Source organism: Myodes glareolus, chromosome 19 (assembly GCF_982192425.1).
Source record: "Myodes glareolus chromosome 19, mMyoGla1.1, whole genome shotgun sequence".
Lineage (NCBI taxonomy): Eukaryota > Metazoa > Chordata > Mammalia > Rodentia > Cricetidae > Myodes > Myodes glareolus.
In genome coordinates this window covers 41405009-41458946 of record NC_142044.1, presented here as the reverse complement: position 1 = coordinate 41458946, position 53938 = coordinate 41405009, and the positions used below count along the sequence as shown (strand labels likewise).

Sequence of the window (53938 nt, the reverse complement as noted above, 5' to 3'; positions counted from 1 at the left end):
GACGTAACATTGTTTGCGTGGTTGGCCGGCCCTCTATTGCGAAGGTGCGCAGTCTTCGTAGCGAGTTCTGTTTCGAGAATAGACTTTTTCCCAGCATTCCGAGCCCAAACGGTACTTGAGGCTGGCCTTGTGCAGACACAATAGCTTTTCCCCACGTTGTTTTGGTCGGATTTCGGGGTGGGGGTGGGGTGTCTGTAGGTACTAGAACCCGGAGGGTCTTGAGGCCCTCTTGAACGGCCTTGGCCCCTTGCCCCGCCGCCCTGGGTACGCCAAGCTGGCTACGCAGTCCAGCGCCATTTTCTTCCGTTGCTTTTCGCCGCGCTGGCGCCGCAGCCATGTTGGGTGCGTCGTGTCTCTCTCTTTAGGGGCGACATCACCACTGGGCTAAAAGACACCCTGTGTTTCCCACAGTTCCGAACAGACTGTTGTCATCGCTCCTGCATGGGCACAGTCGACGCGCTCACGCAGAGGCCACCCCTTCCGGGAGCTCTTCCTGAGGTGGCCGCCGATGGCCTTAGTCGCCATAAGACGGGTCGCCTCGCTGGGGCCACGGCTGGGGGCAGGGGGCAGGGGGAAGGGGAAGGCAGGCCATCCTAGGCCGCGGGCGCCGCCCAACTCCTAGATTACTTTCTTTTGTTTGCCATCCCTGCTCACTACTGAGGCACACAAGCTCAGCCATACTTGCTTTACAAAATTGTGAAGCTGCTGCGTCCCTTGAGACCTCTAGTCTTATTTCTACCGATGCGGAGAAGGGAGTCCATCAGTCTGGAGGCTGTCTTGTCTCCTGTTGTGAATGTTGTCCAGAATATTGGGAAACCAGGAAAATAAAGGGGCTTCACTTGTCAGTTCAGTCATAGAGATGGACTTGGAGAGCCAGGTATTGTGCTGGTTGTCCTGGCGCTTAGGGAACTAACACATTTCTTTACCCAGAGTTTGTTCTCTAGAGAGGGAGTCAGATGACACATGTTTATGTTAGACAGCTGCTATTTAGAAAAAGAAAATGGAGGAGAGCTGAAGGCTGTTTGCTGAAGCCGGGCGGTGGTCCCAGCACTCGGGAGGCAGAGGCAGGTGGATCTCTGTAAGATCGAGGACAGGCTCCAAAAGCTACAGAGAAATCCTGTCTTGAAAAACTAAAAAAAAATAAAAATAAAAAAAATGTTTGCTGTGCCCAACACCCTCAACAACAACAACAACAAAACAGGACAGTAGGGAAGCCGGGAGTTGTTGGGCACGCCTTGAGTCCCAGTACTCGGGAGGCAGAGGCAAGTGGATCTTTATGAGTTCAAAGCCAGGTCTACAGAATGGGCTCCAGAACAACCAGCACTAAAGGGATACTAGTCTACTAGAGCATGTGGCTATTCCATTTCCTCTGCCTTCCTAATAACCATTAGATTGCATTCCTAAAGCTAGTCATCAAGGTCTATTCCCTTATTTGGCCACTTTCTCCTCTTAAGGCTGACTACCAAGTCCAGTAATCAAGAGCCTCCTTTGGTTCACCTAATCAGCATGCCCTATTAAAATTAAACACCTCATCTTAACATGGGCTTCCCCTTTTACCTTTATAAACCACCATTTGCCTATGGGCCATATCTGTCTCCCCTCTATTCCCTCTATCCAGAGGCAATTTTTTTGAAGTTTATTATTATTATTATTATTATTATTATTATTATTATTATTATTTATGTATACAATAGTCTGTCTGTGTGTATACCTGCAGGCCAGAAGAGGGCACCAGACCTCATTACAGATGGTTGTGAGCCACCATGTGGTTGCTGGGAATTGAACTCAGGACCTTTGGAAGAGCAGGCAATGCTCTTAACCTCTGAGCCATCTCTCCAGCCCCAGAGGCAATTCTTTATCTCTCCGGGACAAATATCCCTGCTCCAGTTTCCTTGTCTCCTTCCCCTTCTCTCTTGTTCTCTATCTCCATTATCACCACATCCTAGCCCATTCCAACACAGACCTCCCCTCTTAAAAATTACACCTGCATCTCTGTGAGTTCGAGGCCAACCTGGTCTACAAGAGCTAGTTCCAGGACAGGTTTCAAAGCTACAGAGAAACCCTGTCTCCAAAAACAAAAACAAACAAATAAAATAAAAAATTACACCTGCAAGACCATTTGGAAGAGCCAGAAAAAGGATCTCTGTGAAAACAGGTATTTGTGCCTAATCTGGGGTCTGGGAGGGAGCCCCTGCCTCTATTCGCTATTCTGGAGTCACCTTCAAGGACTGTCTTGGTGTGTGTAGGGGGTAGTGTAATCTAGGCAAGCGATGGTGGGCCTTGGTGCAGGTTAATATCAGTTGGGTATTGGAGAAATGATTGCATTGGGAAGATGGAGCAAATGGTTTGCTGATGCTAGGGATGTGGAGGGAAGAGTCAAGGGTGAATAAGAGCGTTTCCCAATGTTCCCTGGGAGACAATGGGCAATGTCTGTGTGAGGGCCAGCCTTTGATAATTTAAGTCTGGGCAGGTCACCCAAAGGAAGTTCTTTACTTCTTCCAACCATTATCAACGGAGACTCTGGCCATCAATGAATTTAAATGGAGGCTGGAGTCTCAATTGTCCCTAAGACTATGCTGGGCTGCAGGAGGAACCACAAGCTGAGATCACACGACCCCCACCCAAGAAGAGACCATTCAAAGGAACTTCCTGGCATTCCAAGCACTGTAGATAGAAACACCTGTCAGCGCAGAGTCACCAGGAAATCTTAGACAAATGTCAGCCAATCAGGGGTGTTAAAACCTCAGAAACCCCCGCCTTTACTACTATAAAACCCTATTCTAATTGAGCTGGGACTCTCTGGTTATTCCAATACATTGGACATGTGGAGAGACCAAGTTTGCAAACTTGATTAAAATAAAGGCTCTTTGCTTTTACTTATGGGACTCAGTTTCCTTGTTGGCTTTTGCGGGAACTTCACAGATTTGAGCATAACACAAATATGATGTAGTTCACATCCAAAAGATAACTGAATTAAAGAAAGGGCTCAGTGGTTAAGAGTGCATACTACTCTTGCAGAGAACTCATTTGGTTCCCAGCACCTACATAAAGATGGCCATAACAGTCTGTAGATAACAACAGCTCCAGAGAATTCAGTGCCCTCTTCTAGCTTCCTCAGACACCTGTACTTATATGTGTCACTCTCATATAGACATACATGCCCATAATTTAAAAATATTTTTTGGGGGGCTGGAGAGATGGCTCAGTGGTTAAGAGCATTGCCTGCTCTTTCAAAGGTCCTGAGTTCAATTCCCGGCAACCACATGGTGGCTCACAACCATCTGTAATGAGGTCTGGTGCCCTCTTCTGGCCTGCAGACATACATGTAGATAGAATATTGTATAGATAATAAATAAATAAACAGATATTTTAAAAAAAATATTTTTTTTGTTAGGAGGTGGTGGTGGCACACACCTTTAATCCCAGCACTCAGGAGGCAGACACAGGCCAACTTCCTGAGTTCAAGGGCAGCCTGGTCTAGAGAGTGAGTTCCAGTTCCAGGATAGCAGGAATACACAGAGAAACCCTGTCTCAGAAAATACATATATATTTTAAAAGATGGTTTAACTTTTATATGTGTGTGTGTATGTGTGCATGTTTTATTTTTAAAACATACTGTGTGTCGAGCCAGGTGTGGCCTTTAAACCCATCACTCAGGAGGTAGAGGAAGGTGGATTTCTAAGTTTGAGGCCAGTCTGGTCTATAGAGCTAGTTCCAGGACAGCCAGGGCTACACAGAGAAACTCTGTCTTGAAAAAGACAAACAAACTAACAAAAAAATTACTGTATGTGTGCATTTGTGCACATGAAAGCAATATCTGCAGAGGTCAGAAGAGAATACCAGAGCTGGAGTTACAGAGGGTTGTGGGTTGTCTGAAGTGGGTACTGAGAACTGAACTCTAGTCTTCTGGAAGAACAATATTCACTTGAAACCAATGAATTATCTGTCCAGTGCCAAAGTTTATGTGTTTTGTAAACATAGAATTTCACCAGATAAAGAGGTCAGAGATCAAGGGATCTTATTTAGAGACAAATCAAACTCTTGGAATTAGTGAAAATATATTTAGCTCAATCTATCTCCCACCTTGAAAATCTCAGAAATAACAGTTGTGTGCTCACAGCGTTCAAGGCATGTGCTCAGAGTTTTCACTATTTTAGTTCCTCTGTCAATCCAATAAAACAATAGGGATCTCTTACAGGGATGGTGGGAAAAGCCATGGAACAGCACTCAGAGTAGTGTCTCATGTATAATAATCAAAACTGTTAGCTTCTGTCATCTCCCCACTTTACAGATAAGACTGAGGTCAGGAAGGTTATAGCTGGCCCAGAATCACACATTAAGTACATAAATTGTATGGTGTTGTCTTAGGGTTTCTAATGCTCAATGAAACACCATGGCAAAAAAGCATGTTGGGTAGAAAGGGTTTATTCAGCTTACCCTTCCAAATTACTGTTGTTCATCGCCAAAAGAAGTCAGGGCAGGAACTCAAACAGGGCAGGAACCCAAAGGCAGGAGCTGATGTAGAGACCTTGGAGGAATGCTGTTTATAGACTTGCTCAACCTTCTTTCTTATAGAACCCAGGACCACCAACCCAAAGATGATAGCACCCACAATGGGTTGGGCCCTCCTTGATTGATCACTAATTTGATGCCTCATAACTGAATCTCATGAAAGCATTTCTTAAACAGAGACTCTTTCCTCTCTGATGACTCTAGCTTGTGTCAAGTTGACACAAAACCAGCCAGTACAGGTGTTCAGCAGCAGTCCTAGCCTTTGCACTGTAGATGCCTGGGGCTCTCCCAAGTGATGACGCACTTTTTCCAGACACTGCCCATTGTCTCCAAAGGGATGCTAGAAGCAAAGCTCAGGAAGCCTGTCCATCTCACTGTGGGATCACAGGTTGGTTTCAATCATATTTTTCTCTTGTTTGTGTCTGCAAACACTACCCACTTTTGCTGTTGATTATTCTTTTTGTTTTATAACAGTAAAATCCATACTTAGACAGATTTCAACCACTAGGAGACATGTTCTTTGTTTGTTTGTTTGTTTGTTTTGAGATAGGGTTTCTCTGTGTAACAGCCCTAGCTGCCCTAACAGAGACATGTTCTTTTGGATCAGATTTGAAAGTGGTAAGTTTTACTGTTGAGCTATTTTTGCTGAGAGATGAGTACATTATATATGAGTATTCTATCTGGCTTCTACAGCTCTGCAATTTTATCATTTTTAAATTCACTTAAGTGTCAAACACAGTGGTTCTCTTTTCTGTCTTTGAGACTTGTGTGGGTTTTCTAATGAACTGGTTCATTATCTGAAAGGTTGAAAATATGGATATTCTTAAGTCAACAGTGACCCAAAGCAGATGCCATCAAATGGTAGCTTATGAAGGACGAATGAGCAGGAAGCATCTGGGAATCTAATCTTAAAGCTTGAACTGTCATACAAACTCCCTCACAACATGAGTATGACTGGGACATTAGTTAGCAATGCACCATTCCATTTAACAAAGACAGAACTTTTATCCTATCCACTGTGAGTTTCATCATGAATAGTGTAAGTGACAGGTGCTGAGACACTCAGAAAAGCAAACAAATCAAAGTAGTTGGTAACATCCTTGAATAAAAATTCCATCAGCACCGGAGAGACTAAAGCAGGAGGGTAGAGAGCTCCAGGCTAGTTAGCATGGACCTATTGTAAAAATCTAACACACACACACACACACACACACACACACACACACACAGCTGAGGATGTAGCTCAATGGTAGAGTGCTTACCTAGCATGTACAAAGCCATGGTAGAGTGCTTGTCTACAATGTGCAAAGTTACCACAGATGGATTTAAAAATTGAAAGGGAGGTTGTGGCGGTTCCATGTTCTTAGTAAGACGGAAGGAAGGCAAGGCTCTGGGAAGTCTGTTGTATGTGTGTGGGTTTCCACTGCTCCCTACAATAAGACAACGGTCTAGTCCTTGGACTTCAAATATACGTGAACTTCTGTGGTACTCTCCTTAGTTACAGCTGTCACAGACATCTCTACTCCAAAGATATTAACTGAAAAACTCTAGAGATAAACTGTATGACTGGTTTATTTTTATGTTATATTTTTGGAGGTCTTGCCTGAATGTATTTTTGTGTGCCACAAGTGTGAAGTGCCCGGGAAGGCCAGAAGAGGATGTCAGATCACTGGTTGTGCACAGTCACGTGTGTGTGAGAGCAACCCTTGGAGCCAGAAGCTCTGGAAGAGAAATGTTCCATTCTGCAAAAGGCCTGGCTAGTACAAGGAGCCACACTCCTGGGACTTCAGGCCCTCGTGTAGAGGCCACACCATTTCCTGGGCCACTGGGAGGCCAGCAGAGGTTTGGTAAGTATGTGCTTACTTCTTTGGCCAAGAGTAGACTATGTTAGATCACTGAGAGATGATGTCTCTACAGAAGAAGGTCCCAGCCTCGTGACCATCCCTGCCTTAGACTCTCCAGTCAGCCCACTTTTTGGTTATGCAGCAGGAGCTGCAGCAGCTGTTTCCTCGCTTCTAACAGAAGGCCCTCCTCTCTTTCTCAGGACACTGTAGAATGTGCTGGTGAAACCGCTATAGCCATCAGGACTGGAGATTTGAGAGAGTAAAACCGGGGCAGAAAGGATGGAGGGATAATGAGAAGGATTCAGGCCCTTGAGTTGAAACTGGTTGATTTCTGTTTTTTTGTTTGTTTGTTTGTTTTTTGTTTTGTTTTTTTTCAAGATGGCATATTTCCTCATTTTAAAAAACTGCCTCATGGTTGTGGTGCATGCCTTTAATTCCAGCATTCAGAAGGCAGAGGCAACCTGGTCACAAATCAAGTTCCAGGACAGCCAGAGCTGTTACGTAGAGAAACTGTCTCAGGGAAACAAAACAAAACAAAACAAATAAACACAAAATCCTGCTTAAGAGTTTTGCCATCCTCATCTACAGCTAAAGCAAGTGGAGCACTCTTTCCAGACAGCACAAAGTCGGAAGCGCTTTACAAGGTATGCACTATACACTCAATGAAATGTATTTATCATTGACGCACTAGGAGATTTGTGCTTCCCAATGCTTATCCAGTAACCATTCTCTGGGCCAGCGAGTTAACTATGAAGGCCTGAACTTGGGTCCTCATGTCTACATAGCAAGAACTTACCAAGTTCTTGCTTCTCAACCCCTACTTTACGTTTATTTAAAAATATATTTTACAGTCAGGTGGCGGCGGCACATGCCTTTAATCCCAGCACCCAGGAGGCAGAGGCAGGTGGATCTCTGTGAGTTCGAGGCCAGCTTGGTCTACAAGAGCTAGCTCCAGGACAGGCCCCAAAGTTATAGAGAAACCCTGTCTCAAAAAACCAAAGATATAGATATAGATATCTCATTTGGGAATTTTCTTTATTCAGCCAAGTAAAACTTCAACTAACAGACTAATAATAAGTCTCATCAACAACTTTCTGTTTAATGTATTGCTGCTGCAGAGGGAACTATGGAGAGTAAATCTTGAGGACCCCTCCCCTGCAACCGGAAAATATTAGGCATGCCCTGCTGGCTGACCCTCTTCTAATGCCTGGAAGCAGCACTGTGGGAGTTACCCTGCCTGGGCCTTGGTTGGGGCTCTAGATGGCAAATACTAGGCTCCAATCCTGCTAACTGAAGCACAGAGGACCTTGTCAGGACACCAGGGTCATTGGGTTGGCAGGAACCTGGAACACCAGCTTGGGAATGGATGCAGTTTGGACCCGCTGCAGTCAGGAGGCAGAGACCTACAGCCTAGCAGCAGGAACAGCCTGCTCTGGCCATAGGCACTGCTGCTGACCTGCTGTTACTGTATCTGGGTACCTCTAACTCATGTTCTCACGCTTAGCACTGCCACTGAGTATCCTAGTCCCACAATAGACTACATGAGCTAAGGAGAAGTGACCTTACTTGTTTTTGTGCCAGGATACCCCTGTGTAGCCTTGACTAGTCTGGAATTTGCTAGATTGACTAGGCTGGCCTCCAACTCACAGAGATCAGGCTGCCTCTGCCTCCTGAGATTAAAGACATGTACTACCACATCTGGCTAGAGACAGTCAATTTTTCTTGCTTAACACCTCCTCTGGCTTCAGCGTGTGGTACTTTGGTTTGTTTATTATTTTCTTTTTCCATGTGCTGAGAATCAAGCCCAGTACTTTTGAGGTAGGTGTTCTTCCACTGAGCTACACACTCCAGTCAATCTGTGGTACATTGTCAGGGCAGTCTTAGCAAACTACACAATGACCTTTACAGGTGAAAGAGCTGAGCTTCACACACTTTTCTATTCCTTGATTGTAGCTGTATACCTCCTTCCACAGCTAGAGAACAGTCACCCATGACTGTCCCTCCTCCTCTCTTTAATGCTCATCTTACACCAACTTGAACGTCTTATTTTGTGGAGCCTTGAGCATAGTAGGCAAGTGCTCTCCCACTGAACTATACCCCGGCCTGGTCTCATGTCATCATCTCAGGTGGATCAATCTAACTGCCCCATGTCTCCCCGATGCCATTGTTATTTCTTCATCTGTTCTCTGTATTTTTACCAGATGAATGTTCCAGTTGCTCATCTCTGCCCCCAATCAGAACATGCCTGAAATCATTCCTCTTTGTCACTATAAAGGCTATTCTTTTTTTTTTCTTTTTCTTTTTTGGTTTTTGGAGACAGGGTTTCCCTGTGTAACAGTCCTAGCTGTCCTGGAACTAGTTCTTGTAGACCAGGGCTAGCCTCGAACTCACAGGGATTCACCTGCCTCTGCCTCCCGAGTGCTGGGATTAAAGGCGTGCACCACCACGGCCTGGCTAAAGGCTATTCTTGTGCCTGCCTTAAGCCTATCAAATGCCAGTGGTGGTAGAAGCTTCAAGCTTCTTGCTATAGCAAGCTCTGAATGTATATCTGAATAGGTAGTGTCTGAAATGGTTTTCACTTCATAGGATGGATGATGGTGGAAGAAAGGTGTGACTTCTCTATTATATATCCTGACTGGGTAGAAGAGCACCCCAGAGCTCCAGGCAGCACCTTGTCTACCATGTAGGGATACCATGTAGGAGAACAATAGTAGCCTGAAGGCAGAAGAGCAGATGAGGTAGCAGATTCTTGTCCTGAAAACACATTTGTGATCTCTGCGCCACTGGTGGAAGAAGTCAGCTCTCCCACCAGCTTTTCAGTTTCCTGAGCCAATGAATTTCTTGACATGCATATGCTAGTTTGAGATTCTGTAGCTTGCAACCAGGAGTGTTGACTGCCAATTTTTTTCTCAGTCTTTCCACCACTGCTCCCTACCTCTAAAACAGGGGCCAAATCTCCTTCTACAGTCTGGAAGAAAATGCCAGAGCACAGTTGCTTTGGTCACAGGTGACAAAGTGAATCCTGGCTTAGAACAGCTCAAAGTGTACCTGTTGTTGGCCTAAACACCTACACAGTTTACCACGTTCTTCTAAAGTTGACCCCAAATTTCAGTTTCTTTTCTATCTCTGTAGGCCCAGCTACTGTTCTCTCAAGATAGTCAACTAGAAAAGATTCAGATTTGAACAGCATGCTATATTGAAACAAGACCTCCTCCCAGAATGACAGGCCTTTGTACCGAACCCTTGGTTTCGGACCCTACTGCCTATTGCTGAACTAGAAAAAAAAAATTTAAGTTTTTTTTAAGGTGTTTTTGGTTTTTGTTTGGTTTTTTTTTTTTTTTTTTTTGGTTTGATTTTTTTTGTTTTTCAAGAGAGGGTTTCTCTGTGTAGCTCTGACTGTCTTGGAACTTTGTAGATCAAGCTAGGCTCCAACTCTCAGAGATCTGCCTGCCTCTGCCTCCCAAGTGCTGGGATTAAAGGTGTGCACCACTACCACCTGGCAGAAATATTTTAAAATGCCAAAATATAATGCACAGATAAAACTTTTTAAATGTATCTAGTAACAAATCCTTTTCCTAGAACAAAACAATGTTTCAATATTTGCATAGAAAACAATTCATTTGAATAATTTTGCAGACTATATAGATAACCTGCTCCTAGTGTAGAACTCCAAAATAATTCTGAGGCCTCTCAGCAGTAGTGTGCCCCCCCCCACACCTGGAACCAAGGACCTAACAACTATACATGCATGTAGTAAAATGTTGGGAACTTTGCATCTCCCTGAGTCCTTGTGAATAGGGCCAAGATAACCTTTAGGTGTTGACTCAGTTCCTGGTATTTTGACTCAGTCCCTGAGAAAGGGTTGAAGTAACCCTCAGATGTTTCCTCTTACCTCATCTGATCTGGCAACCGCTCTCCAGCCAATTATTGGTACTAGCCCTTTGAATAAGCCAATCATAATAGTTGAAGAACAACCCTCAGACTCCCACCTTGTTTCTGTGACTTTTTGCTTTAAAAGTAGCCTGTACCAGCTATTCGGAGTCTTTCTGGCTTCTTCTTTTTTTTTTTTAAGATTTATTTATTTATTACATACTCTGTTCTGTTTTACATGTATGCCTGCTGGCCAGAAGAGGGCACCAGACCCCATTACAGGTGGTTGTGAGCCACCATGTGGTTGCTGGGAATTGAACTCAGGACCTCTGGAAGAGCAGCCAGTGCTTTTAACCTCTGAGCCATCTCTCCAGCCCCTCTTTCTGGCTTCTTGAATGCTGAAAGACCCTGTTGCGACAGAATTAATAAAAATTCTCATGCTTTTACATCAACTGTGATATGAGGGTGGTTTCTTGGGTGATTGGACCCCAGGGTCCAACACTAGATGCTTTTGTTCCTGCTCTATTGCAAGGAGTTGCTTCCTTGGTTTTATAGGAGAAAAAGGCAGAAGGATTCTACTTCCAGGCCCTACATGTTGAGTGCTTTCTGCTGTCAGCTGGGCTCCTCTTGTTCTCCAGGGAGCCCTCAGGTCTTTGTGGTCTGTGTCTGACATTCCCTCCCCTACATTAGGACTGCATTCTAAAGACTGCATTTGAAGTCAATTCAAGGTCTCATCATTTGCTCTCTCATTTTCCTGAGCATCATTCCCTTCCCCAGTGTGCTGCTCCTTGAGGCAGGAATCACACCTTGTCTATTAGCATGTAGCATCTGAGAGCCAGACAGCAAATGACTTAATGGAAAATCAAAAACTTTTTGTAGCAAATACCTTACTTTTAAAATTTTTCGTATAAGTTAACACAATAGAAAAGATCTTCTGTAATGATTATATATTAGTATTTTAGTTTCTAAATATTCTCATATTTTAAAAACTAGACTTTATTTCTGATAATCACATACACACAAAACCAATGTTCTTTTACAAATTTTGAGGGCTCTGTTCTAGATTTTATATTTAAATCATTCTAAAATTTTAAAACACATTTTATGTTCTACTCAAAATATAAAAACATGCTTTTTTGGATTTAATGTCATATAGCTCAGGCTAGTCTTAAATTCACTATGTAACTAAAGCTGCCTAGGTCTCCCAAATATTGACATTACAAGTGTGCACCACCATACCCAATTATCACAATGCATTTTTAAAAAGTCTTTTCAACTTGACAAATCAAATGACTTAAAAGTTGGCTTACTGTTTCTCTCCTGTTGCTGTAAAGATGAATGTGCAAGTTGCCAGTATGAAGGCACGCCTTGAGTACACAACTCCTTGGTGTACTTTAAACATTCCCCTTGCACATCTACCTTTTGGGGAACAGCATCCAGTTCCATAGGTCACTGGTGCTGTGTCCCAGAGTTTGCTGAATGGGAAGTCTGGGAGAGTGGACACCTCTGAGCTCCTTGACTTTCTGTCTGTTCAGTGGCTCACTTTGAAAGTCAGAAGAAAGAGCACTGAGTACCTTTTCCCATACCCGACAGTCACATGTATGCATATGTGTTTATCAAGTGATTCAAGAATATGTATGCATATTTCTGAATCAACACACAGTGTATATTTAGTTGGTTACATATCAGGCTGGAACTTTTAAGATAAATATAAGCTTTAAATCTTTTTCTGACTTTCCTTTAATAACATACGGGGGAAAAAACAAACTCTTATTTCAAGATATAAATTCAAGACTGCTTTTCCATTTCTCCAGCTCCTAATAAGCACCAAGAAGCAATCTGTACCAATTCCCCACCTACTCCTTGGCATCCCCGATTCCTCCAGCAGTTATTGCGAAGGTGGCTTCATTTTCAGGCATCTCGGGGCTGCAGAATACAAGGGAACAGAAGTTTATAAAAAGCTCTCTTTCTATAAATACTGTGCACATGTCACAGTCGTCACGTTCCCATCAGTCTGAGTCTCCAGAGACACTGCAGCGCTGGTACAGCTAAATGTGGACTACAGATCTTACCTAGCAGTGTTATCAACCCTCGCAAACATTTGTTAAACAACTCTATATAAAGTTTTGAATGTCAAGAAAAATTGCCCCCAAACTTGGAAACAAGCAGGCAAATCAGGATAAACTGGGTGTTCTTTCAGGGTAGTTTGAGGCCTGTGGTGCAGATCCTATGTAGCTTGTCTGACTCTTTAGGGGTGCTCCTTTCTACAGGCTCTGCTAACAAAGGGGGAGCTGTAAAAGGCTTTGAGATAAACTCGGAGAGTCCTGGGCACTGCAATGGAAATCTGGTTGTCTAGCACATCCTTCAGTTACCTTATTCTGTAAGGGCTCTATGTATTCTGAGTTGTCATTAACTGCAAGCAGTGCAATTCTACCTGTTCACAGAAATATAAATTGTGAAGGTGGAATACCATTGACTACTGAACATTAATTAATCAATGAAAAGTAATGTGACTTAAAGGTCTTTGACAGGGAGCTGGGCTGTGGTGGTGCACACATTTAATCCCAGCATCAGGAGGAAGAGGCAGGCAGATCTCTGTGAGTTCAAGGCCAGCCTGGTCTACAAGAGCTAGTTCCAGGACAGGCTCCAAAGCTACAGAGAAACCCAGTCTCAGAAAAAAAAAAGTTTATTTTCATTTTATCTTCATTGTTGTTTTGCCATGGGTGTCAGGTCCCCTGAAACTGGAGTTACAGACAGTTGTGAGCTGCCATGTGGTGCTGGGAATTAAACCCAGGTTTTCTGGAAAAGCAGCCAGTGCTCTTAACCACTGTGTCATCTCTCCAGCCCTTCCAGATCATTTTTTTAAAGAGGGTCTTTCCTAAATCTAGAGCACTCTATTCAGCTACACATGCTCATCAAGCCCCCAGAGTCCTCTTGTCCTCCCAGTGCTGGGATTATAAATACATACCACCATACCCAGCTCTTAGGTGAGTACTACTGCGGCTCCTCCAAACTCAGGTCATCATGATTGTAAAGCAGGCACTCTACCCACTGAACCATCTTCCCATCCAGGAGAAGCTAACATTTAATTAAAGACTTGAAGTAGGGGCTGGAGAGATGGCTCAGTGGTTAAGAGCATTGCCTGCTCTTCCAAAGGTCCTGAGTTCAATTCCCAGCAACCACATGGTGGCTCACAACCATCTGTAATGACATCTGGTGCCCTCTTCTGGCCTGCAGACATACAGACAGAATATTGTATACATAATAAATAAATATTTTTTTTAAAAAAAGACTTGAAGTAGATGAGAAAGATGATTAGGCAAAGGGCTATGTGGGGAGGGTTATTCCAGACAGAGGAAAAAAGTGGGCAAAGACTCTAAAGTAGCAGCATGCCTAACAATGCCTTCACTGGAGGATCACAAGTTTAAGACCAACCTGGGCTACATAAAAGATCTTGCTTCAAAAAAATGACACGGTGTGTGTGGGGGCGGGGGGTGGATGGGAAAGACCAGTTGGTAGAGTTCTTGGCTCATATTGTTTGAAGCCCTGGCTTGAATCCCCAGCATTTCATGAAACCTGGGCTTGATTCTAAATTATGGGAAGCCTGGATCCTTTGCCAGGGTAGCAAGTGTTCTCAACTGCTGAGCTACCTCTTCAGCTTCTAGTTTTGATATCTTAAGCTCTGATCTACTTTTGGTATTTTGATATAAGATGTACATTTGTTTGTTTGCAACAGGGTCACACTCTCTAGCCCAGGAATTCACTATGTAGCCTAGGCTGACCTTACATTAGCAGTAATCTTCCTGTCTCAGCTTCCAAGTGCTGAGATTACAATCATGAGTCACCACACCTGACCTGAGTCAAGTGTTATGGAAACTTGACATGACTAACCTTGCTGACAATTTACTGTTCTGATTCCTTATTGAATTTGCAAAGCTGAAACAATCTCCTCGGCCAGTAAGAATGGCTGGAGTTGTTCACCTTCAAGATCTGTTGGAGGCCTGAATGAAGCGTGCAAATGACTAAACAGGTAGTTTAAATTCATTCATTTGTTAATTCAATGAATAGTCATTGAGAGTCTAACTGGTGTCAAGTCTCAGCTCATTGCGGGAAGATTAGTGAACTACAGTTAGTCCCTGTTGTGAGGGAGATGTACAGCAAACAGTTAGTTATAAGTGAGAATGAACAAAGTATATGGATGTAACTGGGTGTGGTATTCAGGCCTTTAATCCCAGCACTAGGGAGGCAGAGTCAGGCGGATCTCCATGAGTTATGGTCAGCCTGGTCCATGTAGCCAGCTCCAGGCCAACTAAGGAATACATAGTGATCTTCTCTTAAAAACAAAACAAAAAACAAACAACAACAACAACAAAGCAAGCTGGGTGGTGCTGGTTCACACGTTTTAATCCCAGCTCTCTGGAGGCAGGGGCAGGCAGATCTCAAATTCAAAATCCAGTGAGTTTGAGGCCAGCCTGGTCTACAGAGAGGGAGAACAGGCTCCAAAGCTACAGAGAAACTCTGTCGGGGGTGGGGTGGGGTGGGGAAACAACAACAAAAATCAAAACAACAACAAAAACAAGGGGGCGGGTATTTGGGTGGGACTAGAGAGATAATTTAGTGGTTAAAAGCACTCTTCCAGAGGACAGGAGTTGGATTCTTGGCACCCACATGGCAGCTGACAACTGTCCATCTGACTCCAACCCCAGGGGATTCAATGACCTCTTCTGGCTTCTGAGGGTACTAGGGACACATGAGACACACAGACATACATGCAGGCAAAATACCATACACATAAAAATATTTGTTTTAATTAAAAAAGAAAAGTGCTTAGGTTCTTGGCACAGCACTCTATCCAAGAAACAGACAATCAAATTCAAGTAATGAGACAGGTTCAACTATTGTAATTCAACAAGGAACATTTGTAGTCAATTTCTAGGAATGACTGAAGTTCAAAAACTACAGCATTTCTATAGGATGGCTTCTACAGGGACAGAAGAAAAGAAGGGTCTTGCAGATGTGGGAACTAATACTAACCCAATACTAACATTCTATCTGCTGTGGTCCATACTGAATCCAGATAAGTTCATTTGCTCTTTGAAAACTACTTCTCCCTCCCTAGAAGAGTTACCATAAGTCTTTGCTTTGTTCTTTGGGGTTGATTAATAATTCAGTCACAGATATTGCATTATCTGTTATGTCTCAGGCCAGCAAGTAGTATGTGACTGTCACATTTCTTTTTTTTTTTATTGTGTATACAGTATTCTGTCTGCATGTGTATCTGCAGGCCAGAAGAAGGCTCCAGACCTTACTACAGATGGTTGTGAGTCACCATGTGGGTGCTGGGAATTGAACTCAGGACCTCTGGAAGAACAGCCAGTGTTCTTAACCGCTGAGCCATCTCTCCAGTCCCGACTGTCACATTTCTTGTGTAGAGGGTATGACACATTATACAAGTCATTACAGATGGAATGGATGTAAAGTGTCATGAGAGCAGAAACTTGTCTTTTCTCTCTCTGTGGTATATGCTTCTGCATGCAAGTATGCACACTTGCCTGTGCGCATGTGGCAGCCAGAGGAGGATGCTGGATGTTTTCTTTTGTTACCTTCCATCTTATTTTTTGAGACAGTCTCTCACTGAACCTGATGCTCAATGTTTCAGCTAAGCTGTCTAGCCAGGGAGCTTCTGATATCCACTTGTTGTTGCCCTTTACCTGCTGCTGTCCCATTGTCCAGTGTTGGGGTTACAGGCTCATGCCTAGCCTAAGAGTGATAGGGATTTGAACTCAGGTCCTGCTGCTTTCACAGTAAATGCCTTCACCCACTGAGCTATCTCCCCCCCCCCAGACTTATCATTTTGGTTTTTTTTTTCCGTTTGTTTTTGTTTATTTTTTTGAGACAGGGTTTCTCTGTGTATCCTTGGCTGTCCTAGAACTTGCTCTGTAGACCAGGCTGGCCTTGAACTCACATTGCTCTACCTGGCTCTCCCTCCCAAGTGCACACACCACCACCAGGCTTGACTTGTAATTTTGTTTTGTTTACTGCTTTATCCCAAAAAACCTAGCATTGATGATACACAGTAAGTATTCCTGTAAATTTATACTTATAATTCTTTTCGTTGTTGTTTTTGTTTTGAGATTGGCTCTTTCCGTGTAGCTGTCTTGGAGTTCATAGCAACCTGCCTGCCTTAGCCACCAAAGTGCTAGGATTGGATGTATGTGCCACCATGTCCTACAATGCCTGGATAATTATTTAATAATTATTTATTTAAAAAAAAGAAAATAATTATTTATTTTTATTTTATTTGCATTGGTGCTTTGCCTGCATGTATGTCTGTTGAGGGTGTCAAATCTTAAAGTTACAGACAGTTGTTAGTTGCCATGTGGTGCTGGGATGAATCCAGGTCCTCTGGAAGAGCAGGCAGTGCTCTTAAACATTGAACCATCTCTCCAGTCTGTAGTATGAGGGGGCCGGCTTGTTGGGGTTTTCGTTTTTGTCCAGTACCACACAGCCGGCAACTCCCAAGGAAAATCACACACAGGACTCCATAAGGTTATAAACTGATTGGCCCATTAGGTCAGGCTACTTATTAGTTTTTATAACTTATCTTAACCCATTATTTTGATCTATGTTAGCCACATGGGCTCAGTACCTTTCTCAGTGTGACAGCTTACATGTTGCCTCTTCGGTGGTCTGTGCAGGAGTGGCTGAGAGAGCTTCTGTTTCCAGAATACTCCCAGTCTCTTTGCTCCACCCCTACTTCCTGTCTGGCTTTCCCGCCTATACTGCCTGCCTGGCCAATCAGCGTTTTATTAAAATATGATTGACAGAATACAGATAATTCTCCCGCACCACCAGTCCTGCCTAGATATTTATAATTCTTAGTTAAGCAAGAAAAGTCTTAGTCAGGCGGTGGTGGCACACGCCTTTAATCTCAGCACTTGGGAGGCAGAGGCAGGTGAATCTCTGTGAATTCGAGGCCAACCTGGTCTACAAGAGCTAGTTCCAGGACAGGCTCCAAAGCTACAGAGAAACCCTGTCTGGAAAAACAAAAACAAAACAAAACAAAAAAAGTCTCAGGTCCTCCATATGTCTAGAAATGAGCTGAAGCTGGACATTAGACAAAATCTAGTATTCCTCAGGAACTTGTGAAATGGGTTTTCCATTGGTAAAATGAATCTCTCCCCCCAGCTACTCTTCTCCTTATAATTCCTAGAACCTAACAGCCTTCAACTAAAGTAAACGTGATGTCATTGCTTGCTTCACTATATGCTCTGAATGTCAGAGACTGATAATGTGACTATGGACTAGATCCCTAGTACATAGTGCATAGGTGGTACTTCCTGATCAGTGACATAATATTTAAGAAGGAAACTCAAGCAAATCGTATCTGCCAGGGAGTAAGTATAGTCTTTCAGGGTTAGCAATTTTGTTTAAAGGCACACGCACAGGATCTTAAGAAGAATAAAAAAAATATATACCTGTCATAAATCTTGGCAATCCTCAATTCTCCTCTTCCCTTTCTCAAGCTTATTCTTGTTGTTGAAGCATGAGCCAGAATGTGTCCACCAATGGGTTTTTTGGGATCTGCCTGGAAGCTGAATCAATAAAACATTTCTTCAGGTTTCATTTGGTTATACAGTGATATTTACAAGGAAGAGGTAGCCTCTGTAAGTAGAATAGCAAGGATAGAGTGACTGTGTATTCTGTATGTGTGTGTAAGAATTTTGGAGGTCAACCTCATGTGTGCCTTAGGAATCATCTACCTTATCTTAGGCTCTCTCTGGAACCTGGTGGACTTGGTGATTAGGCTAGGCTGGCTAGCCTGAGATTGGCTTGTTAACTGGCTTTTTTGGAGATAGGGTTTCTGTGTATAGCTCTGGCTGTCCTAGAACTCAACTCTGTAGACCAGGCTGCTCTCAAACTCAGAGAGCCTTCTGCCTCCCAAGTTCTGGGATTAAAGGTGTGTGCCGCCACCACGCAGCTAATTTTTTTGTAAAGATTTATTTTAGTGTATATGTGTCTATGTGTGTGAACTCGTACCAGTTGTTTCAGTTATTTACTATAGTAACGGAAACTTAACAAACTTAACTAGAGTTGTACTCATTTTCTCCTTCATTCAGATTTTTTTTCTTGTTCAAGCAAGTCCTCTTATGTCTTGATGCCTTTGCATAAAACTTTACTTTTGAAATGAAAGCCCTTTCCCTCACTGAGTTTAGTCAAGTAGTTCCCACTCATCCCGTAGGTGCCTCCTACTAGGAACCCGCAGCTCTGTGGTCTCCTGCCATGCTGAGTACTTTTCTATTAGAGCATACTTGTGGTCTGGGGGTGCAACTCAGGAATAGAGTGCTTGCCCAGCATGTGCAAAGCATCCCAGTATCACAAAGAGAAAGAATCCTTCACTGTTACTTTAAATAATCCCTATTCACCTGATGTCTAAGTAAGTTTATCATATGACGGTCTTTCATGAACACCGCAAAAAACACTGAAGATACTTTGGCTCTCCTTTGTCTAGGTCTTTCTGGACATAGGCTTGTAACCTCTCTTCAAAGAAACTATATACCAAGGACTGTTTGAAACAGTTTCTAAAAGAAATGCAAATATAAAGATGGGCATAGTGACACACACCTTTAATATCATAACTCTAGTGGCAGAGGCAGGTGGATCTCTGTGAGTTCAAAGTCAGGCTGCTCAACATAGGGAGTTCCAGCCTAGCCAGGGTTACATAGTGAGACCCTGTCTCAAAGATAAAATAAAATGTAAAAAGAAAGGCAAATATAAATGAGACAGTTTTTCAGCTCTCCCAGTTGAAGTAACCCCCCCTCCCACTGGCTGTTCTGGAAACCTGTCTACAAACAGCACAGTGGAGCTTCTAGATAAATAGCCAACATTTTTTTTTTAGCAAATTACTGTTTGCTAATCCTATGTGGTCCCCTGCACAAGGGAGAAGAGGTCCCATTTCCTGTCCTTGATAGCTCCAGGTGTAAAAGTTGGGTATTAACAATGTCATCACCACAGGCAGATGAGCTATATGGAGGGATTACTACAGGCTGTTCAAAAAGGCTGTGAAAACATATAGAAATGATATTATAGCTACAAAACAGTTATCAAAATGATTCAAACTTTGAGATTGTATTTAATCAAAATAGACTATGAAATAATATCAGTCTTAACTTTGAATTTTAAGGCAATTAAAATTTTGTTTGCTTTATCAACAATTCTGTGTACATTTGTGTATGGAATTTGTAGCCCTTAACATTTATTATGAAACCAATACTTTGACAATTTAATGAAAAATACAGAATCCCATCTAGCAAAATGAACACATATACACACACATATAAAATTTTTATATAAGTTTAGGAGTGCTATTGAACCTCCCTCCTGACATACATGAATATGAATTATAATAATCAAGATTTACTGAGTCCTCAATGTATCAAAGACATTCTTTTTTTTTTAAATATTTATTTATTTATTTATTATGTATAGAATATTCTTTCTGTCTGTGTATATGCCTGCAGGCCAGAAGAGGGCACCAGACCTCATTACAGATGGTTGTGAGCCACCATGTGGTTGCTGGGAATTGAACTCAGGACCTTTGGAAGAGCAGGCAATGCTCTTAACCACTGAGCCATCTCTCCAGCCCCCTCAAAGACATTCTTTTAAGTCATCTATATTTCACTTTGCTTGGATTTAATATTTACTAATAATTTGAATTAAAAATTGGATTCTGCTAGAGGCCTATGTATAGCGAAATTACATTCACTGGTTATATGAACTTGAAATATAGTTATATTTTCCTTATCAGACTAGTAATCTGTCTTTTTGCCGAGTCTTATGAGCTAGTTTTATTTAAGTTTCCCCTGAGAGAAGAATTTTCTGACCCAGTCACATCTCTGCTTAAAGGCTAAGGATCCTAAACAATGGTCATTGCACTAGAATAATAAGTGTATCCCTGCAAATTCTTTGGGGGTAGCAAGATGCTAGTTTTCCCTCTGGCAGGTACAGCCTAGTGTGTTGTGTGATTTATGAATTAAATGTGAGTTCAAAGTCTGGTTTGTCAGTTCTGTGACCTCAGGAAAACTGCTTAAGCATTCTGTTTCTGATTCTTCATGAGACATAATAATGGTACCAAATGATAGAACAACTGTAAGAATAAGATGAAGTAATTCAGGTAAAGTGTTAGCCTAGTGACTACAGCTATTATTTATCTGCTTTTCTAATCTTGACTCAAACATGTACTACCTATTTACTTTACCCAGTTTCTTTCATAATAAAATGGGGAATAAGGTGGACGCCTGACCTTTTAGGACTGTTGTGAGGACTCAAGATACTAAGAATAACTTATTGGGAGTCACTGTGTACTGGGTACCATGACTGATCATGGTACTGATACACATAAGCTCTACCCTGACAGCAAACTTATCACACAAGATATCCTCAATAGGGGCTGGAGAGATGGCTCAGGGGTTAAGCACACTTCCAGAGGTCCTGAGTTCAATTCCCAACAACCACATGGTGGTTCACAACCATCTATAATGAGATCTGGTGCCCTATACTGATCTGCAGGTATACATATAGTATATATATGTATATTATGTACCCATGCACTGTATACATAATACATAAATTTTAAAAAGATATCTTCAATAAATGGTAGTTATTATCTAAATAACCAGTTTAATTTAAACCATCATCTTTCAATGAAATATAATCCAAGAAATTTTTCTTAGTGTCTGTACTTCCTGACTACTGCAGCAGTCACAGTCTTGAGGTGACATACAAGAAGGTGGCATAGCACCCCACATTCTTCTAGAGGGCTTTAATTTACATCTATTTCTGACCAAGTTAATAGCATCAGAAAGCCTCCCACGTCCCTCCTATAGCCTTTTACATTTTCTTCCCTTCTCTTTTCCTTTTTCTTGGAAGAATGAGGGAGCAGGTGGGGGTAGATTCTAGGAATAAGGAGGAACTGAAAGAGATTTTTCCACTTTGGTTGAACAGGACATAGCAGATTCTATCATTCTGATCTTCTTACTCCAAATTATCAGAGGTCATGAAGAATAGTTCTGAGACGAAATGAGATAGGATGGAAGAACACAGTGCAACTAAGAAGCACCAACTTCTTTTCTTTCTGGTTGTTTTGTTGTGGTGGTGGTAGTAGTACTGGTGGTGAGGAATGAACCCAGAACTTTGTGCATGATATGTATGCTGTCTATTTTTATGTTAACTTGACACAAGCTAAAGTCATCTGAGAGAATGGAGCCTCAGTTAAGAAAATGCCTCCGTAAGATCTTACTGTAGACAAGTCTATAAGGCATTTTCTTAGTAATTGATGGGAAAGGGCTCATCCCATTGTGGGTGATGCCTTCCCTGGGCTAGTGGTCTTGGGTTCTGTAAGAAAGTAGGCTGGGGCCGGATGGTGGTGGCACATGCCTTTAATCCCAGCACTCAGGAAGCAGAGGTATGCAGATATCTGTGAGTTTGAGGCCAGACTGGTCTACAAGAGCTAGTTCCAGGACAGGCTCCAAAGCTACAGATGAAACCTTGTCATGAAAAAACAAGCAAGCAAGCAAGAAAACAAACAAACAAAAAAGAAATCAGGCTGAACAAGCCACAGGGAGTAAACCACTAAGCAGCTACCCTTCATGGCCTCTGCATCAGCTCCTGTCTCCAGGTTCTTGAATTTCTTTGAGTCCTTGTCCTGACTTCCTTCAGTGATGGACTATGATGTGAAAGTATAAGAGGAAATAAACCCATTTTCCCCAACTTGCTTTGGTCATGGTGTTTCTTCACAGCAACAGAAACCCTAACTAAGACACTAGGCCAATACTCTTCCACTAAACTACATATCTCTGCCCAAGGAGCATCAGCTTCAAAGTCAAAGATGTATGGGACTCAAATCCCGACTTCCTTAGTTTTAGTTGTATGACTGCGTGAACAGTAAATATTCTGAGCTGCCTATTTTTAAAAATTAGGAATATACATAATACCACCTTAAATTCTGTCAGAGTGTAGACCAGGCTATAGAGCAAGCCAGACAATGGGACTCTTGGTGCTTTTGATTTGAAGGGTCAAGGTGAAAATCTGAGAAGGGGTCCATTGAGGAGATAAAGGTTGAATGAAACAGAATGAGGAGGAGGCTTTAAAATAAGGGAAACACGGGAAGAAAAGAGTACACCTATCATTTTAAAGAGAAGAATTGGTTTATTAAAAAGAATATTGGGGCATGTTTTTAATCTCAACACTCAAACACAGAGATCTGTCTGCCTCTGCCTCCTCAGGCCAGCCTGGTCTACATAGTGAGTTCTAGTCCAGCCATGGTTACATAGAGAGAGACCCTGTCTCAACACATGTCCCCGAGCCCTGACCAAAAGAAAAAAAAAACATATGTTTAAGAAGTTTTGTTAGCCAGGCATAGAGGCACATGCCTTTAGTTCCAGCATTCAGGAAGCAGAGGCAGGCAGAACTCTCTGAGTTTGAGGCCAGACTGGTCTACATAGCAAGTTCAGGACAGCCAGGGCTTTCTCAACAATAATAAGAAAGGAAAAGAAAGTAGAAAGGAGGAGAAGGAGGAAGTGGTGGTAGTTGCTATTATTAAGTAATATATCCATCCTTTCTGTCTGCTCCTAAAATATGCACACACAAAAATTAAAAGCCTACAGCCTTCCATCTTTTGAAACTGGAGTTCTTGTTTGGTGGGGAAGGATGGGGAGAGGTGCAACCACATATTGAGACATATAGTTTCATAGAAAACTACAAGAAGATGGAAGAGAGCTGAGTTACATCAGAGTCACATGAGAATTACTTAAGTTTACACAGAATGGATGGGGTTCAAATAATCTAAACACTTTGCATAAGACCACTATGCTAGTGACTCTAAACATATTACTTCTTTATTTAAGCTGACAATGTAAGCCATAGGTTGATATGCTTAATGAATAAGTTATACATTCACAAGACTGCAGATGTTCTGGATGGCTTTTTGTTAAGAAACAAACATGCTGGTGGTGGGCTAGTTGTCTTGGGTTCTATAAGAAATCAAGTTGGCCAGGTGGAGGTGGTACACACCTTTAATCCCAGAATTTGGGAGGCAGAGACAGGCAGATCTCAGTGAGTTTAGAGGCTAACCTGGCCTACAAAGTGAGTTCTAGGACAGTCAGGACTGTTACAGAGAGAAACCCTGTCTTGAAAAGAAAGAAGAGAGAGAGAGAGAGAGAGAGAGAGAGAGAGAGAGAGAGAGAGAGAAGGGAAACACAGACACACAATAGTACGTGGTGACATCATGGTCTCTCTTGGAGCTTATTTGTCTTGGTATGCAGCTTTTTTGTTGTTGTTGTTGTTGTTTTTGTTTTGTTTTTTGTTTTTTTTGTTTGTTTGTTTATCGAGACAGGGTTTCCCTGTGTAATAGTCCTAGCTGTCCTGGAACTAGCTCTTGTAGACCAGGCCTTGAACTCACAGGGATTCACCTGCCTTTGCCTCCTGAGTGCTGGAATCAAAGGCATGAGCCACAATGGCCCAGCTGGTGTGCAGCTTCTTATGCTCACCTTCTGGCTTGTTATCTCTAGGATCCATCGGCTGGATCGTTGCAGTCCTAATGTCTGGAGCTGTAGCCTCATCTAGGAGCTGTTGCTCTGCTGTATCATACAGCCGCTCCTCGCCTCTATAATTTTGTTCTTTTTTAATACGACATGCCATCAAGTATAATGCATGGGATACAAGCCTCAATTATTGTCAGTGTACTTAGGGATTCATACCAATTATAGTGATATTTCTGACAGGCTCCAGGCGAGCCGCAGCTTGGAGTTCCTCAACACCAAGAAACAAGATATTTTATTTATGGGAGGGTTTCTAATAGCATTTGAAATCCTTTAGTTTAAAACTGTCCCCTTTTTCATTTAGATGTGATAATTTTGTGCTTTATACAAAGACATGTATTTAATCTGTACTGTTATAATTTAATATACTTCAGAACATACTAATTATAGTGAGCCTTGTTTCCTTACAGCTTGGCTAGGTGGAAGAGATATTTCACAGCAGATTTACCCTGCAAAAATACTAGGCTTTGTTATCACTGCTGGATTTCTGCTTAGCTCTCTTCATTATAAATCTCTCCATTCTGCCTCCCCTCCAGTTATTTCCTTTCTGCCACCTCTCAAATCTTCTTTCACTGCCTTACAGGAGTTAAGTTCAAGATGGTTTTACTCTTTTCGAAACTTTTTACAAATACAAGAAAAAAGAACCTCTATCTGGCCTAATTTCCACTGATTTCTTTTACCTTGTAACTCTAGAGTGACAGTTTTGGCCTCCTCAGTGTTTCCTCCCCACACCTGAAGAGAGAACAGTGCTCTTTAACTTGTACTGTTTTATCTGAATGCAACCCACTTCCTCCCTCTGAGCCAGTGAGTCATTTTCTCTTTTTAAAGCAAGCCTTAAAAATCTTCCATTTCTCTTTAGTTTAAAATTAATCTCTTTGTTAAGTACTTTATGTCCTGTGTACAAAAGACATTTCATAGAGAAAAGATTGCTTTAAACACTAGAGGACTACACTACAGATGATGTGATGTGGGACATACCGAGACCTTAAAATGTTTAGTTAAATAGCAAAATCGATGTCATTTATCTTTCTTCTTTATGGAAACAAAGGCTTTTGTCTTTCATTGGCTAATGAATTCTCAGAATCTTGTTACCTAGTAGATTTTCAATAAATATTTGAACTAATAAATGGTTGGTTTTCTTCTCAATCTTTTATTTTTTGGAAGGGAGAGAGATTGGACGCACATGCTAAGTGCACATCCTACCACTAAGCTATACTTTGTTTCCACAGTATTTTATATTTTAGCTTTCTTTTTACTATTCACATAGCTAATATTTTCCACATAACTAAGTAGAAAATACTCATAAAAGGTATCGAAAAGCGAGAGATAAACCAAAATGTAAAAGATGTAGAAGTTTGCTAAGGTAAGCTTTTAAATGCCTGAAGAGGGCTGGAGAAAGCACAGTGGTGAAGAGCACTGGCTACTCTTGCAGAGGACCCATATTTAGTTCCCACTGCCCACATGATGGCTCACAACCATCTGTAACTCCAGTTCCAGGTAATCTGGTGCCTTTTGTTGACCCTATCGGGTACCACGCATACATGTGTTGCACATACATACATATAGGCACTTAAACATATAAAGCAAATAAAAATGAATTAATAAATAAAATTTTAATGTGCCCGAAGAGAGGCACATTCATTTCAGGACAACTTAGGGAATTTGCACTAATGTTTCAAGTATCTGTTAGTATCTATGCCTATGTTTCATTTTATATACACCTAATAGAAGCAGTGCCTTGGTTTAAAGCAAAATCACCTTGTTTTGCAACATTGAAGCAATGATTAATTTAGACAAGATTTATTGACGGGGCTAAAATAAATGATGAAATCTTTTTGCAAAACATGGTATTACACAACCTGTATTATCACCCACAAATTACTGAATTTCCAAGAGATGTTTTTGTGCCTTTTCTAATGAACTTTCACAAACAACATCTATTTTTGTGGTCTAATTGGCAGGGGTTTTTGTTTGCTTTGTTTTTTCAGACAGTATCTCACTATGTAGATAGAGCCAGATGACCTTGAATTTATAGATCTACTTGGCTCCTCTTCCTGAGTGCTAGGATTTATGCATCACCACACCTGGCTCAAGAATACTATCTTAATGTCATGGTCAAACTTAACGCCTTGGGTTTTGGTTATTATTTTTTTTTTAAAGATTTATTTATTTATTATGTACACAACATTCCTTCCATGTATGCTTGCATATCAGAAGAGGGCACCAGATCTCATTATAGATGGCTGTGAGCCACCATGTGGTTGCTGGGAATTGAAACTCAGGACCTCTGGAAGAGCAGTCAGTGCTCTTAACCTCTGAGCCATCTCTCCAGCCCCTGTTTTGTTTTTTGAGAAAAGATTTCACTATGTAGTTTTGCCTGACCTAGAACTTGCTATGTAGACCAGGCTGGCCTTAAACTCACAGAGATCTGCCTACTTCTGCCTCTTGAATGCTGGGATTAAAGGTGCACACCCTCTTGCTGAATGATGGTGGTGCACTCCTTTAATCCCAGCACTCGGGAGGCAGAAGCAGACAGATCTCTGTGTGTTCGAGGTCAGCCTGGTCTACAGAGTTGGTGCCAGACAAGCTCCAAAGCTACACAGAGAAACTCTGTCTTGAAAAACAAAAACATCAGGGTGGTGGTGGCGCACACCTTTAATCCCAGCACTTGGGAGGCAGAGGCAGGTGGATCTCTGTAAATTCGAGGCCAGTCTGGTCTACATAGCGAGTTCCAGGACAGGCTCCAAAGCTACAGAGAAACCCTGTCTCAAAAAAACAAAACAAAAAAAGAAAAACAAACAAACAAAAAGGTGTGCACCAACACACCTGACCAAATTTAGCACTTTAGTAAAGGGGAAAACTGCCATGTCGTGCCTGGTAACATAATATACCGAAGGTTCAAATACCATTTAGATATAAGTTTTTCTGTCAAAAGCATTTTACATTTAAAATAATGAGAAAAAAAACAGGAAGAAGGGGAGTGGGGGAAAATGTATAGCTCAATTAAAAACAAGTATAAAAATATGAAAAAAATGAGAAAAAACAATCAGAGTCAGCTAGTTCAGCAGATAAAGGCATCTGCCACAAAGCCTGACAGAGTTTAATACCCAGAATTCACATGGGAAAAGAGGAAGTTGACTTCTGCAAATTGTGTGTGTGTGTGTGTGTGTGTGTATACATAAACAAAATACTTGAAAAAATTTTTAATCAACTTCAAATTGAGGGATACTGAAAACAGTTGTCCTGCTGTTGAAAATATTATTGCCTTAAGGAGCTGGAGAGATGGTCCAGCAGCTAAAAACAAGTATTGACTGCTCTTAAAGAAGACCTGAGTTCTGTTCTTGGCACCCATGTTGAGAGGCTGATAAACTGCCTGTAACTTTAGCTACAGGGGAATCTAACACCCTCTTCTGAACTCCATAAACATGTGCACTCACATGTGTACATACCCACACACAGACATACACATATGATTAAAAATAAAATAAATTGCTTTACTGTGGTGGCACACACCTTTAATCCCAGCACCTGGGAAGCAGAGGCAGGAAGATCTCTGAGTTGAAGGTCAGCCTGGTCTACAAAGCAAGTTCCAGGACAGCCAGGGTTGTTATATAGAGAAACCCTGCCTTGAAAAACCAAAGCCAACCAACCAAACAAAACCTAAAACATAAAAATAAAAACAATTTTTTAAAAATTTTAAGCCAAATCTCAGTATCATAAAAAATCTAACAAGATTGAGGAGCTATTTTGATTAAAGGAGACTAGAGAGACTCAGTAAGTAGGCGAAATGCATGCCCTTAGCTGAGGACCGTGAATCTAAAACAATCTCTTTATAGCAATTATAAAGAACATTGTCAGAACAACTAGAGAAACTTGGATATCAGATAGCATTACTGTTGATGTTAAACAGCATCTGTTAATTGTTCTGTGCTTATGAAGAAGAATGTTCTTGCTTTTAGAAGACATATGCTGAAATATTAAGTGGTGAACCGTCAGTGTCTACAAACAATACTCAACAATCAGAAAAAAAAAGCCAGACAATTCTCAAATGGATCACACATAACAAATAGAATATATGTTGCCAGATGATGGCGTTGCAAGCCTTTAATTTCAGCACTCAAAAGGCAGAGGCAGGTGAATCTCTGTGAGTTCAACACCAGCCTGGTCTACAGAATGAGTTCCAGGACAGGCTCCAAAGTTACACAGAGAAATCCTGTTTCAAAAAACCAAAAAAAAGTTAATATATGTCTATGCATGTATTTATGGACATACATGACTATATAGGCCAGACAAAAAAGATTTCACAGATGTGCATGCTAGCATGCATGTTCATAAGAGAAAAGAGAGAGAGAGGAAGAGGGACAGAGGGAGGGAGGGAGAGAGTGTGTATTGCAATGAAACAATACCCATTAGGGAACCTCAGAAAATGGTGTGTGCACTCATTGTGCTAACCTGCAAATTTTCCTGGTTAAAGTTTTCTGAATAAAACACAGAAAAGCTTTTGAAAGTCATTGTGAACTTAGGGTTATTCAGCTGCTTGTTCAGTCAAATATTCTAGATGGTGATAAGAAGCCTTTTGAATTTTAAGCTTTCACAATCTTATTTTAGCTCTCTTTGCTTTGCTATTCCTTGCCATCTTTCAGAGAGCCATTGTACTCTTACATGTGGGCAAATACTTCAGTAAATTCTGAATATGCTTTGTGTGACTTACATTGTTTCTATGAGTAACAGACTTTTCTTGTGTTTGTGTGTGTTTTTAAGATGTCTCTTGTATATCTAATCAAAAGCCTAATTTTTCTTTTTAGTATAGCAGCCTTTCAATTTTTTCTGGAATGTAAGCTTTATCTGCCTAAGATCATTTTCTTTTTTAAGATTTATTTTATGTGTACAAGTGTTTTGATTGAATGTATGCATGTATGGGCACCATGTGCATACCTGGTGCTTGCAGAGGTCAGAAGGTGTTGGACCACGTGGGACTGGCATTATGAATAGCTGTAAGCTACCATGTCAGTGCTGGGACTCAAACCTAGGTCTTCTGAAAAAGCAATGGGTTCTAAACTGATGAACCATCTCTCAAGCCCCTAAGTCCCTTGATACTCTCTAAAGCAGGGGTCCTAGTACTAATGAAAATTGTTAAAACAGTGCTTTATTCTATAAAGAATACAGAAAAAATAGGTTCTGAATAACATTATATGCTATAGGAAGTAACAGTGCACTGTGTAATGAAGTGATCTGAGATACACTATGCCCTTATCAAGGCTGATTATTATTGTTGTTTTGAGACGGGGCTCCACAACAGAGCCCAATCTGATTTTGAGTTCACCATCCTCATGCCTTCATCGCCTAAGTGCCAGGATTACATGCATGAGATATCACACCTAGGTAAGGTTGGTTATTTCTAAGTGATTTTATTCTATACTCTAACCTTTTGATAGTAATCTCTGCAAAATACAATACAGGGGCTTACGTCATAGTTGCTCCTGGATCCGCAGTCATTTGATTGGTCACAAAAACAGCAACATTATATTCTGCATAAAAATAAAATTAAGACACTAAGAGAAGGGCAGTAAAAAATACAAAGTTCATTGTTTAGATTTCAGTTTAGGTCAGGTGGTGGTGGTCCACACCTTTAATCCCGACACTCAGGAGGCAGAGGCAATCAGATCTCTGTAAATTCAAGGCCAGGCTGATCTACAGATCGAGTTCCATGATAGGAAGGTCTACACAGAGAAACACTATCTTGAAAAACAAGACAAAAAGTAGATTTTGGTTTAGGAATCTTGCACCATTGAGTTTATTTTTTAAACAAGCTCTTGTTTCTAGCTGTCCTGGAACTCACTTTGCAGATCAGGCTGGCCTCAAACTCAGAGATCCATCTACCTCTGCCTCCTCCATGCTGGTATTAAAAGTGAGCCACCACTGCCCAGTTTAAAATCAACCTCAGTTGGAATTTTTTTTTCAAGACAAGATTTCTCTATGTAGAGCTTACTGGCCTGGAACTCACTATGTAGACTAGGCTGGCCTCGAACTCAGAGATCTGCCTGCTTCTGTCTCCCAGAGTCCTAGGATTAAAGGCATGTGTTACCATGCCTAGCTTCCTATTTTTCATTAATAATAAAAAATACTTCCGAGCAGTGGTGGCTCATGCCTTTAATCCCAGCACTCAGTAGGCAGAGGTAGGTGAATCCATGTGAGTTTGAGGCCAGCCTGGTCTACAGAGTGAGTTCCATCCAGGACAGGCTCCAAAGCTAACAGAGAAAACCTGTCTCAAAACAACAAACAAAACAAAACAAACAAACAAAAAAACCAAGGCCAGTTAGTGGTGGCACACACCTTTAATCCCAACACTTAGGAGGCAGAAGCAGGTGGATCTCCATGAATTTGAGGTTAGCCTGGTCTACAAGAGCTAGTTCCAGGACAGGCTCCAAAACTTCAGAGAATACCTGTCTCAAAAAACCAAACCAACCAAACCAACAAAAAACAAACAAAGCAAAAAAACTTAAGGGCTGGAGAGATGGCTCAGCGATTAAGAGCACTGACTGCTCTTCCAGAACACCTGAGTTCAATTACCAGTACCCACGTGGCAGCTCACAGCTGTCTGTAACTCCAAGATCTGACACCCTCACACAGACATATATGCAGGCAAAACATCAATGCACATTAAATAAAAATAAATAAATAAATGAAAGGAGAAAAATACTTAAATTAATCACTATTGTTATTTATATCAGAATTAGTTTTAGTTTAAATAATCATTTAGATTATCAAAGTAATTAAAAATGTTATGCTTCTGACATCCTTCTGAGATTCTCTGCAAAACACACAATTACAAACATAGTCAATAGAAGTTATGTGACATAACCACTTTATTTTAAAGATCTACCTTCTGAGATTTTTTGGAGTCGTGACAACATCTGGGCCAATTTTTGCTGCCGTTCAGCCAATTCCCCACGGCCACTGAAATCCACTCGAAAAAGTGCCATTATTGAGTCAATGATCTGCACAGGAGTAACATAAAACCAAATATGCATTTTAAAATAGAAGGAAGATGCTTGTTTATACAGAATAAAATATGGTAAAAAGCTCTGCTAGTGAACATTATTTAAAAGCTTGTACCAATAGTTTGAAAATGCCAGCTTCTTCATGAAACTTGGCTGCTACATAATCAAGTAGCTCCATCTGATGTTCACCTGATGGGAAACACAGAAAATGTTACAAAAGCCAGAAGCAGAGGCTAAGTTAAGCTCATGTTTGTGTTTGGGAAACAGGCAGATAGAGTTCTTCTTTCCTCCCAATTATACTTTACTAAGTAAGGACTGCAAATTTTGTTTGAGCACTGTGGCAAATAGTAGCTTAGCAAAAAACAACAAACAAACAAACAAACAAACAAAATGTTGCTCTGGGTGGCTTTAGTTCAGTGGTAAACTCTATTTATGGACTAATTTGCAGAAAACCTAATGAAAACAGGTGAAAATGTATCATCAGATGGCAAATTAGTGTTGTCACCTTTCCATAATCCAAGCTTAAAATGTAACTGTACAGGGTTCTTACTAGTATAGGCACGGGCATAGAGTACATTGTCCAGTACTGCATCGTGGTCTACATTAAAGCGATCAGCAATGTCACGAAGGCGATCTGGACGGCTGGAGTGTGGCAAGATTAAGGATCCAATAAACCAATTCCAAAGAAAAGGTAGCACTGTGAGCAAATAAAACAACTGAGACATAACAGTGTGTCCACAGAGGCAGTCTGGATGCTAGCGATCACTCCAGGACTCCCATAGCCTCTTTCTATTAAGTGTTTCTAAATACCTTAGGTGATGGTAGGAGGTCACACATAATGGTAAAGCAGAAATTAAATATAAAGTTTTAAAATAAGTTTAGAAGCTAGTTGTGATTCCTTATTTTATAAGGACACTGACAAATAGTTTTGGCAAATAATTTAGGATTATGCAGCAAAATAGTTAAAAGGAAAATTAGAAACTAAGGTTCGTAAGTCTCTTTTGTTCAGAGTTCTATAAAAATAGACTTATTCTAGAACAGTAATGTCACTGAGTTATAATTCAAGTCACTTCAAATTCTTCATTGGCTCAGAATGAAGTAGTCTAACATTGCACTAATAATGTATGGCAAAATAATTATAAATTTGGTGATATAAAGGGTCAGAAAGTAACCTCAAGAGTCTAAAAGGGATCTGATTTGATTAAACAGGTTTTTGTTTTTGACTTTTATACACCTTCTAAAGAAGTTGGTAGTTTTCGGAAACTAGTACATTCCTGTATACCCGCAAATGGGAGATGCTAATAATCACTAACAGGTAAACTACAGAGAAGATTTAATCAACACTTTATTCTCTGGCCTTTAGTGACACTAACAGTGTTACAAGTGGAATGAAGAAACAAAAAATGCATGTCTGTAGTTTCATTTCACTTTTATGTGCACTGCTTATAAAACATCAACTATTGCCATGTGGTGGTGTTGCACATCTTTAATCCCAGCATTTAGGAGGCAGGGGCAGATAGCCTCTGTGAGTTTGAGGTCAGCCTGGTCTACAGAGTGAATTCCAGGACAGCCAAGGCTATGCAGAGAGACTCGGTATTGAAAAATCATAAATAAAAAATAAAATAAAATAAAGCTGGGTGGTGGTGGTGCACACCTTTAATCCCTGTACTCGGGAGGAAGAAGCAGGTGGAAGGGCTGGAGAGATGGTTCAGTGGTTAAGAGCACTGGTTGCTCTTCCAGAGGACCTGGGTTCAAGTACCAGCACCCCCATGGCAGCTCACAACTGTCTGTAGCTCCAGTTCCAGGGCATTCAACACCCTTACACAGACATACACGCAAGCAAAACACCAATGAACATAAAGTAAAAATGAATAAATTATTAAAAAAAAGAAGCAGGTGGATCTCTGATTTTTACAAAATGAGTTTCAGAACGGCCAGAGCAACACAGAGAAACTCTGTCTTAAAAAACAAAAACAAACAAAATTAAACAAAACAAAATCCCAAACAAACACTGAGGGAAAATACAAATGAATCTAAGTATTTACTGATTACCACATGGAACTAATGACCTATTAACCCATTATCAGTGCAGAGCATTATAAGAATCTATGTCCTAGGAAGTTTAAAACTTACAAAGACAAAATATAAATGTAAGAAGAAAAATATCAAGAAACAGTAGTATACGTTGAAAGACCCCAAGAGAAAAACATGAGAGATTTCCCTCCTGACTTTCCCTTTGCTCTCAACTATTTTCTTCCTGTTTTGATAAAGTCCAGATTGCTAATCTGCAAGAGTCAATCCTCCCTTTTGAGGAGCACCGTTAGTCAATTCTTCCCGAAATTAGTGGAACTCCAGCTGAGCCCCTCGTGCTGCAGTTCTAAACATCTATTCCTCCTTTCCCAAGTCAGAAGGTTCCTTCAGAGACGTCTCATGCCCAGATTTCTCAGCATTATGAAAACAGTTCTTGGCTTATTTTTCTCCCATAGGAGTATTTTTGATAAAAAAAATTCTACAATAGTTCAGGAAGGACAAGATTTTCTGAATTGGGTAATTACAGAAAATCAGAAGGAGCAGGCCTTGATATGAGAGGCTTAACAATTTGTATGATTCAGTAAGACTATGACACGGGAAGAGAGGGTGCAAATCCCCTGTAGAATGCAACATGTGGATTTCTCTCTGACCAAACAAGCCAACAGTCAAAAGAGAGCAAAGCAAAAGGCATTTCAAACATGTTAGATCTCTTTTTACTATCTTGATCACCTTTCTGAAAGCAGTGCTTAAGAAGGTGCTTCAGGAAACCAAAAGAAAGATGCTCTGGGTATGTAAGAGGCCTTGATGACAACACAAAAACCTTCATAATCTAAAGAATGTTAATGTATGTTTTCCAGTTTTTAATATGTGTAACAAGATGGGATTAAACTGGAATATTCTCATCTCTTTGCCTCTAATTCTGCTGAGAAATAAGCCTGGTGAAGCCGGCCGAGCTTCATTTAATGAACCTGTGCAGCTCTTACATCTTCTGAACCTGGTACTTCCTCAAACCACTGTGTAAGTCCAATTACACATTGTCTCCCTCGCTTGCTGTTTCCTTGAGATTTCCATCACCCCAGACGCCACTGCAAATGTTCCCTGGAACTAATTCCCAACTCCAGTGATCTTTCTCATTTGTTCTCTTCTCTTCTTCACACTTGAAATTTGCTTGCCTTCCACAGCCAGACTTCCTCTTACTTTCTATGACTGTACATTCTTCATTTTAGTCCTCTTCATAAATACAAGCACATGTCAAAGTTACAAGTTCTCTCTACCCTCTCTTTAGTTAATTCATCCACATCTCTGACTCCATCCTTTCCTCAGAATTTTCCACAGTTATCTGTACATTCTCTTGTCCCTCATGTTCAACACTCTGCCAAGAAACATCAGTTGTCTTCAGTACCATTCTGCTCCCTGCCTAGATGAGACTCGGTAGCTCTCAGGCCAATCTCCTTTATCTGCAGTTTCCCTTAGTAATGTTTCCTGTCTTGTCCTTTTCTTTTTGTTTTTTTTTCCCTTTCATTTATTTGCTTATTTTTAGGGACAGGGTTTCTCTATGTAACAGTCCTGACTGTCCTGGAATTTACTATGTACCAAGCTGGCCTTAAACTCACAGAGATCAACCTGCTTCTGCCTCCTGAGTGCTGGGGTTAAAGACATCCACCACCATACCCAGCTTCTTTTTGTGCGTATTGCTTCCAACCTAGACAACATTCCCATTTTCTGAGATTTCTGAAATAAAAATATCTAATTGACATTCACCATCTGATTTCAAAGTTCTTCATGTCTTTGACCCAAATCACCTTTCTGGAATACTTTTATATCAATTAAATTGCTATACCCTCTGTGACACAATCACAAGCTTTGATCCTTTCTTTCCTTCAATATATTTAAGCTCCTCAAGTCTTTCACTCTACTTGAGGCAAAATCTTTGGATATGAAGCTTTAAAAATGATTAAGATACAATTTCACCTCATGTATTTGTTTTGTCATTTTGCATCAAATCACATAGAGAAATAAATCAAGCAGTGATGTGAGCATTTGGTCAGCACTGCTGTCCCCTTGACTTTTGTCATTATTGTTGGTTACTAGGATCATTATGAAAACAATATATTAAGACACATTCTCTTTTGTAATAATATTGCTCTACCACACTGCCTCAGGATTTGTTTAAATAAAAGGGTTACAAAGTATTTTCTGTATCAATGAAGATAATCTTTCCTCCTGAGTAGCCGCCTGCTCCTGGAAGTTGCGCTGTCACTAGGAAACAATTAAAAATTAATATTAACATGAATGAATAAACTTTGCGAAAACAAATACATAAGTTAACCTTAAGTTTACACTGGCTGCAATTTTATAAACTTAGCAAAGAACAAAGACCCTTTGGCTTCTAAAAAGATTGCTGTAGTTCCACCACAGTAACCAATGGTAAATAAGTACTCTGCAAGGATAATAATAATTTAACTAAGAATTTTAATCTCTCTCACAATGTTTGTCAAAACCAATTTTCTTAAATAAACAGAATTAGAATTTAAATGTTAGTAATTTTATTTTCTTTTTTTAATCTTTTAAAAATATTTATTTATTTATTTATTATGTATACAATATTCTGTCTGTGTATATGCCTGCAGGCCAGAAGAGGGCACCAGACCTCATTACAGATGGTTGTGAGCCACCATGTGGTTGCTGGGAATTGAAACTCAGGACCTTTGGAAGAGCAGGCAATGCTCTTAACCTCTGAGTCATCTCTCCAGCCCCAGTAATTTTATTTTCATAATTATCACAGATATAATTGTTAAATTTAGTTATCTTTCAATTACTGTCCATATTTAAATGCATGTACTTTGCATGCATACATATGTATACTGTGGCATGTGAATTGTTCCTGTGTATGAGCACATGTATGTCCACTGTTTGTGAGACAGCATCTCTTACTGAATATGAAACTTATTGTGATAGACTTGCTAGGCAGCAAGGCCCAGGAATCTTCCTGTCTCAGGCTCCCCAGAACAGTGATTATAGGCGTGTGGTGCAGTACCCAGCTTTTTACAAAAGTGTTACAGATGCAAACCTAGGTCCTCATAATTATACAGCAAGCACTTTGTTCAACTGAGTCATTTCCCCAGGCCAAGCATTTACTTTTTAAAAAAGGTAGGTTCTCATGTATCCCAGATTGGCATCCAGCTTACTGTATTGCCAAGGATGACTTTGGAATCTGATCCACCTCTCCAAGCTGATTTATACCAGAGCTAGGGATTAAGCCCAGGGCTTCATGTATGCTAGACTTAGTATCAACCAAGCTACATCTCCAACTCGTATGTATTGTATTACGATAGCTAACATAAAGAATTACTTCATAGTAGGCGTATACACTATTTCATTTACTTTTCAAAACTCCCCCAAGATTTGGCACTATTATTTCAGTTCTGCTACGAGGACAATTAAAGGGGTAAAGTAACTTGCCCACACTCATACAGCTATCAGTGATAGAAACAAGATATTTTGATTCTAGAATATTGGCCCCCTTTTCACTTTTTTTCTGTGTGTTTGTGTGTTGTGTTAGCATGTGTGTATGCATGTTCACATGTATTAAGGTGCATATCAGAACCCCCTCCCCTTCTTTTTGTTTTTTCGAGACAGGGTTTCTCTGTAGTTTTGGAGTCTGTCCTGGAACTAGCTCTTGTAGACCAGGCTGGCCTCGAACTCACAGAGATTCTCCTATCTCTGCCTTCCAAGTGCTGGGATTAAACCATCCGGCTTCAGAACCCCCTTTTAACTACTTTTCTATGTTCCATTTATTTAAGTAAAAGAAATACAAATAGAATATTTGTAAATAAGGAATTTCTTGTTTATTTTGTTTTAGAAAAAATTATATATTTACTTTTCAAGAAATTTATATTTGGGGCTGGAGAAATGGCTCAGCGGTTAAGAGCACTGATTGCTCTTCCAGAGGACCCGGGTTCAATTCTCAGCACATGGCTGCTCACAACTGTCTGAAAATCCAGCTCCAGGGGATCTGATACCTTCACACCAATGCACATAAAAGATAAATAAACATAAAAAAAAGAAATTTATATTTGTCAGGTGTAGTGGTACATGCATTTAATCCCGGCACTTGAGAGGCAGAGACAGGCAGATCTCTGTGGTTTAAGGCCAGCCTGGTCTATACAGCAAGTTTCATCCACCCAGAACTATATAGTGAGCCCTGCCTCAAAACAAACAAATAAAGACCCCAAATTATATTTATTCATTTATTTCGTTTAGGGGCACATGATGCAATGGCAGGTTTGTGAAGGTCAGAGGGCAACTGTGGGAGTCGGCTCTCTCCTACTACCATGTGGGTTCTAGGGATCAAACTCAAGTTTCTTAGGTTTAGAGGCAAGTGCCTTTATCCACTGAGTCATACTGCTTGGGCTTCAAATTTAATTTTATGCTTCTTTTTGGACAGAATACACCCATAGGCAGTAAAGTATTCTAGTATTTAATAAATTTTATGTCATTGTTATGTTTTTTAAAAAGACAAAAAAGATGGACAGGAAGAATTTGATAAACTGGGTGCCGCTCCTGCCAATTCACCATAAGCCATTTACTTTCTCTGCACCTTCATGCAGGTGTTCATAGTGAAGCACTGACAACAGTACCTCAAACACACACATTCCAAAACTATCCATGCAACAATGGGCTGTCTACTTAACCTCTTGAGCTTTTGTTTCCTTGGACATTTGGTTCAATTGCATAAGGTCATGTAAGATGCAGTAGAGATCTACTAAGTGAACATTCTGACTACCACTGTTATGTTGTATGTGTTCTTACCACAGAGGGTATGAGATAGCTGAGTTTTTCCAGTACGAAATTCTGTGAAATTTAGAAAAAGGAACTTTTAGAAAAGTACAGTTACTATTTATATATTTTCACTAAACAAATAAAACTAACACTGCATTTGGGTTAGGAATGTTGCTTAGTGATATAGCACTTGTCTAAAATGCCCAAGGACCCGAATTCCCCTTCCAGTATTCCCCTCCACAGAAGAACCTCACTGCTTTCTAACTGTCAAATCTCACTCTTAAAGGACCTCCTATCACGAAAAGATGCTGCATGTATGAATACCAGTAGTGGGAGACAAAACAAATTCACCCCCTCAACATAAGTACTGTTTAGGTTAAAGTTAATTTAAAGCAAATTTTCTGTAGGACTAGCCACACAAATGAAAGTTTCAGACCTGACCACAGAGAGGACAGCCAGGCTCTTTTCTCAAGGAAAAGCTGATGTGATCTCGAATAGCGACATCCCTAGTTACCAGCAGAAGCAAATGTTCTCTGAAGGAAAACTTCCCTAATCATTTAGGTCCACTGAACTCTCAGTTTAAATTTTTAAAAAGCTCGTAAATAATATATAAGAGGAGAAATTGCTAAGATTGAATCAACAGAAATGAAAATCAGATTTACTTCAAGTCAACAGAAATAATAACAAAACATTTAGTTCTCTCTTTTTTAAAAAAAATATTAAAATTAAGTAAACAGTGTTCTGTCTGCATGTATGCTTGCACACTAGAAGAGGGCATCAAATCTCATTATAGATGGTTGTTAGCTACTATGTGGTTGCTGGGAATTGAACTCAGAACCTCTGGAAGAGCAGCCAGTGCTCTTAACCTCTGAGCAATCTCTCCAGTCCACATTTAGTTCTCTAAGTACAAATATTGGATTGTCAGATTCAGCACATAAAACAGCTATACACGAATTAATTATAAAAATATAGCATATAGGCTAGGTATGGTAGTGCTGGCCTTTAGTATTAGTAGTTGGGAGGCAGAAGCAGGTAGTTCTTTGTGAGTCCCAGGCCAGTCAGGGCCATACAACAAGACACTGTACACACAAACACACACACACACACACACACACACACACACACACACACATGCTATAAACTGAAAAGAAATTTATTCTCTATATTCATGCAATACGGATTGCCTAAACAAAAGATCAACCTTATTATTGAATTACCTTTTGAGAGAATAAGAGAAAAAAAAATCAATTTTTTTCTATAGCAATCAGAGATAACAGGAAGAAAATGTCAATAAGAAATATGCTGTTAGTATATGTTTTTATTTTAACTTGGAATAGTCCTGTATTATAATTGATACTTCATCAAATATTCTCAAGTAGGAATGTGTTTATTATTTATTTTTTAATTATATATTTATCCATATATTAACAAATGTCATTTTATATAAAACTATTAAGGTTCTACCTACCTCCAAAAGCTTCTGTAATTGCCATACTTTCAATGCCACCTCCTAGTAATTTACTGGAAACAAATATAAAGTATTGGTGACAGAGTATAAATACAGATAAAAAAATAAAAAAAGATGCATTAGGTGTGGCAGCGCAAGCCTTTAATTCCCAGAACTCAGGAGGCAGAGGCAGGGGGACCTCTGTGAGTTCTAGGTCAGTTTGGTCTATTGAGTGAGTTCAGGACAGCCAGAACTGTGTAGATAGAGACCCTGTCTCAAAAAATAAAAAATAAAAAACAAAAAAAAGGAGATGAAGTTTGTATCATTAGTAACATATCATCTATAAATACAACAAGAATGGGAATTCATAGTTGGAAGAAATGATACTGTTTAAGTCACAGGTTCTATTGTGGATTAGCAAGAAGATAAAGTAATTTTTATTTCTGAGTATCAATAGTAAATGTGTCCATAAGGCTTTATGTCCATTGCTCTTCATTGGAATTAAAAGATTTGTTAAACTGGATGGTGGTGGTGCATGCCTTAATCCCAGCACTAGGGAGGCTAAGGCAGGAGGATCTCTATGAGTTTGAGGCCAGCATGGTCTACAGTGTTGATTTGAGGACAGTCAGGGCTACACAGGGAAACCCTATCTCAAAAAACAAAACAAAAGAACCACAAAACAAAACAAAACACACAAAAAAAAGAAAGAAAAAAAAGGAAATGAAAAAAGTGTTTATTTTGTGGTGCTAGGAATTGAACCAGGGTCTTGCATATACTAAGAAAGCCTGAACTACACATATGCAACGGTCTTGTTATTAATCAAATTTCTCAAACTGTGCATAGATAATGTTTCTAAAAGTTATATGAATAGTTAACTGAATATTCAAATTTTTTCAGGCACATCTCTCTATATAAACCAGGCTGGCCTGGAACTCCCTATGTAGCCCAAGCTGGACACAAACTCACAGAAATCCACCTGCCTCTGCCTCCTAAGTGCTTGAGTTAAAGGCATGCACCACCATGCTTTAATTTTTAATATGCTCAGGAACATGTGAAAAACAGAAATTAAGAGAATCCAGTGATTGCCATTGTTGGTTTATCTCACATAAAACCAAATTTTAGGCAGACCCTGTCAGGGAAGAAAATATTCAAAGATAGTATGCTTGTTTTTTGTCATCTTGAAACAAGCCCAGACATATTGGGAAAGAGGAAATCTTTTTTTTAATATTTATTTATTTATTATGTAAACAATATTCTGTCTGCGTGTATGCCTCCAGGTCAGAAGAGGGCACTAGACCTCATTACAGATGGTTGTCAGCCATCATGTGGTTGCTGAGAATTGAACTCAGGACCTTTGGAAGAGCAGGCAATATTCTTAACCCCTGAGCCATCTCTCCAGCCCTGAAAGAGGAAATCTTAACAGAAAAAAATGTCTCCATCAGATTGGCCTGTAGGCAAGTCTAGAGGGCATTTTCTTGATAAATGATTAATGTGGGTCCACCTTTAATACTAGCACAGGAGAGGCAGAGTCAGGTGGATCTCTGTGAGAACAATGCTAACATGGTCTACAGAATGAGTTCTAGAACAGCAGAGCTACACAGAGAGACCCTACTTCAAAAAGTCAAAGAGAAAGGAGTGAGGAGAGTTGTAAGACGAAATAAACTCTCTTTTTCCCAAGTTACTTTGGGTCATGGAGTTTTATGTTAGCAATGGAAACTCTAACACAGATAGTATATACAATGTTAGCAGTTAGAAGAAATCTGCCAGGTTTTGACAGCGTATGTTTAATTGGTAACACAATGTTTTAGTGCATTTAATGTTCTTACTATGAGAAGAACTAAAGAAATTATGATCTCATTCATCCATTCATTAAATGCTGTAAGTATGTGTTATTGTGCTGAGACCTGGTAGGAGCACTTAAAAAGCCTTTGTCATTTCTATTAGCATGTCTTTGGGGAATGCAATCACAAATTAGACAAAGTCTTAAGGGAATAGATTATTTGCCTAAGTAAGACAGCAATTTAAATGCAAATTGAAGCATTTTGAGGGCTCTGCTGACTTCAATTAAGAAAAGAAAAGGGGTTAGAGAGATGGATCAGTGGTTACGAGTACTTGCTGCTTTTGTAGAAGGCTGAGTTTGGTTCCTAGTACCCACATGGTGACTCACAACCATCTGTAACTCCAGTTCCAGGAGATACAATAACTTTTCTGGCATCCATGGGCTAAATACACACATAAAACAAAATAAGTAAGACACTGGCATGTATAATCTGAGAAGGACATTGACTACAAAATCATCCCATGAGGAGTGCAAACCCTTGAGAAATCTTATAAGTCAGGTGACTATTAAAGAATTTCCATGCTACTCTTCATCTTGAGAAGAGTCACCCTGAAAATGTATAGTTCTGGAAAATATCAGTCAAAATTTCTAGCATTTATGCAATCTTGAGAAGCTAAAGAAGTAATCCTAAGACTTACCTGTGAAACCAGCCTAAATTATTTGAGATTAAAAAAAAAAATGACTTCCTAGCCCAGTAGTGATGATACATGCCTTTAATCCCAGCACTTGGGTGGCAGAGGCAGGTGGGTCTTTGTGAGTTTGAGGCCAGCCTGGTCTACAAGAGTTAGTTCCAGGACAGCTAGCGCTGTTACACAGAGTAAACCCTGTCTCGAAAAACCAAAAAGAAAAAAGAAAAAAAAATTCTTTTGTAAAGTGTGGGAACATTTAGAATTAGGTGCAGAAGAGTAATATTTTAAATCTAAAAAGATTTAAACAGATACAAATCAAACCTACTACATATTACTATTTGGTGTTTGGGAGCTTTCAAAGTATGGGAAAATTTGGCTTCCTGAAAATAATAGAATAGCTCTTGGAAAGTTGTGGTATTAGATCTGTAGTTTTGAAGTTGACAACTAAGTTTATGAATACTAACTAAACATTTATGAATGTCTAAATCTCACTACACTTCCATGATTATTAGACTTAAAAAAGATATGTACTGTAAGAAAAAAATCTTGCTTTCTTGGGTCACCAAGAATTGAATACATCTAGCCCTTGGGAAGATATTACTAGTTAATAATTAGATAAATAGCTAGGTATGATAATGCATAGTCTGTAATTTCAGCATTTGGGAGGCTGAAGCAGAAAGATAACAAGTTTAAGTCACCCTGGAAAATGTTAAGACCCTAGACACACACATACACACACACACACACACTCACACACACACGACATCCATGAGCTCTCTGGGAAGCTAACTGATGACAATTACTAGTTTTAGGTATAATAGTGGTGATGGTATTAAAAAATGAGAGTCCTGGGCCAGGTAGTGGTGGCTCACACCTTTAAACTCAGCACTCAGGAGGCAGAGGCAGGTGGATCTCTGTGAGTATGAGGCCATGCTGATCTACAGAGTAAGTTTCAGGACAGCCAGGGCTACACAGAGAAACCCCATCTCAAAAGGAAAAGAAAGAGAGAGAAAAAAAGAGTCTTGGCTGTGTATTTAGCTTAGCATTCATTTGGGTCTAATTAGTAGCTTAGACTTCATAGACTTCAGTCTTTGGTCCTAAATCTACTCCTCCTGCAAGTCCCTTATTTGTGATCTATATTTTCCTGGTCTTCAGACCTAAAACCTAGACGCCATCCTTGGAGAAAAATCTATAAAGTAACTTTTTTTTTTTTTTGAGATAGGGTTTTTTAATTCTCATTGTCCTGGAACTTGTTCTGTAGACTATGCTGGCCTTGAGCTCACAGAGTTCCACCTGCCTCTGCCTCCCAAGTGCTGGGATAAAAAGTTCACCATCAGAAAAAAAAAAGTTCACCATCACCACCCAGGATAATTAACTATTATAAATAAAAATAATAAAGCTGGGCTCAGTGGCCCTGACTGTTTGGAAGCAGGAAGTTCACTTGAGCGCCCATATTTAACATCAGCCTGGATAATCCAATGAGACAGTCAAAATAAATAAATAAACAAATATATATATATATATATATATATGTATATATGAAATATTTGGGGGAAAAACTCATAATCAATTTCAGGAAATTAACAATACATGTCAGAAAACATAAGAGTAAATGAAAAGGGATACTAGAACCACCCTTGCTGAGGAATAAGTCCTACATTGTTTCTTCTAAAATATTCAATCTAACAGCTGATTTAAGTAAACACAAAGTAGGAAATGAAATTTTCTTCAGCAAGGGAGATGAAAAGTAATGAAATATAAGCTGATATTTCAAGTCATAGATAAATAAATGGTATGGGAGAATTGTTTGTATTTTGTCAATCATGTTTTAAATAAACATTGATTGGCCACGCAGGAGGTGTAGGCGGGGAACCAGATAGGAAGTGGAAATGATACAAGGAGAGCAGGAGAATTCTGGGGAGGAGGAAGTTGATTCCTCCCACTCCTGCCCAGATCACTGAAGCAACAGGATGTGATCTGCCAGCTGGAAAAGGTACTGAGCCACATGGCTACCATAGATCAGAAAAATGAGTTAATCAAGATGAAAGAGTTAGCTAATAAGTAGCCTGACCTAAAGGGCCAATCAGCATTATAACTTATAGAGATCTCAGTGTGATTTTTCTCTGGGACTAAACATCTGGAGGGGGCGGAACAGAAAAACTCCCAACAAACAGGCCCCTTCATGTTACAAATAAAGGCTAAATTACAAATTATTTATGATCATGAATACCTCGGAAAAAATGTAAACTGTTCCTACAACCAGCCTGGAATTTGCTTCACATTCACCTTGGAACAAACATTACAAACTCCTTCAAAGTAGGAAGCTACTTTTACCCACAAGACTGGAAATCATGATGAGAAAGAGGAAAAGAAAAATGGACTCCAAAGGTTGTACTTAGTGGTAATAAAAATTGAGATACACACTCAAATTCCTGACTCCCAGTGGTGATATGGAAAACCATCTTCCTCTTTTCGCTGTACTCAAATGCAGTTAGGAATCCTGGTTCCTAGAGAAAGACAACGGACAGGTTAAAAAACAGTGTAAGATGATTGGAATGGCAACTACTTCCCAGCACTACATGCTCAGTTATCAAGCTCATCATCTGTGTATGCTCCTTTTGAAGACTGTATCAGAAAATGGGCAAAAACACAGGCTTGGGGTTAGGGATATGACTCAGTAGTTAAAATCTAGTAAAGTGCTCTTGTAAAGGACCTGGGTTCAGTTCCTAGCATCCACATGGTGGCTCACAACTGGACTTCGGTTCCAGAGGATCCAATGCCCTTCTCTATTTTTTATGGACACTGCATACATATAGTGTACATACATACATGCAAAACACTCATACATATAAAATAAAAATCTTTTTTTAAAAAAGGCCCTAGGGGAAAAAGAGACCTTAGAGTCATCTCACATTCTTTTTTTAAAATTAATTAATTTATTTATTTTTAATTTTGTATGCATTGGTGTTTTGCCTGCATGTTTGTCTAATCTTGGAGTTACAGACAGTTGTGAGTTGCCATGTGGGTGCTGGGAATTGAACCCAGGTCCTCTAGAAGAACAGTCAGTGTCCTTAACCACTGAGCCACCTCTCCAGTCCAATCAGCTGACATTCTTATTAGGTAGCATGACATAGGGGTATCTGGCACAATTCCAGAATCCATTTTTTGAGTCTAGAATGGGTAAAAATACTGTTTCTTTAGAGGATAGTCATGCAGAATAAATGAAATACATTCATGGCACAAAACAGAATAGTATTTTACTGATGATGCAGTTGATCTCATTCAATAGCATCACCTCCCCCCAGCTCTAGACATTTTAAGGATCCCAGAAATAGTAGTGTCCGCTCATGTGACAATGTCTTTACATGGCAGATGTATCACTCATTTGCTGAATTAACAAGCTACAGCTGATGTAGTGATGAACAGTGAAAATGGACTCTAATGCAGCTAATTATGTTTCTTTGTTGTTCCAGTGGTTCTTAAACATGAGGGAGGGAAGAGTAAGCCCAGACCTAGCTTCAGTTAAAAAAGGACAAGATCTGGATGAAGAAAAGGTGTTCTTTTGTTTTTCCTTGAATAATAAAATTTATGGCTGAGTAAGAACACTTGTTAGGCAGGCAAGAAAACTGAAGTTCAAATCCAGGGCAGCTATGTAAAAAGCTTGGTATGGTTGTTTGTGCTTGAAACCCTAGCCCTGGGGCATGGAGCGAGGTGGCTCCCAGGAGCTCACTGGCCAGACAGCCTAGTCAAAACCAAGCCTCGGGTTCTGCTAGAAACCTTGTCTCAAAAACAAGGTGGAGGGGCTTGAGAGATAGCTAAGCAGTTAAGAGCACCAGTTGTTTTTCTGGAAGACTTTGTTTCAATTACCAGTATCCATGTGGCAGCTTACAACTGTCTGCAACTCTACCTCCAAGTGATCTGACACCATCACACAGACATGCATGCAGACAAAATACCAATGCATATAAAATAAAAATAAATAAATCATTTTTAAAAAGAACAAGGCAGAGAGTAATAGAGGAAGACATAGGATGCTTCTGCGTGCACTAGCACAGGCACTTGAATATGCACACAAAACATGTATATATACCACACATGAATATGAGATTTAGAGGCTAAAGAGAGAGAGTTCAGTCAGTAAATTTTTACTTTGCAAGCACAAGGACTTAAGTTCAGTCTCCGGAACTCAAGTAAAGAAAATAGGAAGTAATGCAAGTGTGATATCAGCAAGAAAAAGACAGACAAGGTGGATCCTTGGATCTCACTGGCCAGCCAGCCTAGTCAACTTCATGAATTCTAGGACAGTGAGAGAACAGCTCCCCCAAAGGTAAATGGTGCCCGAGGAATGATATCTGAGGTTTCCACACATGTGCACACATATACATGCACACCTGCACACACATACAAAATAATGAGATTTAGTGTCCAAAGATAAGAAGACTATGGAGCATGCATGGTAAAATGACTCAGTGGGTAAAAGCGATAGCTTTTTGACCTTAGTTCAATCCCAAAACCCAATTAACAGTCAAAGTAGAGAGCCAACTCCACAAAGTTGTTCTCCGACTTCCACATGTGTGCCATAGTTGCAAGTCTTACCCCCATACATAACACACACAGACACAGACAATTTTTTTAAAAAAGATGTGTAGGAGCAACTAGGTAGCACACATCTTTAATCTCAGGTAGAGGCAAGTGGATCTCTGTGAATTTGAGGGTTTGAGACCAGCCTGGTCTACAAAGTGAGCTCCAGGGCAGTCAGGGCTGCACAGAGAAACCCTGTATTAAAAAACCAAACCAACCAACCAACCAACCAACCAAATAAATAAATAAAATAAATTGGGTGGTGATGGTGCATGCCTTTAATCCCAGCACTTGGGAGGCAGAGGCAGGTAGAGCTCTGTGAGTTTGAGGGTTTGAGGTCAGGTTTGGTCTACAGAGCAAGTTTCAAGACAACCAGGGGCTACACAGTGAAACTCTGTCTCAAAAAACAAACAAACAAAAATATGTGTCGCTAGAAAGTAGTAGTTTGCCAAAATCTGTGCACTACTGTAAGACTTTCTAGATACTCTGGCAGTTGAGGAAGTGACTTCTGTATACATTGCCTTAGTGGGTCTATGAGTACCATGGTCACTGGGTCCTCTACAAGACAGCCTCTTCTGGTCATGAGATTCTCCCTCCCTCCCCACACAGGTACATGAGAAATAAAAAAGTCTTGATCTTCTGTAGAGAGGGATACTTGGTGACTACTTTTCTGTACATTTCTATTTATAGACTAAAAATCGGGGTACTCTGATGATACCCAAAACTCTATAGGAGAGTTTAAATCTAAGGCTATATGCCTTTCCCTGACAGCCTGACTGTTTGCAGTTCATGGTTCCACTGGAAGGTACGGGTTATGAATTCAGCTACCTCAGTGGACATATTCATGGTTATATCTATTTCAGCTGCACACACATAGACCCTAGCTGATGTTAGTCTTTTTCTGATCCAGGGCTGTCTTCCTAAGTGTCTTCCCAGGAAAGAGAAAATTCTTTAAGTCTGAGCTTCAGAGAAGCTATAGGCATATTTGAGAAGATGAGACCAAACTAAGGAGGGGACAGCTAAAAATAAATGGCAGAGGAACTAAAAATTAGAGAAACATAAAGAAAAGTTTTGGTAAAATAATTGCCTTCAGTGGTATTCCAAGTATCTTAAAACAAAACAAACAAAACAAAAAACAGGTTTTCTTTTTAGATTTTAAACTTTAACTGTATGTATGTTATAGAGTACATTCCTATTTTTATCATGTGTGTTCTAGCAATGGAACTCAGGGCCAGATTATGTTCTAGGTGTATTCATGCTCACCTCAGTCTTCCAGAAACTAATTGTGGCTTTGGGATTGAAGTAATAAGCAGATAACATGGGGACTATAATATACTGTGTCTATATACAAGAACTTAAAGTTCCTACTGTAGTTTCTAATGTTCATGAGAAAGTCTACAAAGGCAACTCTGTAGACTAAAACAGCAAAAAATGAACTTGGCTTACAATAAGTTTGTTGGCTGCCTCTTTAATCTTGTCCACTTTGGCTTCTGAGAGTCCTTTGACATTGCAGAGGGCTCTTCTTGTTGTCATTTGTATCCCTTTAATGGTACAGATTCCTACAGACTTCAGTTTCTTAATATCAGCCATATTCTGAAATGAAAGAATGGGTGTAGCAGATTGATAAAATGCCAGCCTAAAAGGCTCCTCTACTATATCATGAGCTTCGTGTCCATCTCCTTCCATCATGATGCTAATTTTACACAAGCAACCAGGTGGAGCCCACCCACTACCTAGCCAAATGTTCTGGAAATATCAGAGTAGAACATACCCAGCAGGTTGCCAAATGTTCTGGCTGTGCCCCGATTTTCCCAAGAATGTTAGTGAGACCATGGCAATGTAGCAAAAAATTAAAAAGAAAAGTCTGTTGGTGGAAAAGCTAGCAAATTTATCACATATTCACCCCCTCAGTTCAGCTCCTTCCTTCTACAGAACTTCATTACCAATATGTTCTCTACATTTTTCAAAGTTGTTTTTTTTTTCCTTCTGCTCCTGAAAAACACAAATAACTACATCACAAAAAGACTGGGATTTTCTTCTGCTTCTATTTTCTAAAATTGATGGAAAGAGATTAATATTAAGATTTCAAAAGACAACCTCAGCAAACTTTTAACACCAAATGATTGCTGTTGATATCCACAGACTTTGACAGTCTACATTTCTGCCACCATGATTTACCCTGGTTATTGGACAAATAGAATTTTCTGTAAATAAAAGCATTATCTATCTAATGTTAAATCTAGAGAGACAAGTGGTGGTGGTGATTGCTTAGAGATGCTCCAAACATCAGTGAATCAGTTTTTAATCACTGGGAATCCTCAACAGTGTCTAGAGACATTTCTGGTTGTCATAGGCAGAGGAGTACTACTGGCATTAAATGCATGAGTAGAGGCCAGGTGTATGAATTCAGTTTGATGTGACTATAGATATTTGTGAGTTGTAACTCCACGATTGTACTAGTTGGTTGGTTTGGGATTTTTTTCCCCCTATACAATTTCCAAGCATATTATAAACAGACAAACCACTAGAGTGGTATGTACAGTTTTATTACTACCAGGTCTGGAGTGTGTTGCTTTGATATTAGCTTAAGATCAACCAGGCTTATTCTAGCTTTGATGAAGTTACTTTTATGTTAGCCAATATATCCTAACTCAACTTGTGGGGATCTGCTTGGGCTTGCTGCCATCCAGAACTACACTTCTGTTAGTATGTTCCCCTTATTTATGTTAGTACAACTCTAGATTTGACTGCTTCTTTGCTTCAATCTCCTGGCTCCTGGGGGTCAGTTCTCAGATACTGGGATTAAATTGTTCTGGAACACCAAGCATGTTGCTGAACAACTGAAGACAGACAGCTCCCCTTCACCACACAATAAAGAATTATCCAGGGTTGGTCAGGACAACCCTGAGAAAATGGAACATACAGTACTGAAATGTTACTCACAGCCGGTAGTGGTGGCACACGCCGGTAGGATTTGCTGAAGGAGGCAGAGGCAGGAGGACCACGAGTTCGAGGCCAGCCTGGGCTACACATTTTTTTAAAAAAAAAAAAAAAACAAAAATGAAATGTTACTCACAATTCCATGTTTCTGTAACAGGTCAATATCTTGAAACAAAGATTCCTAAATGAAATGAAACAAAGAATGAATTTTAGACAGTCACATCTAAATAAATGTTTCACATTTTTGGGAGTGACTAATTCTGATTCACTTATCTAAACACTGAAGTAGGATTGATCACTTTTTCCAACATGTTGTTACATATTTAGAAAACAGACCAATATGGGTGCTGAGAATCAAAACCTGGTCCTCTAGAAGAGTAGCCAGCCTAACTATTGAACTATCTCTCCAGGCCCCATTTGACCTATTTTATTTAATACAAATCTTGATATCCTTTTTCAGGACCAGCGTGAATAGGTAGCAGTAAGTTCCTTTAAGCTACTTTAATTTGGGGCTGGAGATGTAACCAATCGAAGAGCATTTGCCTACCAGAAAGAAGTATTGAGTTGGAGTTCTTCTATTGCAAAACAAACAACAAAAACTTTCATACCAGTTGCTAAGTAGCTAAACTTAGCACCCTGTGCCAAAGAAATTATTACACATTCATGTTTTCTACTTTTAGTTCCTAAAAACAGTAGCTAAAAACCATGAAATTTGATTTTTGCAGAAAGACTGAACATTGCCATAACTTTCAACATTCTAATAATACCTCGTCATCTTGGAATCTCGATTCCTCCTGCACAACTTGATCCTCTTTCATGTTGAAAGGGAAGCAGCAGAAAAATAATCAATTCTGGGAAAATAAGAAATATTATTTAAGATGTAGTTTTCCTAATTTGCTTTCTATTGTTGTGATAAAAAAAACATGGATAAAATCAAAAGCAACTTGGGTAGTAAAGGGTTTATACACCCCAATCATAGTCCATCCCTGAGGGAAGCCAAAGGAGGAACTCAAGGTAGGAGCCTGGAGGCAGGATCTAAAGCAGCAGCTACAGAAGAAAGCTGCTTACTAGTTAGTTCTCCATGGCTTGCTCAGTCTGCCTTTCCTTCCTTCCTTTCTTGGTGGTGGTGTTTGTTTTTTCTATTTTTCGTTTTGGATTTCTCTGTGTAGCCCTGGCTGTCTTGGAACTCGCTCTGTAGACCAGGCTGACCTTGAACTCAGAGAGGCCTGCCTGCCTGCCTCCTGAGTGCTGGGATTAAAAGAATGTGCCACCACCACTGCCTGACTCAATCTACTTGCTTATATAATTTAAGACCACCTACCCAAATAGCATGCCCACAGTGGGTTATGCCTTTCCTCATCAACCATGAATCAAGAAAATGTTCCAGACTGGTCCACAGGTCGTCTGATAAAGGCAATTCCTTGGGGTTCCCTCTTCCTAGAGGACTTTAGCTTGTTTCAAACAAAACAACACAGCCAGAACAGCAGTCACAGTTTGTACAGTAAAAATTCTCTTGTATAATTTCAAAGTCACCAAAGAGCAGGAAGAACCAGAACATTTTGCATTCAAAAAAGTGGCTGTTCAATCTTTCTGCTGGACTAGTGGTATTATTTCCTATACGTAATCATCCTCACCTTTTTTGCTTGTCTTTTTGAGACAATGTCTCATGTAGTTCAGGCTGGCCTCAAGTTGTAGCTAAAGAGGACCTTGAGGGGGCTGGAGAGATGGCTCAGTGGTTAAGAGCATTGCCTGCTCTTCCAAATGTCCTGAGTTCAATTCCCGGCAACCACATAGTGGCTCACAACCATCTGTAAGGAGGTGCCTTCTTCTGACATTCAGAATATTGTATACACAATAAATAAATAAGTATTTTTTTTTTAAAAAAAGAGGACCTTGAACTGCTGATCTTCTTTTCTCTACCTCCCAAGTACTGGGTTAGTCATGTACCACCACACATAAGGCTAGTTTCTATCACTTTCTGATTTCCTATCATGCAATTATTACAAACGAAAATAGCTTTATTGTTCTTTTGAATGTTAGACTTGTTAATTGCAACACTCTAAGATCTTCATATCACTCTTCTTTGCATCTTTCCTAGCATGTCAAATTTACCGTAACCTCGGTAAAGGATTTTATTTTTCCCATACCTGATAAATACATTCTCAATTGCTGGTTGTGAATTGGTTAACAGGTAAATTGTATCTTTGCTTCATAAAACTATATATTCCACAGTACTTCCTACTTTAATAATTTTGTAAAAATATGGTAAATACCTGTCTGAATTAGGGTTTTAGTCCATCATTGAAGGAAATCAGGACAGGAACTCAAACAGGGTACGAACCTGGAGGCAGGAGCTGATGCAGAGCCCATGGAAGGGTACTGCTTACTGGCTTGCTCATCAAGGCTTGTTCACCATGATTTCTTATAGAATCTAGGACCATCATCCCAAGGATAGTATCACCCACGATGCCCTACAGCTGGGTCTTGCAGGAGCATTTTCTCAATTGAGGTTCCCTCCCTTCAGATGACTCTAGCTGGTGTCAAGTTGATATAAAACTAGCCAGAACAATACCCAATGACAAGTTAGGTTTTTTGTGGGTTTGTTGTTGTTTAAAAAAAAAACAGGAAGCTGTAGACATGATGGTGTACATTAAATAAAATGAATACTGTTCTTGGTCTATTCTGTTTCCTCATTTAATACCAAAGTCAGGTTTTGAAGTCCAACACAAAGGAAACAAACTACTAAGACAGCAGAGAGTTGGGCACAAAAAAGAGGGAACTGTCTGAGTGGGCTCCTCTGGAATATTGTTCCTTTTTTCAGTCATGAGAGACGGTTTTGCTAGTACTGTACCGATGTAGAATAGACTGGCTTCGAATTTACCACGAATTTCCTGCTTCTGCCTCCTGAGGTAGGTGCATCTGTGTGAGTGCCTGTGTGCGTGTATATGTGTTTTACACAGCTCACCCAAGCTGGCTTGGAACTCTTGATTCTCCTCTCCCACCTCCCCACTTCTGGGGCTACAGATGTGCACCGATGTGCACCGCCATGCCCGACTCTTGGTTGTATTCATGATTAGTTCAAATTCCAGACTATTCTTACTGAGAAAGCAAATCTACTAGCAGACTCCACTCTCCTTTTGCGCCAGGGTCTGTTAGACCCACAGGCCATGAACTCAGATCTGCCTTCCCTTGCTGAGATCACCAGTGTGCCCACCCCGACCTCAGGATCTGAAGCAGGGCACCTAGCCTCAGTTTCAGGGAGCTGGCAGGGTGGTAGGGGAAGGGGTTTCAGGGGACCTGGGGGTTGGCAGGGGAAGGGGTTTCCGGGGGCTGGGGAGCAGCAGGGGAAGGGGTTTTAAGGAATGGGGAGATGGAAGAAAAAGGGTTTTCAGGGCACTGGGGAGCAGGGGAAGGGGTTTCAGGGGACCGGGAGTGGCAGAGGCAGGGGTTTGGGGGGACTGAGGAGCGGCAGGGGAAGAGGTTTCAGGGGACGGGGCAGTAGGGGAAGGGGTTTTGGGTGACTGGGGGCGGCAGAAGGGGTTTTGGGGGGCTGGGGGTGGCAGGGGAAGGGGTTTTGGACTGGGGGCGGCCGGTGAAGGGGTTTGGAGGGACCGAGGGCGGCAGAGGAAGGGGTTTCGGGGGACTGGGGGGCAGCAGGGGAAGGGGTTTCAGGGGACTGGGAGGCGGCAAGGGAAGGGGTTTCGGGGAACTGGGGGGCGGCAGGGGAAGGTGAAGGCGGTCAGCCCGTGGGCTCTCAGGTTCAGTCAGCGCCCTGAGGCCTACATTATCCAGGCCCCAGTTTCCTCATGAGGCGGGGAGGCCTTCAAAACTCAGGTCGGACTTATTTCCAGGGACAGGGAATGTCTCGAAATCCCTATACGCCTCAGGGCCGGGGTGGAAGGCGACAGTCACCAGGCCAAGTCCAACAATGACCAAAAATGACCACAGAAGGGCACGGAGAGGAAGCGCTTTCTCAACGCTTCGAGTTTTCCCTCAGCTTTTCCCGCGCTTCCTCTTTTCACCACTCACCCCCCACTCGAGCCCACGGTCTCCCCGAGATTTTCAAGGTGAAACCCTTACGATTCCCACTCAGGCTTTCCGGTCCAGTCCAGGGTTCTAACTAGGACCCAGAACGCCGCGGCCGACAACCGAGTCGTCGAATCTCTTATGGGTTTGGCGCCAAACGAAGACGGCTAAGGGCACGCCCCCAATGTGGGCGGGGCGGCGCGCTAAGGCCCCCCCCCCGCTAAGGGGCGGGGCGAAGGCTGCGTGCGGGGATAAGGCTGCGGGACAGGGGCGAGGGCCCCAGTGTGTGCTGCGAGGTGGGACTGAGTAGGGCTCTAAGGCCTCTGACGTGAGGGAGGCCGAAGACAGAACACGAGCTCTGAGGAAAGAGGTTTGGGCATGAGAGGAGAACCCTTAGGCAAAGGGAAGTACCCGGTCAAGGAGAGAGAACTCCAAGTTCGGGCGCTGAATCGAGGCGACTGACCGGGGCAGGAGATGACGACCTAGAACTGTTAGAGGGTCGAAAAAGGGTCCCTTTCCCCCTGCCCGCTCGGGGCTGCTTTCACTCCAAGCTTTCCATACCTGGCTGCGTACCTCAGACTTCCCATTCTCCAGTCCTCTCCTGACTCCGCATTTGCCGCCCTCTCTTCTAGGATGGAGAATAATTCTTTGTCCTAATGTGGTTTTTAGTAGTCGATAGAAACCCAGTAGATTTTAGTTCCGTTTTAAATAGAAACCCGGGCCAACCATAATGCCAGTGGGGCCATTTCTCCAGACTGCATCCTTTCCCCCTTAAATAGAAACTGTTGAGACTCATAAAACACTTGAAAGACCATCGTCTGCTGAGGTAGCTTGGAA

The 53938-nt window shown here is 40.8% G+C and overlaps 1 protein-coding gene across 4 annotated transcripts; it reads right to left on the bottom strand.

Annotated features, from left to right (window-relative positions):
- Positions 1–11948: 11948 nt before the first annotated feature.
- Dmc1 (DNA meiotic recombinase 1) lies at positions 11949–53269 on the bottom strand. 4 transcript variants are annotated; one of them, XM_087898973.1, is made up of 14 exons: positions 53156–53269; positions 49843–49926; positions 49212–49256; positions 47582–47728; positions 43979–44061; positions 39107–39159; positions 37669–37710; positions 35043–35115; positions 31376–31467; positions 30941–31014; positions 30708–30822; positions 29292–29352; positions 17705–17821; positions 11949–12152 (listed from the first exon to the last, which is right to left on the bottom strand). In XM_087898973.1, exons 2-14 carry the CDS (start codon positions 49891–49893, stop codon positions 12083–12085), a joined length of 1023 nt encoding a protein of 340 aa, XP_087755099.1. In that variant the 5' UTR covers positions 49894–49926; positions 53156–53269; the 3' UTR covers positions 11949–12082. The 4 variants fall into 4 exon arrangements, with proteins under 4 accessions (XP_087755099.1, XP_087755098.1, XP_087755100.1 ...); XM_087898972.1 differs by having other exon boundaries at positions 53105–53258; XM_087898974.1 differs by lacking the exon at positions 47582–47728 and having other exon boundaries at positions 53105–53261.
- Between the last annotated feature and the right edge of the window lie 669 nt (positions 53270–53938).

What these genes read in the sequence shown, in the direction of transcription:
- Dmc1 (XM_087898973.1), bottom strand. Translation starts at nt 49,893, where the DNA reads ATGAAAGAGGATCAAGTTGTGCAGGAGGAATCGAGATTCCAAGATGAC. An exon ending in AATTACAGAAGCTTTTGGAG is followed by an intron (nt 37,711 to 39,106) that starts GTAGGTAGAACC and finishes TAAATTTCACAG; the next exon opens with AATTTCGTACTGGAAAAACT. An exon ending in GCTATCTCATACCCTCTGTG is followed by an intron (nt 35,116 to 37,668) that starts GTAAGAACACAT and finishes ATTGTTTCCTAG; the next exon opens with TGACAGCGCAACTTCCAGGA.